Raw genomic sequence first — 71,840 nt, forward strand, 5'->3', positions numbered from 1 at the left:
ATATATAACTAATTTTCTTCATTAATCAAAAGCACTTCTAGCCCTCCAAGAAGCAGGCCCTCACAAACTCAGTCCCTGCACACATTTGTTTGATATAGGTTAATGACTTGAGATCTGTGATCTCTGTACATTCTTGGGATGCATCAGATTGATACACAAGAGCGTAGCTAGCCTAGGGTGAGAAGGGTCAATTGACCCTTCTCAATTTTTAGAAAATCCTTAATTAGTCTCAATTTTCAAAATTCAATACAAATTTATCTTAATTAGTTTTAATTATCCTTGAACTTTAATGGAATGAAATAATATTTAACACTATTAATACACTGCATATATCTAATTAATAATCTTTTCAAGGTTTTCTTACCCTATTGATCGATATATGCCCATATGCGCATGTTTACGATTCTTTGTTAATATGCTAAATTGAAGTAACACATAATTTTTTCTATATTTATCGTTCATCTTGAATCCCAAAATTTATTCAACATGATTTAAGGATGTTTCAATTTCAGCATTAGTACAAGAAATATTACACCTAAATTTTCTTAAGGGTCTATATATATATATATATATATATTTTTTTGGGCAAAATATTATGTTATTTTTAGAGGACGACTGAAAATGAGTATAATAAAGTTTGACCCTCCTAAGTGAGATTTTTGGCTACGCCACTGTTGATACATACATTGATGGTGAAGAGTTTCAATGTTGCAGTGGTGGAATATCGTCTGCATGTTGATCCAAATGGCGGTCATCACTTTTTGTGCGTAAAGAGGATAGTCTTCTTGTCTACGAGCTCTACTAAAATTTTTCGGGCTACGTACCTGTGTACTATGAGTTTGGTTTTGGGATGTCTAGTATTCGTATAGTTATTAACGATTATTGTACTTTCTTTGTTCAGAGTGGGCCGTTAGCAGAGCAAGATTTTAATGAGGTCACTTTAGTTGCAATTCTAGCTTTATGGTCTTAATTTTTAGATGAAAGAAAGTAAAAACCACTTTTTCACTTCTTCCAATCGAATATATATGTTTTTTTTTTTTCAAGAAGAAACAAACAACCTTCAGTATTCAAGTCTCATTTCACAAGAAGTTAAGGAAAACAAGTTAGAAGAGTCGTGATCTCTTTCTCTCTGACTTAGGGTTAGGAATTTTCTGTGCAATTTTCAATGATAAGTTCTGTTGATGCCATAACTGCTCGTCTTGCTTCCTCCTTTGCTATCGTTGAGGGGAAAAAGCAGGTCGATCTGCAACCTACACAAGGGAAAGGTCTGCACCAGGCAGACGTTTTCTTGGTCGGAAAGCTTCTCACCTCTTGGGAGTACAAAGTCAGATCCTTCCTTGGGATGTTTCGCAATGCTTGGAGAGTGAATGGATCGTTGCAGGTGGAGGAGGCTGAAAGGGCAGTGAATCCTTTTCACGTTGTCTGATGCTGCTGATCGTGATCGAATTTGAAAGGGAACCCCGTGAGGCTACAATCATGCGCCAGTAGCCCTAGCCTACTATGACGACCTCACTGATATCGAGACCGTATCGTCCACCTTGTTCTCATATTGATCACGCTGCAAGGCATCCCACCAGCTTTTCGGTCGGAAAGGGTGATGAAAATGATTAGTTATACTATTGGGGACTTCCAAGAGATTGACAAACCTGGCAAATGGGCTGGAAAGCTTTGAATTAGGGTTGAGATCCCGTTCAATCATCCTCTGTCATTCAAACGTTGGTATTGGGTAGAAGACAAAGTTGAATTTCTCTGCAACTTCAGGTACGATAAGTTGTTTGGTCGATGTGCTACTTGTGGATTTGTCACTAATGTAGGACTTCCTGCTTGGGTCTGGCATTGGATGAAGATGATACTAGGGAAGAGCGCACTGTTCTGGGCGCTCAGATGGTGGAGGTACCACCTATGACAGTGCTGCAATTGGTCAGTGCATCAGCGACTGTACCTGGTATGATAACGAGTAGCAGAATCAGTGTAGGTACTAGGCCAGGTTAGGGTTTCGGCTACAGGTCTGAACCTAACAGGTAAGCGGTGGGGTAGGGAGGAAGAGGGTGTCTCTATTTCTCCTAAGAAAATGAAACTAAGCCTTGCAGTAGGGAAGAAATTTGAATTTGGAACCGGAGAACTTGGGGTTGGTGCCAGTGGTGCAAAATGAGGATAATAGTGGTTAGTTGAAAAGGAAGCGAGGCAGGCTTGCTGGTAGCAAGAACAAGTTGCCATATGGTGAAAAAAAGAAGGCAGGAAAGGCTGATAATGGTAGTGAGAAGACAAGGGCAGCCAAGAAACAATTATGGCCAAAGCTCGACAAGGTTGATATTGCTTCAAGCTCCAACTCAAAAGGGAAGGAGCTAGTTATTTTCTAGTTTTCTATCAAAATTTCATTAAGCATGTGTGAGTCTGGTTTAACTTCTATATGTCTTCTATGACGTTTCTAGTCTTTATTTGTACCACAATTGCGTGTCTGGCAAATGAGGGCTAGTTGAATGATTTCTTTTTTGTAGAAGGTGAGGTTTGATTACTCTTGTATAGACTTACTCAATAGTGAGCGTCCCAAAGATTGTAATAATTTGCTTTAGCTTAGATATGGTAGTCTGTTTCTTTGACTTTATTATGTAAGCTTTGTAAATTATAGCCTTTTGACTGTTAATCTAATGAATTTCAACTTCTATTTATAAAAAGAAATAACAAAAAAGAAAACCTTTATTAATCAATCAATTGGGGGATATATATATATATACACACATATACATACGGAGCTGATCGAGAGAGGATGTCAGCACTTTCGCTAAAGTGCGGACGACGGCACTGCAGCCCAACTCAGGCCACGACGGTGCGGCGCCAGTTACCGGAGGGAGGCCAGGGGTCGGACGGACCAGTCTGCAGTCAGGTGGAGTCGCCGGCGACGAGGTTGCAGCGTTGCAGGTCAAGTTGCTGCCCAGAAACCTGCAACCTCGACCTCCTCCGACCTCGATCGCTGTCCAAAAGCCATCTGGGATGCTTCCGGCCTCCTTCCGACCCGATTGGCGCCGCCGTCGAGGCCTGAGCGGGGCTTTAGCGATAGTGCGGACGTCCTCTGTTGATCGGACCTCTATATATATATACACACACACACACGTATTTCGTTTTACTTGTCCCACTTAATTCGTTTAGGTAGTGCATCAAAGTTTATAGGGTTAAGAATGAGCTTTTATTCCACACATTCATGCTTGAGTTGTGGCTTGTGGATAAGCTGCATTGAGTATATACTATCCTTGTATAATATGATGAATTCATGTTTGAGTTGAGAATAGGAATGAGTGCACTAACTATTTACGGTGTTCGTAGGATTTTTGAATAAACTATGTCAATTATAAATGAAGAAATAAAGTTTTATGTTAGAAACAAAGATCAATTCGTTATCGTCTGCCCTAGGTATGAATTGCTAGACCATGCTGCAATCATTGATGATATAAAGTTGATTATGTTGTCCATTCATGATTCACAGATTTTTTTTTACTCCTAGAACTAGTAATGTGGCAGCTCTTAGGCTATCTACTTATCTAGTGTAGCTTTTGATGAAGATCATGACTCAGTTTGGATTGATCATGCTCTGGAATGCATTCTGGACGTTCTACATTCCAATTGTAATCAACATGTTTAAGATTTTTCTTCAAAAAAATTTAACGTCAGAGCAATTTGTAAATAATTAAAACGAAACCGATATGAAAGTTTAATTGAATTCTTAGTGCGGTTTCAATTTTCAAAAATGAAAAGTCGAAGCCATAGCTTCGGTTAATACTGAAAAACCTTGACCAATGAATCCGAGTCTACCCCTATTTTCCGATATTGTAAAATAAATAAAAAATTACAATATTATGTATCATCGTCATCTCATAGAACTCTATCTAATACAGGACCCCGGGGGGAGGGGAGAAGGGTTGGTTTACCTCACCACCCAACACACAGTCAAGATACGGCAAGTGCAAAATTAACTCTTTCATTCATGAATCATGATGTATGTCTGGTGACCCAAATTGGGGGTTTAAGAGAAAAGTCGAGGGAAGTTGATTTGAGGAGCATTAGAAGACAGACCCACCTTGTTGATCCATCTTTGATTAGACTTAAGAGAGAGAGAGAGAGAGACAGAAGAGATGGGGGTAGCTGGGAGTTGCTTCTAACAAAGGAAGATGGTGTGGCAGGGGCAGATACCACGTGCAAGTCCTTATTAAAGCCGTTAAAAACTAGCAAAAACACAAACCTCCCCTCCCAAACCCACACCTACCTCTCTACAATTCATTTAAAAACTAAAATTGGGTCCAGAATTGTTTCTGTATCACTCTCTCTCTCTCTCTCTCTCTCTCTCTATGATCATCATTCCTCACATTTTCACATTCACACAAACACAAACACATTCTGGGTTCTCTCTGAAATTCTGAATAGCTCTGCCTCTTGATTCAAGGTAATGCTTACTACCCAGATACCAATTTGAAGCAGTTCGATCAAGGTTGAAGCTCCTGCTTCATTTTTCTTCACCAAGGTCTGCCACCCATTTCCTCTAACCCTTTAAAGGAATTTGCTTCATTTTTTTTTTTCCCTGAATTGCGTTTTTGCAAGTTTTTTTTTTTTTTTTGGACATAAGTAGTTGGGAAGTAGTTTAGTTATAGTTGGGATTGGAGTTGGTATTGAGAACTCCGAAAGATTGTGTCTTTGTGTGTTTGGTGTGGATTTGGGAACCAGTCTGCACTGTTATGGAGTTTATGGTTGAACAACGTTGTACTTGTTCCTTTCCTTTTTGGTAGTGCCCTATTCGATTGAAGTTGATGTTTATGCTACACTGCACCCAAAGACTATACCTTTAGGATGTGTTTGAATTGTCTAAGGTTCAGTTAGTGTAGCATTACAGCTCAAATTAGAGTTCATAATGGTATAGAATTAGATGCAAGTATCGAAACGCCACCCAAGTTTAACCAGGTTGATGTTTAAATTTGCTATTGTTTTGCAATTGGGATCATGAAGTTGATTGCTTTATGTTTGATGGATGAAAAAAAAAAAAAAAGAAGTTGGGGAGTTAGGAAAGGTCCAATTCAGAATTGCAGAAACTTTAATAAATCAATATTTTTTTGGACAGCTTATTTGGTTTCTATAGTATAGGAGATTCATCAAATTTGTTCCTTGAAGTTAAATTGGCCCGGTTGATGAATTGATTTATTGCTCTGCAGGATGTCGGAAGCTCAAAGGAGATTGTTGACAACTGTTAGTCTTCCTCGTAATAATGGTTACGTAAATGGGGGACTATCAATCAGGTCCCCTGCTGCAGCACCTGCAGTTGAGGAGTTCTGCTATGCCCTTGGTGGGAAGAAGCCAATCCATAGCATTTTAATAGCAAACAATGGAATGGCAGCAGTCAAGTTTATACGTAGTGTGAGGACGTGGGCTTATGAAACATTTGGTACAGAAAAGGCTGTTTTGTTGGTGGCCATGGCCACACCAGAAGACATGAGAATCAATGCAGAACACATTAGAATTGCTGATCAGTTTGTGGAAGTTCCTGGTGGAACTAACAATAATAACTATGCCAATGTGCAACTCATTGTAGAGGTGTGTATGCTAAGCTCTTAACTCTTATATACTTTCATGTGTTTCCATAGTTTTTCTTTTATTACTATAAAGTGTGACCAGAAAGCAAAAATCCCAATAAATCCAGGACCCTGGTTTGATTTTACATTTATTTTTTTGCCAATGGATTTTAATAGTAAAGAAGATAATATAAAAATGTGGGTTAATAATTTAGGTAATAAAACTATTAATTGATGAGGCTATTGATGGGCTATTTTTCCCAGAATTTCTAGCAGATAGAGATGGGAGTCGTGTTTCTATACTTGTGAGCTATATCTCTTGTTGTATCTGTCACTGTGAAAACTGTGGAGTTCACTTGAGCAAAGTTTTTGACCTCTAAAGCAGATACTTCCTCCCTAACATGGTTGCAATTCCTGAACAGATTTTCTGGCTCTTTGTTTCATTGGCTACCAAATGTGAAGCAAATTGAGCTAATTCAGTAAACCATGCTTCATTATTTTGCCCTTGTCATCTAACAATATATTTCTCCCAATGTATTGGTGTATTATCAACCGAATATCTCAAACTGAGAGCATTTCTAGTTACCAAAGTAGCCTCATTGCATACCACTTCATTGGATAATAAATTGAACATGACATAAGATGCTGTATTACTTCACTTGTAGTTCTGAAACATTTCGTGAGTTTATGTAGAACTTATTAGTGATTCACATGAACTCGTTGTTCTTTACTACCCAGATGGCAGAGATAACACATGTTGATGCAGTTTGGCCTGGTTGGGGCCATGCATCTGAGATCCCTGAGCTTCCAGATGCATTGACTGCAAAGGGCATCATATTTCTCGGGCCACCAGCTGTATCTATGGCAGCATTAGGAGATAAAATTGGTTCATCATTAATTGCTCAAGCTGCTGAAGTACCCACCCTTCCATGGAGTGGATCACATGTATAATTTTTCACTGAAATTTGTGCCCTGTTTTTCCTTTGGTTTCTGTTGCAGTATTGTTGCAGATGTAATATTGTTAATATCTGATTTCCAGGTGAAAATTGCTTCAGACAGCTGCCTGGTTACAATCCCAGATGAAATGTATCGAGAAGCATGTGTTTACACAACAGAGGAAGCGATTGCAAGTTGTCAGGTTGTTGGTTACCCAGCCATGATTAAGGCATCATGGGGTGGTGGTGGTAAAGGCATAAGAAAGGTTTGCTTCATGCATGACATTGTTGCCTTTTTAGTTTCTTCTGAACTTATATTATTTACTTGACAAAGTTGTAATCTAGCTTTTAATCTTATATAGGCGAAGTTTTCTCAAAAGCCAAAAAACGAAGGAAAAAAAAAACCAATACTATATGCAATAACCCGTTCGCTAAGCCTGGAATGAGTTTCATTAGCTTATCTAACTTGTTAATGAGTTTGATTGAATCTTTATCACGCCTTTTTGAGAAATTCGCTGAATTGAATTTTTTGACCTTTCTAGGTCCATAATGATGATGAAGTTAGGGCATTGTTCAAGCAAGTCCAGGGTGAAGTTCCTGGATCTCCCATATTCATAATGAAAGTCGCATCCCAGGTTAGATCATCTATTGCATTTTAATATAGACGAGCTTAATTGTTGGACTCAGCTCATATATTGCCAATTTAACTAATGATTTATTTTATCTATCAGAGCCGACATTTAGAAGTCCAGTTACTATGTGATCAGCATGGAAATGTTGCAGCTTTGCACAGCCGTGATTGCAGTGTTCAAAGGAGGCACCAGAAGGTAATCTTGCTGTGACATAGTAAACTTGATATGATGTGTTTCACTAGTCACTTATTTAGTCTATTAAGGACTTCAGATACTCTTCTTTTTTCAACTAAAGATTTCTTTTTCTTGTTTATTAGTGCACTGTATTGGCTATTGGAATTGTTTTCTGATGAAGAATAATTTTTCTTGTTTTATGTTCTATAGATTATTGAGGAGGGTCCAATAACTGTAGCTCCACCAGAGACAATTAAAAAGTTGGAGCAGGCGGCTCGAAGGTTGGCTAAAAGTGTTAACTATGTTGGAGCAGCTACTGTTGAGTATCTGTACAGTATGGACACTGGCGAGTACTATTTCTTAGAGTTGAACCCTCGGTTGCAGGTATGTTATTTCGATTCAAGCCTTAACTTTGGCGGCAGTCTCATTTTAGCTTATGGTTCTTGTTAAACACTGTTTTAAATTTGTTTTGGTCATCAAATAATACATTGACAAATGTATTGTGTGCGCTTCAAGTAAGATAGAAAGAAACTATGCTTTTTATATGCTACCCAAGCCATCAGTCTTAATGCAACCTCTTAGAAAAAATTGAAATCATATGATCAGTAGAATCGCAAGAATTTCATATAGCTTCTACTACTGCCTATGCATGGGCAAACTGAGCTTCTATTCTTGCATCTTTTTCTCAAGACATTTAGTTTCGAGAGTGCTAAATGTGTATATTTAATTCAATGTAGGTGGAGCACCCAGTCACTGAGTGGATAGCAGAAATAAATCTGCCAGCAGCCCAAGTTGCAGTTGGGATGGGCATTCCTCTCTGGCAAATTCCTGGTATCATCTTAATTTCTGGATTTCTTTTTTTCAAATATATAATTATATATTTGAGTTAAACTTTTAATTTGGTCAAGTTTTCTTTTTCATTTATTCATTTGATTAGAGATAAGGCGGTTCTATGGAATGGAACATGGTAGTGGATATGATGCTTGGAGAAAGACGTCAGCTGTTGCCACCCCATTTGACTTTGACAAGGCAGAATCTACAAGGCCAAAAGGTCATTGTGTTGCTGTGCGTGTAACAAGTGAGGATCCAGATGATGGCTTTAAACCTACTAGTGGGAAAGTTCAGGTTTGTTATCATGACTCATCAGTTTCACCTTTTCTTTCTTTACCATAATGCTTTGAGGGACCTACTCTGAGTTACTCTACTATATGCAGGAGCTGAGTTTTAAAAGCAAGCCAAATGTTTGGGCGTACTTTTCTGTTAAGGTAAAATCTTGCAAGTTGATAACAATGCATTTCCTCAGAAAAGATATAGAAAGAAGGAAAATATAAAAATATAATTCTCAGACTAATTCTGATAGATGTTTTTGACTTGCAGTCTGGAGGGGGGATTCATGAGTACTCAGATTCCCAGTTTGGTAAGTATGCTGTTTATGTTTTTAATTTCTATTTTATTGGGTAATAGCTAAATGACAATCTAAATAATGTAGGACCATACAGTCTGAAAGCTCAATGCATAGTCTTCAATCTACTTGGCCAATGTTTTGCTTTCTAAGATCATTCTGCTGGTGGATATTTTCTTGGTTAAGATTTGTTATGCCTTAATGTGATTCTCTTTGGTTCTTTGCTCAAGTTATATATGGATATAAATTGTAACACATAACACTTCTTTCAGAAAGATTGTGAACAGAAATGTTTTCACTGTGGTTTATAAAAATCAGTTGTCAGTCTCTGATGCTAACATATTTCAAATTATACTTTTGTTCTCCAGGACATGTTTTTGCATTTGGAGAGTCTCGAGCTCTAGCTATTGCAAATATGGTTCTTGGGCTGAAGGAAATTCAAATTCGAGGAGAAATTCGTACAAATGTGGATTATTCAATAGATCTTTTACATGTAAACTTCGCAATATCTCTGAAAAAAATCAATACCACTTTTAATGAAATAGATAATGTGAAAGACATAATGTTTTCATGAAATGCCAAGTAACGTTTTTACACATATTATGTAGGCTTCAGATTACAGAGAAAATAAAATCCACACAGGTTGGTTGGATAGTAGAATTGCTATGCGAGTTAGAACAGAAAGGCCTCCTTGGTATTTGTCTGTAATTGGAGGGACTCTTTTTGTAAGTGCCACTATTTTCATTAGTTGTATAATTTTTATTATTCCATTTGCAAAGTGCGTCCCTTATGATTCCTACTATGCCATGTTCAGAAAGCATCTGCTAGTAGTGCGGCGATGGTTTCAGATTATATCGGCTATCTTGAGAAAGGGCAAATCCCACCTAAGGTATGGTTGTGTAAAAATTCCTATCTACATAGATGATTTATGTGTCTTTTTCTAATTAATTTTTGTCAATTATGATCCTGATTGCAGCATATATCATTTGTCCATTCACAAGTGTCTTTGAACATTGAGGGGAGCAAATACACGGTATTTTTTCCTATAATGTTGCTTCATTCCAAGGATTTCTAATTTATTTTTTAGGACCTTTAGGAGATTTGTTGTTGGTAGAATCAATAGTTATATATAATCAACAATCAACTATTCTAGATTGACATGGTGAGAGGGGGTCCTGGGAGCTATAGATTGCGGATGAATGAGTCAGAGGTTGAAGCAGAGATACATACTTTACGCGATGGAGGATTACTGATGCAGGCAAGTATAAGTATCCTCTTTATAATTTCATATTGTAGCTTCAAAGGTGATTCTACTCTTGCTCACATTGTGTATTACTTATTTTATCGTGGGACTATTTATCTGTACAAGTAATTGTCATTATGATTAAAGAAGTACGTCAAATGTTGGAATTTAGAAAGAAGTGACTTTTGGCACCTCTAGAAATGTCCTCAATCATGTTAGTCCTGTCAATGTCTTCATGCTAATATATTCTTATGATTTGCTGCATCCACAGTATCTTTTGCACCAATACTTAGTACATACTGTATAATTGCACCTGTCAGTTGGTGCTGTTACTTATTACTTAAATGTTGTTTCAGTTGGATGGAAATAGTCACATTATATATGCAGAGGAAGAAGCAGCTGGAACTCGTCTTCTTATTGATGGAAGGACTTGCTTGCTTCAGGTTCCTCCATTTCTCTTCTTTCCTCGTATCACTTGCTTGCTCACACATTACTTATGCTGAATAGTTGACCTTTGTTGAATCTAGAACGATCACGATCCATCCAAGTTAATAGCAGAGACACCATGCAAGCTGTTGAGGTTCTTGGTTGCTGATGATAGTCATATCGATGCTGATACACCATATGCAGAGGTTGAGGTTATGAAGATGTGTATGCCTCTACTTTCACCTGCTTCTGGAGTTATCCACTTTCAATTGTCTGAAGGCCAAGCAATGCAGGTAAATCACATTCCAATTTTTCAATAAATAGAAAAAGGAAAGAACAAAAAGACATTCATCTCTTAGTGGAAGTAAAAAAGTTATGTTCGTTACGTAGGCTGGTGAACTTATTGCAAGGCTTGATTTAGATGATCCTTCAGCTGTGAGAAAGACAGAACCTTTCCATGGAAGCTTCCCCGTCCTGGGGCCTCCAACTGCAATTTCTGGTAAAATTCATCAAAGATGTGCTGCAAGCTTAAACGCAGCCCGAATGATTCTTGCTGGTTATGAGCATAACATTGATGAAGTGAGTTCTCTTTCAATGTAAAACATAATATTTAGAGATCTGTTTTAATCTGTGCTTTTTCCAGTCTATAATATCATTTGGTAGATCTTACATTATTCTTAAACCTGCCTTGTTGATGAGTTTGTCATCTATCTCAGGTAGTGCAAAACTTGCTCAATTGCCTAGATAGTCCTGAACTCCCTTTCCTTCAATGGCAAGAATGCTTGGCTGTTTTGGCAACCCGCCTACCCAAGAATCTCAAAAATGAAGTAAGGAGAGATGGGGTGGTTTTCCCTATGAGTTATTCTCCCAAAAGAGTCTTTACTTATATCTCTTCTTTCAATTTATTTTACAGCTGGAATCAAAATTTAAGGATTTTGAGTTGATTTCTAGCTCTCAGAGTGTTGATTTTCCTGCCAAATTGTTGCGTGGTGTTCTTGAGGTGAGTTCTGTATTCAAACTCCTTAGTTTAGATTTTAAAAAAAAATAATTTTCAACTTCATAAGAATGTTGGTCTTATGTCTCTGCAGGCCCATCTATCCTCCTGTCCTGATAAAGATAAAGGAGCCCAAGAAAGGCTTGTTGAACCTTTGATGAGCCTTGTGACGTCTTATGAAGGTGGAAGAGAAAGTCATGCCCGAGTTATTGTTCAATCCCTCTTTGAAGAGTATCTGTCAGTTGAAGAATTATTCAGTGACAACATTCAGGTTAGACATTCAGGTTATTCAGTTTTATTTTATTTTATTTATTATTTTTATTATAAGGTGGTGTATCACTTCCAATCCTTTGTTTGGCACTTTGGCCATGTAACCAATTATAGTGAACCTAATTATTTTTTATCAGTTATTTTTTTTCTTCTTTCTTTTGATTTTGCTACTCTGTTTTATATATACTTGATCAAATCATAGTAAACAAATTTATGGAGTACTGATCTTTGGACTTTGAGCTTGGTATTTAGCTTTGTAGTTTTACTGCATCCTGGTAAATTAGAAGGATGTTGTAAAGCTGCCCATATAGATTTGAATGTTGTAAATTTGTAAAATTTAATTCTGATGCTTGATTCCTAATATTCTAATATTTCTTTGCTCCAGGCTGATGTGATTGAGCGCCTTCGACTTCAATATAAGAAAGATCTGTTGAAGGTTGTGGAAATTGTGCTCTCTCATCAGGTACTTAAAGTAAAACATGCTCGGTTTGCTTGCCTTTCCCACGTGTCATTCAATTATTTTGTAACAGTACTGTGTCATGTGCTTCCAGGGTGTAAAGAATAAAAATAAGTTGATTCTACGACTCATGGAACAACTGGTGTACCCCAACCCTGCTGCATACAGGGAGAAGCTAATTCGGTTTTCTCAACTTAACCATACAAACTATTCTCAGGTTGGCTATTGTACCGATTTAACCAAATTGATTAAACTAGTAGATTTAATATGCTGATCTTTCTCTTGTTTTTTAAGTTTTCAAATACAATCCTCATATCGTTAGTAAGCAATGGTTATTACTTTTCTTCAGACTAATATCCTTAATTTTTTGAAGAGTCCTAATTCCACTTTAAAATCTACAGTTGGCACTAAAAGCAAGTCAGCTTATGGAGCAAACCAAGTTGAGTGAACTTCGTTCTAGCATTGCTAGAAGTCTTTCTGAGTTGGAGATGTTTACTGAGGATGGTGAAACCATGGATACTCCAAAGAGGAAAAGTGCCATAAATGAACGAATGGAGGATCTTGTGAGTGCACCTTTGGCAGTTGAAGATGCCCTTGTAGGTCTCTTTGATCATGGTGATCACACCCTTCAGAGGCGGGTTGTTGAGAGTTATGTACGCCGGTTATACCAGGTACTGTGGTTCAACGCTTCTGAGTTTCTGCTTACTTTATTTTCGATAGCCAATTTTGTTGTTTAACTTTTTATTCGTCATCAGCCCTACCTTGTAAAGGGGAGTGTCAGGATGCAGTGGCACAGATCTGGTCTAATAGCTTCATGGGAGTTCTCAGAAGAACCTGTTGAGAGGAAACATGAGATTGAAGGTCAATCAGTTGATAAAACATTCCTTCAGAAACACGAGGAGAGGAAATGGGGAGTCATGGTTATAATAAAATCTCTTCAGTTTCTTCCAGCAATTATTAGTGGTGCACTGAAGGAAATGTCTCATAACCTTCATGAAGCAACTCCAAATGGATCTACTGAATCAAGTGGCTTTGGTAATATGATGCATATTGCTTTGGTTGGCATCAACAATCAAATGAGTCTACTTCAGGATAGGTACTATACCTGTCCATTTTATTAGCCTTGATGTTTGCAACTAAAAGTTAATCATGCAATGAATCTTGGGAGTGTGTTTACATGTAATAGTATATACTTTATCTGCGATCCTTAGGTTCTATCTTGATTGATTCATAACATAGTAAGTCCAATTTTGACTTGGATTGGATAGGTGGACGGACATTATTAATTTCTTTTTCTATCTGCAAAGACATGCCAAATAGAACCTATAGTTAAAAACCTTCTTGACCAGCATTGTCTTTTGATGCTTGCCAGTGGTGACGAGGATCAGGCTCAAGAAAGAATTAAGAAGTTAGCCAAAATACTTAAAGAGCAAGGAGTAGCCTCCAGTCTACACAGTGCAGGTGTCACAGTAATTAGTTGTATCATACAAAGGGATGAAGGGCGGGCCCCTATGAGGCACTCCTTCCACTGGTCATCAGAGAAGCTCTATTATGAAGAAGAACCCCTATTGCGTCACCTAGAACCTCCTCTATCTATTTACCTTGAATTGGTTAGTAATTTCCTGGCTTTATCCCCAGCTTTTATATTAATAGTGACAAAATGTTTCCACTTAACCCTTGATATGAAGTAACTCAATATCTCTTCTGATCCAGGACAAGCTTAAAGGCTATGAGAATATACAGTATACCCCATCTCGTGACCGTCAATGGCACTTATACACCGTTGTAGACAAGACAGTGAAGCCACCACCAATCCAAAGGATGTTCCTCAGAACACTTGTCAGGCAGCCCACAACAAATGAAGGGTTCTCTGGATTTCAACAGCTAGACATTGCAACAGCTAGTAACCAATTTTCTTTATCATTTACTTCAAGGAGCATCTTGAGGTCCTTATCAACAGCAATGGAAGAGTTGGAACTGAATGCGCACAATGCCACTGTCAAATCTGATCACACCCATATGTATCTTTATATCTTACGTGAGCAACAAATTAATGATCTGCTGCCTTACCACAAGTAATTATTTCTTTTTCCTATCCAATTTATTTTCATCCGAGATAAGACAGCAAACTTTCTAGAATTTCTTATTGGGGTTATTTTGCAGGAGAGTTGATTTAGATGCTCAACAAGAAGAAACTGTTGTGGAGGCCATCTTGGACGAACTTGCACGTGAAATCCACACATCAGTTGGTGTAAGGATGCATAGGTTGGGTGTTTGTGAGTGGGAAGTGAAGCTGTGGATGGCATCCTCTGGAGAGGAAAACGTTGCTTGGAGGGTTGTCGTGACAAATGTGACTGGTCATACCTGCACTGTACATGTATGTTTATATATATCGCATACATTTTGTTGAAGAATATGCTTAAATTTTAAAGTTAAAAATTCTTTGGTTGGTTTGCAGAGAGATGGCCCTTATTAGTATCAATGATTCAGATCATAGGTTAAACATAGGTTTTGCTAAAAGATGAATCTTATCAATGTGTTGTCTGATAAGAATTTTCTAATAACAGACTGCTCTTTTGCTATATATTCACAGCACATTTATATTATTTTTTTCTTTAAAAAAAAATATATATATATATACATGAAATAGTCTACTGATATATGATTCTTTCATTGTAAAATAAAGATCATATTTTAAGTAAAAACGTTTGCAATGTCAGTATTAAAGTGAATTTATTTAATGATTTATTGTCTATATTGTGAATATGGATTATGAATCATGATTGTACGTTTGGTTAACATGATATTCAGATATATCGGGAACTAGAAGATACCAGCAAACAGGGAGCGGTATACCATTCAGTCTCTGTACAGGGTCCCCTGCATGGTGTACCGGTGAATGCGCACTATCAGCCTTTGGGAATTATAGACCGAAAACGTCTGTTGGCCAGGAGAACCAACACCACTTACTGCTATGATTTTCCACTGGTGAGATATCGGATAGATTTTTTTTTCTTTTTCAATAAATAATTTTATGTTCTCCACAATTTACAGATATGGTAAAAAGTAAAAACTAACTTGAGTTTTTCATAGGCATTTGAGACGGCCTTGGAACAGTCATGGGCATCCCAGTCACCAGGTGTTGACAAACCGAAGGGTAAAATTCTCAAGGTCACAGAGCTCAAATTCGCTGACCAAAAAGGCAGCTGGGGTACTCCTCTCAATACCGTAGAGCGTCCACCTGGACTCAATGATGTTGGTATGATAGCCTGGTTTATGGAGATGTCTACCCCTGAGTTCCCTTCTGGAAGGAGGATATTGGTTGTTGCGAATGATGTCACCTACAAAGCTGGATCTTTTGGCCCAAGGGAGGATGCATTCTTCTTTGCAGTAACTGAGCTTGCTTGTGCTGAGAAATTGCCTCTAATATACTTGGCTGCAAACTCAGGTGCCCGTATTGGGGTTGCTGAAGAAGTCAAATCCTGTTTTAAAGTGGGCTGGTCTGATGAATCAAGCCCCGAACGTGGTTTTCAATATGTGTATTTAACCTCTGAGGATTATGCTCGGATTGGATCATCTGTGATAGCGCATGAATTAAACCTAGCAAATGGCGAAACCAGATGGGTGATAGATACCATTGTTGGAAAGGAGGACGGCTTGGGGGTCGAGAGCTTGACTGGAAGTGGGGCAATTGCTGGTGCATATTCGAGGGCATATATGGAAACCTTTACCTTAACATATGTGACTGGCAGAACTGTAGGGATAGGTGCTTATCTTGCAAGGCTTGGGATGCGGTGCATCCAGAGGCTTGATCAGCCCATCATTTTAACTGGTTTCTCTGCATTAAACAAACTACTTGGCCGGGAGGTTTACAGCTCCCAGATGCAACTTGGAGGACCTAAAATTATGGGAACTAATGGGGTTGTACATCTAACGGTAGCTGATGATCTTGAAGGAATATCTGCTATTCTAAAGTGGCTGAGCTATGTTCCTCCTCATATTGGTGGCCCACTCCCCATTTCAATTCCCTTGGATCCTCCAGAAAGGCGTGTGGAGTACTGCCCCGAGAATTCATGTGATCCTCGCGCTGCGATTTCTGGTGCTCTGAATGGTAATGGGAACTGGATGGGGGGTATATTTGACAAAGACAGCTTTGTTGAGACACTAGAAGGCTGGGCAAGGACGGTTGTTACTGGAAGGGCGAAGCTTGGAGGAATCCCTGTGGGAATTGTTGCTGTTGAGACACAGACGGTGATGCAAATTATTCCTGCTGATCCAGGCCAGCTTGATTCCCATGAGAGGGTTGTTCCTCAGGCTGGACAAGTATGGTTTCCTGATTCTGCAACTAAGACTGCCCAAGCATTATTAGATTTCAACAGAGAAGGACTCCCACTTTTCATTCTTGCCAACTGGAGAGGCTTTTCTGGTGGGCAGAGAGACCTTTTCGAAGGGATCCTTCAGGCTGGATCAACCATTGTGGAGAACCTAAGGACTTACAAACAGCCCGTTTTTGTATTCATCCCAATGATGGGTGAGCTCCGCGGTGGAGCATGGGTGGTCGTTGATAGCCGGATAAATCCGGACCATATTGAAATGTATGCTGATCGAACGGCTAGAGGAAATGTGCTTGAGCCAGAGGGGATGATCGAGATCAAGTTTAGGAACAAGGAATTGCTGGAGTGCATGGGCAGGCTTGACCAACAGCTGATCCAACTAAAGACTAAGCTTCAGGAAGCCAGGAGCTGTGGGGCGAATGAGAAGGTTGAATCCCTGCAGTTTCAGATACGATCCCGAGAAAAACAGCTTTTGCCCGTCTACACTCAGATAGCTACCAAATTTGCAGAACTTCATGATACGTCTCTGAGGATGGCTGCAAAAGGGGTAATCAGAGGAGTTTTGGAGTGGGCCAGCTCTCGATCTTTCTTCTACAAGAGATTGCGTCGGAGAATTGCCGATGACTCGCTCATCAAGATAGTGAGAGATGCTGCTGGTGAACAGCTGTCACATAGATCTGCAATGGATTTGATCAAGAGCTGGTTTTTGAGTTCTGATATTTCAAGAGGCAGGGAAAATGCTTGGGAGGATGATGAAACCTTCTTTAGATGGAAGGATGATCAAACTAATTATGAGGGTAAGCTAAAAGAATTGCGGGTCCAGAAGGTATTGCTTCAATTGGCAACCATTGGCAACTCAGTATCTGATTTGCAAGCCCTACCTCAAGGTCTTGCTGCCCTTCTAAGCAAGGTAAATCATCATGTTTATTCTTTTTTACAAATATCATCACATGTATCTGTAGCCACCTGGAGCTAATGATCAAAATCTAATGCAGGTTGAGCCATCAAGCAGATCATTTTTGGTTGAGGAACTCCGGAAGGTGCTTGGTTGATGGCATGCGTGACCAGAGTCCCGCGAATTGTGCTGTATGTGCCTGAATCATAGATAGCTGCATTTCAATTAGTTGCTGTAAGAAAACAATGGCTGCTTGCATATCAGACGCATCAACGATTTAGTTGGCTGTTAGAGAAGCTTTGTATATTAGAGGGTTTTAGGGAGTAGTCTCTCTCCAAATTGTAAATTTTGGTTGTCACAACCACAAGTAAAATATAAGGGGAATAGATAGCTTAAAGAGGAAAACAACCAGCATTTGCAGGTTCTGTTTCATTATTTTCCTACATGAATGATTAATGCTTGAAAATAAAGTTATGATATGATGTATTTGTTCAGTTATCTTTTGTCAATAACTTATATGTAATTTGTTAGTTTGTATTATCCTGTAAGAATTGTTCGTTATTCCCGTTTATAATTATTAATTCATGTTGCCTCGTTCGTTTCTGTGTCATAAGCATACTGAACTGTTTGAAAAGATCACTCGAACAACCATGTTATCATTTCTTTGTAGTGTTCCCGGTATCCTGGCGGTCAAGCCAATATTATTACTGTTAAGAAACCAATGGTATTCCCAATAATAATAAAACCATTTCCGATAAAAAAAAGTCGTCGGGAAATGTTTAATGCACGAATAGGTCATCGGCAATAGTATTTAATAACATTGCTGCCGACGAACAACCGTCGGCAAATGTGTTCTCTAGTATATAATAGCACTTGCCCCGGTGAATCCGTCGGCGCCAAACGTCTTTCCAGCTAACGAAATGTCGTCACTCGTCGGCAATGGTATTCACATTCTCAAATTAGTCATTAGCAAAGATGTTCTCAGTATATTATTACATTTTTGCCGATGAAGAAAGTGTCACTGATGTGTATAATTACCGTCTACTTTAGGTTTCAGGGACACAAAGCTTAATGAAACTACTAGAATTGCTATCTATCATGCTTCTTTATTTCCATAAGCAAGAATCACTAGGCCAAAAATTAAGAGGAAAAAGAAAATAATACTGTAACTTGAGACTATTTTAACAGTGTGTAGAAATCCAGTTCAGTTGCTCATTTCTTCATCTTGTGCTCAGGGGCGGAGCCAGAATTTTTTTTTCAAGTAAAGCAAGACAATGGCAGGAGGGGAAGGGAGGAAAATTAGAGGGAAGCTATAGATTTTGGAGGCAATTATGAAGATTTTGCCATGTTTTTGTCCAATTTCTGCCATTTTTACATACCTTGCTTACACCAAATCAGCGTAAGCTCAAAAAACCAGTCTAGCCAAGTGCCTAATCTGGGCTTTGTGAGAATCCCCCCCTGCTTGTGCTTCATCTTCATCTTCGCCTTCTCCTTTTCTTTTCGTTCCAACTCTTCGCGTTTCTTCTTCTCTTTCTCTTGCTTCTTTTTCATCTCTTGTTCCAGCCTCCTCCTCTCCTTCTCTTTCTCCTGTTGTATTCTTTTCCTCCTCTCCTTCTCCTTGGCTTTCCTTACCTTTTCCCTCTCCTTGAGTTCCTCCTTTGTCAGTTCTTTTCCTATTTTGAAAAACATTTTGCTTTAGAGCATTACAATTCACTTTTCTGAAGAATGAATGAATATATATCATGCCTTTGCTTTGTACCATCTGGGTTGAATTTAAGTGGCAGCTGTCTCTTTTGTTGTTCTTGCGATACAATGCTTTTCTCGTCATCTATACATTGCCGTCCAAAGAACATTTGAGGGGGGCATTTCCATATTGCATTAAGCCACCAAATGTTCATTTTTCTTTCATTCCTAATACCTAAAGCTGAGTATCTCATACCCTATTTAGCTATTTCCAACACGACTTAGAATCTTAGATAGACATATAAACAAGAAGTAATTCCGGCACCGCATGCAAACCATGTCACTAAGTGTGAAAACTACTGTATTTAGAGATAAACCCGGGAATATTCATGACATTGTAATTCCATCAAAAATTTCTTATGAACTTTATTGTTCATAAAGAATCGTCTATCCCTTCATATGTAAGTATCTAGCATAGTACAAAACTTTACAGATCAATACATTCTCTAGCTCTTCTATTTACCAATGCAGAACTTGCCAAAAATATTGGTCAAAACCTCCCGGAAATGTCTTCTCCACTTATTTGGCCAAGGGCCACTTAGTTTGTAATATCCTGTAAGAATTGTTCATTATTCCCGTTTATAATTATTAATTCATGTTACCTCGTTCGTTTTTCTCTGTCTTAAGCATACTGAACTGTTTGAAAAGATCACTCGAACTCTAAGAACCATGTTATCATTTCTTTGATAGTGTTCCCGGTATCCTAGCGGTCAAGCCACTCTTTAAGAAACCAATGGTATTCCCAATAATAATAAAACCATTTCAGATGAAAAAGTCGTCGGGAAATGTTTAATGCCCGAATAGATCATCGGCAATAGTTTCCCGATATGTAATGACGTTCTTGCCAACGAACAACCGTCGGCAAATGTGTTCTCTAGTATATAATAGCACTTCTCCCGGTGTATCCGTCGTCGCCAAACGTCTTTCCAGCAAACGAAATGTCATAACTCGTCGGCAATGGTATTCACAGTACATAATAAAATTTCTCAAATTAGTCGTTAGCAAAGATGTTCTCAGTATATTATTACATTTTTGCCGATGAAGAAAGTGTCACTGAAGTGATGTGTATAATTTCTGTCTACTTTAGGTTTACAAGTTATATCCATGAGAGTATCAGGAGAAGGAGATGATTCAACTCAACTTTTAAGGGACACAGAGCTTAATGAAGCTACTAGAATTGCTATCTATCATGCTTCTTTATTTCCATAGGCAAGAATCACTTGGCCAAAAATTAAGTTGAAAAAGAAAATAATACTGTAACTTGAGACTATTTTAAGTGTAGAAATCCAGTTCAGTTGCTCATTTCTTCATCTTGTGCTTCATCTTCATCTTCGCCTTCTCCTTTTCTTTTCGTTTCAACTCTTCGCGTTTCTTCTTCTCTTTCTCTTGCTTCTTTTTCATCTCTTGTTCCAGCCTCTTCTTCTCCTTCTCTTTCTCCTGTTCTATTCTTTTCCTCTTCTCCTTCTCCTTGGCTTTCCTTACCTTTTCCCTCTCCTTGAGTTCCTCCTTTGTCAGTTCTTTTCCTATTTTGAAACACATTTTGCTTTAGAGCATTACAATTCACTTTTCTGATGAATGAATGAATGAATGAATATATATATCATGCCTTTGTTTTGTACTATCTGGGTTGAATTTAAGTGGCAGCCGTCTCTTTTGTTGTTCTTGCCATACAATGCTTTTCTTGTCATCTATACATTGCCGTCCAAAGAACATTTGGTGAGAGCTTCCATATTGCATTAAGCCACCACAAGGCCATTTTTCTGAGATCTCATACCCTATTTAGCTATTTCCAACACGACTTAGAATCTCAGATAGACATATAATTCCGGCACCGCGTGCAAACCATGTCACTAAAAGTGTGAAAACTACTGTATTTAGAGATAAACCCCGGAATATAACAAAAGAGAATTCATGACATTGTAATCTCTTATGAACTTTATTGTTCATGATAAAGAATCGTCTATCCCTTCATATCTAAGTATCTAACATGGTACAAAACTTTCTACAGATCAATAAATTTTCTAGCTCTTCTATTTACCAATGCAGAACTTGCCAAAAATATTGGTCAAAACCTCCTCCGAAATGTCTTCTCCACTTATTTGGCCAAGGGCCATTGCAGCTTCCCTCAAATCAATCGTCCAGAAGTCAAAAGGAATTTCCTCCTCTATAGAGGATTTCAACCTTGCAAGAGCCTCTTTGGTTCGGACAAGCTGCTCACATTGTCTCTGATGAGTCATCAAAATTTAATACAACAATCAGAATCTTAGTAACCAGCAAATGCTTTCAAGTTTGGTGTGTAAGAAACGGTACAGAACACAGACACCATAATATATAAATTTAACGAACTCCTAACCTGGTTCACAGTCCACCTTCGACTCCCTGCAGGAAATTTGTTGAGACCAACAATATCTAATATCGCCTTCTCCAAATCTTGGATTCCTTGACCAGTGATGGCAGATGTCAAGACATGCTTATTGAAAGAACCAACATTTTTTTGAACCCACTCCAAGCAATCAGATGCAACACAATCTATTTTGTTAACTACAAGGATCATTGGGGTTGAAGATCCAGTTGATTTCTGTAAACCACAATAGAAGAGAATTGTACATTCTGAGTAACAGTTATGCATAATCAAAGACAAGGATCAACAAATGCAGATACAGGCATATTCATATGACAAGAGGAATGAGAGAGAACCTTGTTAGATTGGATTCTGTCAAGAAGTTCAGAGTCTTCTGGACTCCAGCCATCAAGAGCACTTATTGCCATAATAATGACATCAGCACCCATAGCAACTGCTTCAGACCTCTCCACACCTGTGATATAAAGGAGATTAAGGAATTTAGATATGCAATAGCAATACCCACAGTGCCATAATAAAAGAAGCATACACAAAACCAGATATCATTGGTTGTCAGCAACAGATATCAAATTAGCAGCATTACACTTGTCAGCTGGTCGGTAATTACATCACAAAAACTCAGAATAAATGCAATTGTGAATCGAACTGAACTATCAAACTTAGGTGCTATCCTAGTTTGCACTATAAAATTGAAACTCAAAAATGACCTCAAGAAAGTACAGATTTCTTGGGGACCTTCTAAGCAGCAAAGACAAAACACCCAACATGGAATACAGTTAAGCATCTTACTCTTCATAGGATGCCAAATGGCCAACCAGTTTAAATTGATCTATAATGAAAACAACCGGAATCTTTTGTTACTAAAATAGAAGTCCAGTAGAGCCAAACTTGGCTTCTTGTTCTTTTTTGAACAAAAAAAAGATGAAAAATTAACTATGTTGGTTTCATGTTCCATCATGTATGACATCAACATGAGGATATCAAACCATCATGATTGAGCAAAGAGAGAGAGTTTACCAATTTTCTCCACTATGTCAGTGGTTTCCCTGATGCCTGCTGTATCAAGAAGGGTTACAGGAATACCATTAACTGTAATACTGGCTTCAACCACATCCCGAGTGGTCCCAGCAACTTCTGTAACTATAGCTCTCTCAGTCTGCACGCTAAAATAAAGAAGCAGCATTCAATAACATCTCATGCTTCAAGAAACTGCTAAACAGATAAAAAGAACAACCAAAGAGGAAACACCACATTAGTAAAACACCCATGGTCTTTCATTATAAATTTCCTTCCTCTTGCAATATAATTGTTTCTTCTAACATTATCACACACCCACAATAAAAGCCAACAAAGTTAATATAGAAAGTCTGAAGACTCAAAAATAATAATCCACTCAGGTCTAGCCTGTTAACTAAACGGAGTGCTTATTCATTGACAAATCTAGCCTCACATCATTTATACCAACTGTTTCACTGCTTATGTGATTCAATATTTATAGAGGTATCTGTAAAACCCAAATCTTCCATTTAACTTGCATGTTTTTGGACATAATTAGGTGGAGATAACTTCAGTAGTTTACCACATTCTTCAAAGAGGCTTCACATTCTACAAAACCATTTATGCAGAGTCTTTCCAAGAATTAAGATTTATGAGATTTCAAAATATTCAATGTGTGATAGTGATACTCACATATATCTACAAATATAAGCAAGCATGTGAAATTATGGCAATCATACACAATAACAGAAAAAAAATATATTATACATAAACCGCCACCACATACTTTGCTCCATGCATTGAGGAGGCTTGATTTCCCAACATTTGGACGGCCCAGAATTGCTATCTGCAATATATTCAAAAGAGCTCCACAAATCAGAAGCATTTCAGAATTGCAGATAATGGAAACATACAAGGTATCTACATTCAAAATGTTAAAGATATAAAAGGATACAGCAACTACGTACCCAGACTATCATAAAACACAATGAGCAGTCCCCCCCAAGAAATAAAGTAGAGTTTAATAAAAAAGAGAACTAAATCTTGGGAACTAATAACTAAGGCACCACATAGACTTCTTTTCAAGAAAACCCCATCATTTGCTTACCATAACTAAACAAACTTATCACGATCATATTGACGTCCTAAACTTTAGCTGAAGTATTCAAAATTGTGCACATAAGGGCATGCATAAAATAATGACTTCCTTTAAACCAGATATACAAACAACATAACTGTTCATATGACGTATGAAGTGAAGTGACAGAAATAAGCTTCTTGATATAGCCGTAGTACAAAAGTATGAAAAAAAAAGGTCAGAAATTGTACCTGTAATCCAGATTGCAGAAGTTGGTCATAATTGGCCGTCTCTAGAGCACTCTCAACATCTTGTGACATGGAATGTATTTTATTCACAACTTCATTGGTATCAAGCGGCGGCATCTCATCATCAAAATCTAACCGGGCTTCAATTTCAGTAAGCAACTCAATGCACTGAAATCTCACGGATTTTACCATGGAAGAAAAGCCACCCTGCCAATATAGAAATCTTTTCATTGCTTAATTTATAATTTCCTCGGACAAAAGGCTTGGATAAATACTCTAATCATAGTCGACAACAGAGACATGCCTGAATTGCAGCTAGTGCTGCATCTGCTGCAGCCACAGACTTGGCCGAAATGAGTTTATCAACATTTTCAGCTTGGGTCAGGTCCAAGCGGCCATTGAGAAAGGCACGCAGAGTGAACTCCCCTATAACAAAAAATCACAAATGTCGTGTTACATATGACAACCCTTTTGCATTTTACTTAAAATCTTATCACAAAAGTGGCACATTTCGAAGCTAAAACTTCCATTTCATTTCAGCTAAGCTAAATGTGCGAGCAATAAATGAAGTCACCTGGTTCCGCAAGCCTTGCTCCAGCTTCTAAACAAGCTCTGAGAACCCGGTTCAGACACACTTGAGTCCCATGGCATTGAAGCTCCACCACATCTTCACGTGTATATGATCTTGGGGCCAACATTGGCACAGCTAAAACCTACCCCATTAATCCAGATATAACCCACATCACATATCAATCCTATAACCAATACTCATTCACATTCACTCAAAGTAATAGACTTTAAACCCTAAACCCTAAATTCTCAACCTTAAAAGTAAGAGACTTTAAACCCTAAAGGTAGAGACTTTCAAGTACCTCGTCGACGACATTGCCGTTGGGGTCCAAAACGACGCCGTATTCGATTACATGACTAGTGGGTCGCCATGGCTCAGCACCAGAGCTGTTGCTCTTTCTCTTTTTCTTTCTCGGACGGAACACGCGGCCGACGACGGCCACCGCGGACGGACCGGACAGCCGCACGATCCCAACCGCGCCGGGTGGGCCCCCAACTGACGTCACAATGGCCGCGATTGTGCTCGCGCTCTCCGGCTGCGGCTGGGACCCACTCACTACGGCGGCTCGCTCGTCTTTGCCGAGAAGCAGCGTCTGGGTTTTGTAGTCGGAGTCTGCGAGTGGGGAAGAGGCGGTGAAGGAGCAGTGGCAGGAGTGTAAATAGGGAGGGGAGCGAGGGCGGAGTTTGAGGAGGGGTTTGAAAGAGGCGGCAGAGATTAGATAAGGGGGTTTCAGTTTAAGTTTAGGCCTTGTGTAAAGAAAATGGCGAAAGCGGAGAGGTGAGAGCAGAGAGGCCATTGATGTGTTTTGATTTTCTGTGACCGCCGAGAGAGTTATGCATCTTTGTTTATGAGTAAACTCTAGTCTGGGCCTAATAAGTGTACAGAGGCTTTAAACCCATGAGCTATGGATAGCATTTGGGTTGGGTTGGGTTCGGATATTGTCGTATCTTTCCAAACACGAACCCGAACCCATTTGGAACCTGCAACGAGAAGATATTATTACTTTTTTGTACAATGGAGGCAGCAAGCCGAAACAAAGACGGATTAAGGTAGCCAAGATAACTTTTAAAGACTTGCATAGATCTAGTAACAATGTAAATAAATGTTTGATAGCTGATTTGCTGCATTCGATTTTATCATAATGCCAATTTGGTTTAATAGTAAAATCAAGGATAGCAATTTAGCTAATTTTGAAATCTAAGGTAGCAAGTTGGCTAATTTTGGTTTAATAGCCAAGATAACTTTTAAAGACTTGGGTAGATCTAGTAACAATGTAAATAAATGTTTGATAGCTGATTTGCTGCATTCGATTTTATCATAATGCCAATTTGGTTTAATAGTAAAACCAAGGATAGCAATTTAGCTAATTTTGAAATCTAAGGTAGCAAGTTGGCTAAATAAAATGTAGGGTAGGAAATTGACACTAAAATGAAACACAGGGTAACAAATTGGAAATTATGCCTTAAATAATGTATTTTTTTTTCTGAAGCAGGGTGATGGAAGAACCCCTGACACCCCAAAGAAAAAAGTTTATATGTCGCCTGAGAGCATTAGCTAAATTATAGGGACTTTGAGAAGTGGAAATCTCACAAGTATGTTGAACACTGTTTTTGGCAATGATATCTGCAACCACATTACCATCTCTTTATATATGCTTAAGGAGCAGAATATCAAATAAACTCATCACCCTCTTAGTAGTTCCCAGAAGATGTAAATCTACAATCTCAATATTCAAAAGTGTCACCAAATTTGCAAAATCTGAATCAATTTCTAATTTGCTAATATACAAAGTTACAACAAGTTGTAGTCTATCAAGCTTCAGCTGGAAGCACCTCACTTGTCCCAATGTTCACCATGAAACCACTGATCCACTCACCGTTAGTATCCCTTATTACTCTCCCAGTATCAATTAGTCCATTACAGGACGAGAACTATCAACATTCAGCTTGAAACATCTCATTGCATAAACTTTTCTTTTTGAGGTTTACTACTTAACCTGCATTGGCATTATTAATCCTTAGCACTCTTTATATTTTTTATTTTATTTGTAGTGAAAGACATTAGAAATTTCATTAATAGTGAAGATTACAGAAATTTAATGACCATCCAAGAAACAACTTTTTATTAGAAAAACAAAAACCTCATTTAGGTTAGGAAACACAAAACGAAGTTGGCTACTTGTGTGACGGCTCTCAAGCGCTAGTAGTGATGGCACCATGCCTTGCTGGTGTGTGTCGAGGGCAGTCGGACAGGCTTCTGATTTGCTTGTGCTTTTGTTTTTCTGTCATAGTTACTATCATGGCTAGCTTCTTTTGGCGTCGTGGGTTTTCTTCCTTTGGTGGTGGCCGTGGCGATATTGGGAGCTGGGTTGTGTGAATCTATTTGTAGTAGGAGGATGGTTCTTCGATTATGGCTACATGACACAGATCAAGGCTTAGTTTGGGATTGATTTTGGAGCTGATTTTCAGCTTACGGGATGGTGTTGGTGAAGTTCTCTAGAAGTTGCTTTTAGGCCAAATAGCTTCTCCCAGAAGCTGATAATGAGAAGCAACAAATCATAGCTTTTGGAGCTGCTTCTATGAAAAACACGGAGCAACAGTGCATCTTTAATGAATTATACCGAGTTACCAATTCTGTCTTCATCCTTTTCTAAAAATTACATTGAGCCAGATAGGGTTAGCTTAGACAACAAACGCATCCATTCAGCCTCATCCCGTATTGTCGTCAAAAGATAATTTTTGTTTGGTAAAGTTCAATTGATAGATAGTTTTTTGTTTCTGAAAATCCTATGGAAGATTTGGATTCCACGAACTAGATTTTGTTAAGAATCCTCAAAACCTTTCCAAGGGGGAGCTCAATCCATTCACTTTACCTAATCGCTATGCATTATTCCAAATCTCCATTATGCTACTGAACCCTACAAAAGATTGACGTGTGCGCATCTTTGCGATAATTCGAGAGTTGGGTCATGTTGAGGAATGAAATGGGCACCTTTGACTTCCTGAATTCTTCTCCTATTACCTCCATTATATTTTTCCAGGAATCTAAACCCCAATGGTTCGGAACTTTGATCAAACTAGTTTGATTGTAACAGTTCCCGTTTGCATATTGATGATGGTTGTTGGAAACTGGTATTGGATGAAAGCAAGCACGTTTCTTGTGTTGGGTCGTAGCATGTGTCTTTAGATTTTGTCAATCATTAAGAGCAAATTTGTTTTTCTTTTGTTAATTTTGAAGCTAAACAGCCTTCTGGGTATGTTCAGCACAATCTTCTGGGTAATCTTTTTCAGGTATGTGCCAAGTATGTCCCTCCTATCAGCCCAGTTAGCATCGGCGCGTACGGGATTGTTTGGTAAATTTATCTTCTCTTTCTTTCTCTGTGTAATGTGTTTTTGTGTTCAAGAAATTGTGGACTTTTCTGGGTCAGAAATGGTATGTCAAATGAAAAGCTCATTTTGCTGAGTGGGGTTTGGATTATCTGGGTAATGTCAATCATTAAGAGCAAATTTGTTTTTCTTTTGTTAATTTTGAAGCTAAACAGCCTTCTGGGTATGTTCAGCACAATCTTCTGGGTAATCTTTTTCAGGTATGTGCCAAGTATGTCCCTCCTATCAGCCCAGTTAGCATCGGCGCGTACGGGATTGTTTGGTAAATTTATCTTCTCTTTCTTTCTCTGTGTAATGTGTTTTTGTGTTCAAGAAATTGTGGACTTTTCTGGGTCAGAAATGGTATGTCAAATGAAAAGCTCATTTTGCTGAGTGGGGTTTGGATTATCTGGGTAATGTCAAATTAGGGAATCTGATATTCAAAACCAAGTACCCTTTACTTCATTATTTAATTATGTCAATATCAGTTTTGGTTTTGGGAGTTAGGGAAGTCACTTCTATAACAATGACAGGCATAAATGCGAGTTCTTGCTGATACAATAATGTTCAAATTTTTTGTGGAGATAGTTGATACAAGTATTGCTTCTCATTGGTTTGATGAAAATTGAGAGATCTCTTGGTGAATATGTGTTTCTGTATATGGTGATTTTTACAAAAAATTGAGTAGAGGTGGTTGATATTTTCTTGCGGCAGCTATGGCACAGAATCTGAGACAAAAGAAGAGGTTGCAATCAAGAAAATTGGGAATGCATTTGACAATAGGATCGATGCCAAGAGGACGCTCCGAGATATAAAGCTCCTTTCCCATATGGATCATGACATATGCAAAGTCTAAACCTTTTTTTGCCTTCATCCACATATCTGATGTTACTTCCTTTGCCAAAGTCGGAAATATCCAGCTACTTGCCTCTTGAAAATAGTGATCCCTCCTGCTTGAATATGATTGAGATTCTTTATATTTACAATCAAAGAGATTATAGGTGTATTGAGTGAGAGCAACCAATCTAGCTGGTAGGGCACTCTGTGGGGTTAATATGATATTGAAATGTTGAGCAGCAGCATATGTCTGGGCATGGTAATCTGCAAAGTCAATTATTCTTTTGTCTGGAACTATAGTAGGAGCTAGCGGGTGATTTGACGTGTTTGATTGGGCTATAGGGCTAGACTATTGCTAGTAGGCTTTATTGCAAGTGATTTTGTTGGAATGACCGCCCGATGATTCATGGCCACCCAATGTTTCTGCATTGGAGCTATCCAATGTTTGTGTATTAATGGAGCTATGGCCGACACCCGAAGGTTTCCACGACTATTGTAATTCTTTTTTAAACGGTTTTTGTTTTTTATTCTTCATTTGGTTAGATAAGTGTCCCTATTCTATTGAGTTAGGGTTCAAGAGTCCTTGTTTATTATGCGGTGTCATTATTTTGGTGCTATTTCAAGGAATTACATGCTCTAATTTAAGTGTTCTTTAGATATCAACGTTATAGTGAATTATCCTTACATGTGGTTTGGTGGTTTCCGGACACGATGCAAGATGGTTGTGAAGTGTTTTGTCTTAATTAATGTTGGTGGTAAGATTGCATAGTGTTACTTCAGATTAGTTACCTTCCATTGTAGCTCGCGTATATGAGCGTAAAATTTAGTTAAGATTAGAGATTTTTCAACTATTATGGATGTTCTTGTAACTATATATGAATATTATAGAAATGTGTTTCGTGGTGTTGAAGCCATAACCCGTCATTCTAATATTTTATAATCTTCTTGTTTAAAAATATAATTCTTTCTTTTAAAGAAAAAAAAGAAGTAAAGTTAATGACCCACCCAAAAGATAATGAAAGAACACTACTACTAAGTTTAAATAAGTGCATCTATTCAAATTTTTTTTTTATAGAGCAAATGATGCTACTTATATTTATAAATGATCAAAATTACACAGAACTACCTCATAGTAAGTATATTGAGATCACCATCATCATCACTACTACAGAAGAAATTTAAGTAAATTAGTTATTGGCATGGGACCATGGGTAATGTTCGTTTTTTCTTTATTTGATTAGGATATATTGGGGAATGTTGGGTACCACCTCAAAATTATTTAGGGATAATGACTATTTATTGAATGTGGCATAGAATTTGATTGGGTGGAAAGTTGGATCGATGATAATGTGAACACGTCACATTAGTCGTCAAATGGCTTTTACGTGATGTTTAACAAAGTTGATCTTCTCCAAATTTGGATTAATGGTGGGTGAAGAAATTATAATCAACTGAAGGGATTTATAAGATTAGAATAAATATAATGATGTATAATTGGAAGAAAGAATCGTAGGTTCAACATAGCAAAAGCTGTGATGTAACCAATTGGAGAAGAATTTTATTTATTATTATTATTATTATTATTATTATTATTTTTTAAGTAGAAGGAGAATTTTATAACAGTAGAATAAATCTGCAACTTCGTATATTTAGTTTAAAGACTTGATTCATAATAATTTATATCGATCAAGATGACAAACGTAAACTTACAATTACTTTGTTTATCATGACTACAATTCTTATCGACACTAAACTGATTGTTTTCAACTTTTCTTGCAGCGGTCTTTTAATTCTGTTGGGAACATTTCAAATGTAGTATTTATATTTTGTAGAGCTTTCAAGATATTTTTTATACAATACATTAATTACACATTCATATTTAGATATTAATAATATTTCTAAAATTAAATTGTGATGGTTGAAATCATCTTATAAGTGTTGGGTCATTTACTCTCTCGGTGCATAGAATAATTTCCAATGATTAGAGATTAAGTTTGGTTTTATTCTTACTAATTGTTTTAGTCTTATGAGTTTGCTTCTGTTCTTCAAATAGAGGTTGCTAATTGGCCTTCGTTTTGGTTTTTAATGTGTAAAGAGGCTTCAATTACAAAATCTTCTAAATGGATCAGGTGATTAAATATCAAGAATTTAAATTCATCTATTATTCAAAATATAATGCATATGAAGCTTTTGAGGACATCTTATGATCTCGATTAAAAAAAAAAAATCATTCAAAATATAACATATTTTGATCTAGTGGTATAGTCTCTCATTTGTAAGACTAATTGTAGCATCTGAGTTATTTATATATAACATATTTAAGTTCCGACTTCAACATTTTGTCCATGATCATATTCATAATTAACAAGGCAAATATGATTTTCGACCAAGTTGATTTACTTCTCAAAGTGTTATTCTCATTCTCATTTTTTTTTTTTTTTGACATCCGAAGGAAATCAAACCCCAACCACTTATTCTACCGAATCCAATTCTCAAACTCTCCCTCACCACTCGTGCTAACTCAAAGAGCACTCCAGTCTTCTTTTAATTTGTAATGTAATGTATTGTATAGAAAAGAAAATCAAACTGACCGAACTTGTGGTGACTAGACAAAAACAAATTAGAAACGTGTGGGAAGACTAACATAGTCAAGAAAGGAATTAAACCATTACATTTCCATTCATTATTACATTATCTCTAAATTCTTGAAACCACTCGCGACCCACAGTTTTGTTTCTATTTTAATCTCAAACCAAAAAATTAATCAAGTTTCAAATTTGATTCAATCTTTTCTACTTCGCGTACAATTTAGTCCTACAAATAAAATTTATGTGTCTTTTTCTTAAAAAAAAAAAAAAGTTTAATTCAGTCTTGGTAGTTGGCACGTACAACTTAGTCCACATCCGTCGGAATTCGGGAGCTTGACTCTTGAAATTCAAACAAACCATGCTTTACTGGTTATATTAATGCTTGTTACGTCAAAATCAATTTGAATAATCATAATATATCCTTGATTGGGGAAATTATTCTATGTATCTCTTGGTAGTTTTTTTTATTTTTTTTTATTTGTCAATCACACGGTGTCCTCAAAAACTTATTAGACTTAGAGATTAATCCGTGCTCGAGGGATCTTGTCAGAACGCTTCCTCCCCCTAGTCACCAACAATATATTGGGATTTAACTCTAATAAGCGTCGGCGGGATTCGAACCCGGATGTGGGGGTTCCACACCTGAAGGCTCTTATCAACTCGACCACATGTGGCGGTTATGTATCTCTTGGTAGTTGGCACGCTCTACGAGCATCTTCACCAACCCGTAATAATTAAGTAAGAGGGCACTGCGTACTAGTAATTAAAGTATTCACAAAAGTTAAGAGCTCGTGATTTTTGAAGATGGATATTCGATAGTGTTTGTTAGATCCAAATATGCTTTTCCTTGGTCAGTTGGCTGGCTTGGTTTGAATATTTTGGATCAAAGTGTGGCCTACGAAACGACGGAAAATTATTGACCTTACCGGACACGGGGGTCTCCGAGCTAACTCGACCAGTTTTGTGTGTGTACCGGTTCTGGGGCTGATAGCTGCATATGTGATAGTGAAAGACGATCGAAGTGAATGAGTGAGCCCAAGAGTCAAATTTGCACCACTCATGTCTGAACTCTTGACTAGCTAACATGGACTTCCAATATTGTTTACAAGCAGATCGAACAACATCGACCTACTTTCTACCAACCAATATTTGTTTGTCTTTTCAAGTTTTCATACACATTCTCTTGATCGAAAAACCTAACTATAGTCTTGCATGAAAACCCTGAAATATATATAGTACTGCCGTACTGGAAATAGGTACTGACTTCATAGAGATAAAAGAAATTTGGTTGTCGTGGAACGGCCATTGCATGCGGACCACAAAGATTTCTATGGAAACAAGTACCACCTTTTATGAAGGTAAAAGAAATAATCGGTTGTCTTGGAACAGCCATTGCTTACTACATAGATTTTTAAGAGCAAGTTCACATGTTAGGTCACTGTCATATGCATGTCACCAGGTCACTTGGTCTGATCCAATATTTATTGTCTTTTTACATTTGTTTCCACTCATTGGATCTGGATCAGTTTCTAAACTGACCTGGGTTAGTTTTCTTACCTACAAACTGACCTAGAGTCACCCAAGTAAGTTTAGGAACTAACCCAGTTATGACCTAGACCCAACAGTTGGAAACAAACATAAAAAACAGTGAATAATGTTTGAACAATCACCCAGCGACTTAGTGACTTGATCCAGTGAGCTAACATGTAAACTTGCTCCAGGAGAAATTTGGTAAGTGTAGGAAAAGTCTCAAGGTGAGTGGGCATCTATGCATTTCCTGTAGGGAAGAAAGACCAAGACCATGGTAACAAAAAGACACCTCTATAAAGATCCAACAGATGGAATAGCGGTGTGACCGATACTTTTCATAGTTTGCATGGTATTCTGCTTACAAAAAAAAAAAAAAAAAAAAAAAAAAAAAATATATATATATATATATATATATATGGTATTCTGAGGAACAAAGAAAGACGTGCATGGACGTGATTGACATTATATATATACTATTTTTTAGTTCACTCTACAAACATTTGAATTATTAAAAGACTATATTGTCCAAGTGCAAAATGACTAATAAGTACATTAATTTTCTAAAATCTAAATTTGTAAAGAAACTAAATACATAACAAATTAATTAAATATAAATACTACTTAATTTCTCATTGGCTAACATTAATCTTCTTCTTCTCCACCCAAATTTAAATTTAGAGTGTTTCTATTGGGACCTCCAAATCTGCTCAGTTGACCTCACTCTATTATGAATTATTAAATGACATATATAACCTCTTATAAAATGACTATTAAGGACAATAATTATACCCAAAAAAATATTATATTTAATTTCTCTAGACTTTCCAATTCAATAATATTATATTGCATTCTTTATTATTTTCCTTATCTATTTTCATTTTTCAATTTCACTACATACTCATTAAAGCATTTATATATATTTAATAAGAATTAAAACTATAATCAAGATAATGTGACATAAAAATTCCTATCATCATATATGTTGAACGCATATTGGTAAGGGATAACAAAAGAAATCATTTTATGACCTAAATCTCAGTCTATTCATTATATTTACAAAAAAAAAAAAGAGCTAGCAGTAAAAAAAATCTAAAAATCTAAAAAACTATTAAATAATTAATCATGAGGTACAGAAAATGGAGAAAATAATTAAACATTAAGAAAAATTATTCTTCATTTTTTTTTTGCACATCTACAAGAGAAAAACAAATTTCTTTTTTATTAGAAATTAATTTTTAAAGCCCAATACCTTGTGTTTGAGTTTCTTTTTTATTAGATAAGAGATTTATGTAATCTGGTTAAGGAATGAATATGTAATTAATAGTTTTTTTGCAAATTATATGAGTGAGGTTATTTCAGGAACTTGAGTGAGGTTTAGTGAGTAAATTTAGTATTTGAAAATTTGATATGAGGTGTAAAAAGAAAGGAGGTCAAGTGAGTAAATTTGGAGGTTCTAATAGAAAAACTCTTAAATTTATTACTTTTTTTTTTGTCTTTTTGTTCTCTCCTCATGGTTAATTCGTTATTCAATTCACAAAACTATTAGTGTTAACTTCATCAAAATCTTTGCAATATTCTTTATGACCACTAAAAGTAAAAATTAAAACACGAAAAAAAAATCAATATTTTCTTCATTAGTCATAGTTGTTAACTTACTAATTTTTCGATACAGATTAAAATAGAAGAACATTGAAACTGAAAAAAAAAAAAAGTAAGTAAATCAGATTATGATTTTATTAAGAAATTTTAATATATTTTAGTTTTGTTATTGGTATAAATTAAATAAGAGATTTTTGTTAAATTTTTTTTTAATTGGATATGTCATATAGTCATATAAGGATATTTATGAAAAGAGAAATAAGTTAGATAAGTAAATTTAATAATTGAAATTAAAATGTAGGGTGTAATGAGCAAGTAGGGTGAACAAAGTAAATGATAGGGTGGCAATAGCCGTAGCCATATATATATTGCTTGAGAATCGGCTTGGCTTCAATCGCTTGGCTAATTGTGAATTGGCTTTAATCGCTTTGCTAATTCTGAGGATACAATTGTACAGCTGCGTACTTTGACCCTACAACCCAAAGTTTGAGTAAACTTACTCAATGTACAGTTAGTGACCTTAGGACTTCTCAGCATATATTTTTTCCTTGGCCAAGATCGGAGGACTCAAAACCAAGTATTGTTGTCCAATCCTCAAGACGTATTTCTCCAATTAAGCAAGTGTTGGTAGAAATTCTGAGTTCAATTGAGTTGTATTAAATATTCTGAAGAATTTTCTAATAATTAAGTCGACTCTATTTCATAATGAAAAAAAAAAAAACCTAATGACATATAACAAGAATAAGAAATTAGTAGTATAATTCTAATTAATGAAGCACATCATCAGGATTCAGGAACCTGCTAGGAATATCAACTCAAATTCTGGGAATTAATTATAGGAATTTCCAGTAAATATGTCCCAGTCTTGGAAGCCAACCCAAGCTAGGTCAATTTAATTATCATTACAGAATATTAACATTCATTAATTAGTATGGATTAGCACTAAAAGCATCTTGTACCAGACACCCCTGATCCATGTAGGCTTTTACTTGGCTGGCTTTCTTTGACAATGCAAATGGAAACATGGTCAGCTCTGGCCTCCGGCCTACACCCACTTACTTACGGAGTTCGACACTAGTTTTAAATAATTACAAAACATTCTCCACGTTGAAAATTTGAGCTTCCATCCGGGCCTATAAATAACGACTCCCATTCCTTCATCAGACCAACACAACAAACTCATATCTCTTTCTCTCTCATTCCTTATTCCGTAACAAACACACTTACAATTCTCTTTTTCCTCTCCCAAATGGCACCTACAACAGCCACCGTTGCCGAAGAAGCGAAAGTAGCAAGCATCAAGACACTTACCGACGCCGGTGCTGAACTCAACTCCGTACCATCGGAGTACACGTATGTCAAGGACCCCAATGATCAAGCTGATGCCAGTGACCCAGAGCACTCTATCCCCACCATCGATTTTGCCCATCTCACCTCCAGCTCCCCCGATCTCCGGTCCAAGGCCATTGAAAAGCTTGGCAAAGCTTGCGAGGAATGGGGCTTCTTTCAGGTATACACATACGTGTATATATATACATACATGCATATATATGTTTTGTGGAAGAGAAATTTTCTTACTAGTACTGAAGCAAGTTATATATGTAGAAATATACTAAAAGTGTTCTGTTAATTAGGTTATCAACCATGGTGTACCTGAGAGCCTGATGAAATCGATGATAGAGGCGTGCCACAAGTTTTTTCAGCTTCCTGAGGAGGAGAAGAAGGAGTTCCAATCAAGGAAACTATTAGAACCAATCAAGTGCGGGACAAGCTTTAACGTTGCGATCGACAAAGTTCGTCTGTGGAGGGATTACCTCAAGGTCATAGCACATCCCGAGTTCCACTCACTCCACAAACCCGCTGAGTACAGCGACGTTTCATTGGAGTTCAGCAAACAAACTCGACAAGTCGCAACCGAATTGTTGAGCGGAATATCAGAGAGCTTGGGGTTGGAGGCTGAGTACATAGCCAAGGCCATGAACTGGGACCGTGGCCTACAAATCCTCGCCGCTAACTATTATCCGGCGTGTCCCCAGCCCGATCTAGCCATTGGAATTCCCCCTCACACCGATCACGGACTTGTCACTCTCCTTATTCAGAATGACATGGGTGGCCTTGAAGTCCAGCACAATGGTAAGTGGGTGCTCGTTGATTGTGCTCCGGGTGCTTTTGTTGTTAACATCGGTGACCAAATGCAGATCTTGACTAATGATAAGTACAAGAGCGTCTGGCATCGAGCAGTTGTGAACAACAGAGCTACAAGGATTTCCATAGCCGTACCACATGGACCTGCACTTGAGACTGCTGCTCTGCCAATCCCAGAGTTGTTGGGTGGCGAAGCACCAAAATACATCGGAATGTCCTATGAAGCATTCATGGAACTTCAGGCTAGCCCTGCGGCTTACATGATGCCTTGCTTAGATCACCTGAGAGTCAAAGCCGATAACTGAAGCAAGTCAATGGCTTGCCCTTTCCATCCAACTCACAGCTCCATCTGTTTCTCTATCTCACAACAGTAATAATGCTCCTGTATGAGCTTTGGTACTTCAACGGTGTAGCATATCAGTGTTGTCCATTATTTTTATTTCCCTTTGTGGATCTCTAGTGATCTTGTTGTCGGATTCTATCTTTTATATATTCAGTGTTAAACGCAGGATTTCTATCAAATTATATATGTAATACAACAGATGTAACACGAGTTTGAATTAATTATACTTGTATCTTCATGGTGTACAACTGCATTGTGCCGTTTCATACTGTTTATGATTATTTATTAACAAATATAAATGAATAGCACAAATAAATTAATCACACAACACAAGATATGTTGAAATAAAATCCACTAATTGGGGAAACAATTGTGATCTAGTTCTTTAACCCAAAACTAAAACTCTCTCTGCTAGGGTTTCAGAGAACGCCTCCCATGGGTAGGCGATTCTGCACATTCCTCCATCTCTGATGGAGTAAACTTCCGGCACCTCCCTTGGTGTCGCAGACTTCGAGTAAGGCCCATGCCGCCTCTTCCTTTATTCCTTTTTTCTCCAAGAAGCCAATGTCCTTGACCCGTTTTGAGGCGATGGATTTCTCTTTTACCTAGATTGCTTTGCACTGGGGATTGGAATTGCTTTCGGTTCGGCGCACAAGATTGGTGGCTGCTAGTGGCTGGAAGGTTTGGGATCCAGGGACCCCAATGTCTTCAAGGTCAGGATTCAGATTAGGAGCGGCTCCGGCAGGTCTGTAAAAGGATCAAGCCGTTTTCCTTCATCATGGATGGCAGCAGGCATGGCAGAACTATCTTCTGTCTTATCATCAGACGGGTTGGTGGCGCCATCTTACTGAGATGGCGACGAGGAGAAATGACGCCGGCTTCGTTCTTGCTCGGCCGTTTGTGTGCTCTAAGGTCTGTTACTTGGTCTTGCGTCGCTGACATGATGGGTGGAGCAGGTGCAGCTACGGCATAAAGGACAGATTTGCCATCGATGGGTGGTCAGTGACTGTAAGAGTAGTGACGGCGGGATGGATAAGAGCTCTTTTGGATTGGCTGCTAGGGTTCACTCTCTTTGGGCTTGGGCCTTGATCTGTTTTCTAGATTTGGGTTTGGCTGGGCCTTTGTTGGTGGATTAGGGTAGTATTACTCGTCAAGTTTGTCTTGACAGACTTGATTTTGGATTTGGGCCGAATTTGGATCAGTTTTTGGGACCCGGGTCGCATTCAAATCCGGATCTTGGATCCGAGATAGCTAGCAGCTCATATTGATCTGGTATTGGTTCTGGTTTTTAGGAGTTTGTTTGCTAATTTTCGAGTTTCTGACATCCTCGGTTACTTTCGAACTATTGGTGAGTGAATCACCTCTCCTAGGTGCTCGTCTCATCGGTTACAGTTATGGTTACTATTATATTTCCACTGCTCTCGTGATATATGTAGTACAACGATGTCGTCCAACATCAAGTCACATGGTTACTTTTCTTTTTAGATGCGTCTGTGCATCTTGTTATCTTTTATTGTTTTCCTACTTTATAGATGCGTTTGTGCGTCGTTATGCTTTATTGTTTTTTCTTTCGATGCTTTTGCATCGCTCCATGTACTTCTCAGTTTCTTCTAATATAGTTTGTCGTCTTTCCCTTAAAAAAAAAAAAAAACAATTGTGCGCACCAGGAATGTCACTAGATAATGCACTATACAAATGATAGTAGAAGAAAAAATCTAACACAAACACAACTTATTAAACTTTTACTAGCATCTCGTCTTCAGTGGTGGAGCTAGTAGAGGGACTGCAGTGGCCCTGGCACTGCCATTGATTTCTACTCTATGGTATAATTGTGTGTATGAATAGTGGATTTAACAAGGAAAGCAACTCTTCAGCTTCTTGGCCCTTGGTAACTGTTTGAAGACCAAAAACTTTCTTAATTAATTGGTACTAAACAATAGTATTAGAGTTTTTAGCATGAGTGGGTCTGAACATTTTTTAACTAGACAAAATGGTATCCAAATTCATAAGATGATCAAATAAGTACCTAAATTTGAAAAAATATACCAATTGGGTACTTCCGTCAATGTTTTGTCCAAACTTCTATTAGAAACAGTCAGTCACGTGTCTTACATTTGCCCTCATATAAAGGGGGAAAAAAAAAACTTTTCGCACTCTAAGAATATTAATAGTTTTTCGTTTTTTTATTTTTGCTTTTCATGAATTCACATTTTTTTGTGTTAGTCAAGTTACTTTCCTCCATGACCAAATTCAAATTGAAAATACTTTTCACACTCTAAGAATATTAATAATTTTCCTTTTTTTTTTTTTTCCTTTTCATGAATTCACAATTTTCTTTGTGTTAATCAAGTTACTTTCCTCCATGACCAAATTGATAGGAGCGTAAAATGCGACGAATTTATAGTTTAACTCTTTCCACTTTTGCTTAGTTATTTAGTTAAAAAGATCAAACTAACTTTGTTATCTTTGTTATTTTCTTGGCAGTTTTGTGGAACAACCGTGGAGAAATAGGAGCTCAATTGGGGCAAGTTAAGGTTCTGATGTATAGTAGTGATGCAAAAGATGAAATATGACTATTTACATGGTCAGAAACAAGAAGGAAAGCTTGTGGAAAAATTCGTACAAAACAGTTGCCGAGAAGCAAAATCTGGAAACTGGAATCTGCCTTATTTTCTTCTGTATTTGGGAGCCATTTTGAAGATATCTCGAGTGGACACTGGCAGGAATTCTTTGCTACATTAGAATATCAGATGTTGTACTACAACTTGAGCAAAAGCAGTGGTCAGAAGAATCAACGATGAAGTCAGAAACATTGCATAAATTAGGCATCTCGAGCAGTTCTCTCCAACAGTCTTATCTGCGAAGTATTTTTTAGGCAACTTTTGGAGATGTTATTGGAGGGTCTTCTAGAATTTTATAGCTTGGACCTAAAGATATGATGCTATAGGGAATTATAGGATCAATAAAAGTTCAGAAAGATTGCTGCAAGGTCATTTTAAAAGCCAGTCAAAATGACAAGAAAATAAGGAAAATCTGGAAATTTTTGACAGACTTTATTTCGAAGACTTTTCAAGGCCGTTTATGGGCAACGAGTTGAGAAGCTTTCTAGAATGTTTTTACACTGTTTTGAAGATCAACATCGAGATTTTTACCTTCCTAAAAATTACGTTCAAAGTTGAGGTGGAACCTATTCAAAAGATGGGCTAAAGAGGCAGGAAAAGGAAGTTTCGTGCAGTTACCTTTTGTATCTCTTGGCAGATTGTTTTGAGGCTTCTTGGGGATTATTTGATGAGTTTTACACATTCTATATGAGCTGTGAAGGATCTAGAAGTCCAAGGATTCGACCCAAGAAGAGGAATTCCAATTGAAGAAGGGAAAACTTAACCTAACTTCAAGAGGAAGCCTTGAACTTGTAACTCCTATATAAAGGGCCTCCTTCTATGTTTTTCTACACCACATACACTCCATCTTCAGCCCAAAATCAGAAACCTCACCTCCATACTCTCCCCTCATCATAGCTCAAGAAATCCCTACTCCAAGAAGAAGCCGTAGCCTCCATCTTTCATCATATCATCCTCCACCATCCTATCGTGCTCCTGCTTTGAAGACGCCTCAAGCTTTCTTGAAGAATATTCAAAGTGAGACCGTGATATCTACTGCCCTTTACGGTTTATTCCTTCTGTACTTTTCAATTTCAATATGTATATGTTTTTGGATTTTCAGACTATGAGCGAGTAATTTTCTTTGTTGAGAACTAGTATCAAACCCTAGTTATGTGATGGATTTTTAGCTTTTGAATCTCCTTTTCGATTACAAGGTTTTCTGAATGCTTTCTTTGGTTTTGTTTTATAAAATCTTTTATATGTTTATGTCTTAGATTGATCACCTAAAATTTGAGCATGTAATTGGAGCTAGTTTTAAGTGCAGTGCGTTCACGATCTTAAAACACTAAAGTAGTAAAGCCTACATGTTAGGTGAAATCAAACAAATAGAATGCATGCTAGGATGGCGTTCCTCACTAGTTTTGTACTCTAAAATCAATCTTTCTAAAGAGCTTAATGTGTTTATGTGTACTTAATGAGTTAATTTGATAGGGTAGCGTTCTACACCTTGATTGCATATAAGCAAGCTTAGGATGCAGTGCGTTCACGTTTCTAAGTAATTTTGGGAAAAATAAGGCTTTAGCGGCGATCGTAAAGTTCTTGATTGGTTTCATTCACATACCTTAGTAATTGAAGATTAGGTTAAATTGTCTTTCTCTGACCATAACTAGTGGTAGATTACAAAGTTCTCAACTTCCATACATCTGATTTAGAGACCTTAAAAATTGTAACGTTTCCTTCCTTTTATTATTGTCTGCGTTTTCAAACCCAAAAACCTCCCTTTTCATTTAGTTTGTGCGTCAAATTTATTTTCTTCTTTTTCTTTTAGTATTTTTTTTTTATATATAGTTTTGTTCAATTAATGAAATTTGTGAAAGTACCCTCAATCCCCAGACTGAACGATCCCTGCTTATCCTATACTAATAATTGTGTTTTGCAGGGTATTGAAATTCAATTGATAGGGAGAAGAAGATGAGTGCCCCGATGTGCTCAGTATTTAGCTTCGGATCGGTTTTGATTCTGAGCTAGTGAGAGTGTTTGACATGAAGGCAGTAAAAGATGGTGGTTGACGACGAAAGTGTCATAGAAGAAGATGATGACGATGATGGTAGATTGGAAGAAGACGAAGATAATGATGGGGGAACATACAAATCAGATCTAGACTAGAAGAAGATAATGACGGTAAACATAAAACAAAATACAAGTATGTGCGCATTAATGATTTATCATCTCTGCTTTTGCTGTCAGAATTCTTTGCTCTTGTAGAAATTAATTTCTTTAGAGAATTAAGGCCTAGTTTGGGATTACTGTGGCTTTTTAAAAAAACTGTTGCTGTTGTACTGTGAGAATAATCAGCTGTGAATTAAAACAGTTTCGTGTTTGGTAAATAATATTTTTAAAAGTTTTGCCTGTACATAAAACAACTATAGAGCGTGTTTTGATCCACATCAGCTTCTAAAAGCAACCTCTGGGCTGCTTTTAAAATTTGCTGCCAGTGACCTATAACTTTCATTTAAAGCTGCTTTTTATTTATTTACCAAACACAATAAAATCTAAAATTTTGAACAAAAGTCGATTTTTTTTTAAAAGCGAAGCAATCCCAAACAGGGCCTAAATACATAGTCATAGACTCACTCATTAGACAATTAAATACATAGACATAGCGAAAAACCTCTTTCAGTACTACCCCAAAGGCGTTAGAGGTACATAGGGTGCACAAAAGTGCATAGGTTCCTAAAAAAGGAAATTATTGAAAAAAGATTTAGCTAAATTCATAATATAGGCTTAAGGAAAAACACCCAGCCCAAATTACCAATTTCAAATAGAAAAATGCTCAACTTAAGGCCCAGCAGAATTGGCCCGACCTAACACTAGGCATCATCCCTTTCACCTGATAGATCCATGTATAGTTCTAGTGCATCGCTGCAAGACCATGCCGCCATAGCCACCACGACCTCTGCTGCCACAGCCTCCGCAACCCGTACCGCCACGACTCATGCCACTTCGGCCTACATTGCTTCTACCTAAGCAGCCCTGGCCCGTGCCGCTATAAAGCTAGCAGCGATGCAGCGCCTTACAGTCCAAAGCTCCCCGATCTAAACACCTCGCACCAATCCTGGAAGCCTCCAACGAAGCGCCGACCACAATACAAGATGACCACCGTGTTTTAGAAACGACGCCGAGTTACCTCCGTCGAAACACCCTGCTAACACCTCGCGCAAAACCACAGTTCTCCCATGAACTCTCCTAGGAAATAGCATCAATCACCCGTCCAATAGAAAATAGTAACACGCCGGCGAGGTCAAAGGCTAGCCAAGACGTTCGGGCGCCGCCGGACAGGAGTGATTTCACAGAGATGGGAAAAGTCGGTAAGAGAAAAAATTTTATTTGTTTTTATCTTAGTTAAAATTTACATATATATAGTTAGTGTTGTGGTGTAAAAAGTTGTTGGTAAATAAATTTAATAAAATTAGTAGAAAGTAACTAATCATCCTTACACTAACATGTTAATTTTAAAAAAGTCAAAAATTAAATTGGATCCACAAAAATGAAAAGAGAATATATTGAAATCATAACTTTAACACATGAAATCTAGTAATTGAAGTCATATTAAACTCTCTCAATTTTTATTTTTTTTTAAGTAGGGCCAAACAGCTGCCCTTAAGCCATAACCATTAATGAAACCATAGAATACAGGGGGGGGGGACACAGTGCCTAAACCCCAACTTATAATAAATCATAAGAGAACGTCTCGAAATAATATCAGGAGTCTCTACTAAACTTGTGTATTCTAATACGCACTAATTAGTAAAGAGTGCACAACTGACTACTCTATTTGCTTTACAATTTTGGCTACATACTGGAAAGATAATGCTCATACGAAGCCATAATACACTAAAACCAACTTTCCCACTATGTTGCCACCGAAAAAAATATCCGGTGATACTTGGTTTCATCCTGCTAATAGGAGGCTGTGACCATTTGACAATGTAAGGAACTCGCTGCCGTCCTAAGTCAGACCCAGCACCCAAAGTGCACAAACCGAGACGACGCCCACCACGTCTTTCTATCTTAAAGTAGGAATTTATTAAGAGCTCAACACCATGAAAGACTAAAACGTAAACATTAGCTAAAGCAAACAAATAATATAAAAAAAGCAAGGCCCAAATGGGTCCAAGCCCAAAGGCCAAGAACTGGTTTTGAAGCCCACTAGCAATGGCCCAGGCACGCCCTGCACCAACACCACAGTCGCACCACCCCTGTAGGATCACCTCCAGTGGTTGACCACCGTCGCTCCACTCCTGTCCTGCTGCCTGACTAGGTTGTCCTCCAAGCGTCGCTCCCCAACCACAATTCAGCCATTGCAGACAAGCAACTCCACCGCAACCAGCGAAGAGGCTTTGGAGGAACCCGATCTCGCAACGTTACTAGAAACCCGACCTCCCCTTTTCCAGACCACCTTCCGATCTGATCACGACGAACCCTTCCACCACCGAATCCGACAACGTTCGATCAGATCCGCCGACGCAACTTATCCAGAACTCCCCAACCCAAGCCAGCCTCTCCTTCAACCAAACTCGTCTTGAAATCTTGAGCCAAGATGGCCACTAAGAACCCCATGGCTTCGCCGATGAATAGCGAATCAAGGTAGCCCATCCGACGACCACGACGCACAGACACGCCGCCGAACGGAGCAAGATGAAATCTAGTGAAAAACTCAAGCGTGTGAGGCGTGTTTGCAAATCCTTATTTCTTTTAATTATATTAAACTCTCTTAATATATGATGGAAAAAACATGGTAAGAAAGAGTTAAGAGTGGATCCAATAAGCTTTGCAAAAAACCTTAAGCGACTACTGTCGTCGCCCGAAACCCCAACGAACGATCGCTGCTTGATCGTTTCTTGTAAGTCTAATGTTGATCGATGATGTTACAGCCAGTTTCAGTGCATCACTGGCCCTTACAGGCAATGCAGTGGTGGACCTGTCGCACATGAATGGAACCAGAGTCCAGCTCGGCTCGTAGGCCTATTTGCTCTCTCGCCCTCTGACAACCAAACCCTATGTACTGCAGATATGCAACAACATTTCAAGAGGATCTGGGTCTTGGATAGGGACTTTAAGGTGCAAGAACAACCACAACACTAGTATGCTTTTGCTTTCGACCTTCGGAAGGATCGTAACAAAGTAATCAAAATAGGCCCATGTTCCTTTAGAAATTTGATGGCCTGACTACTCCTCATACCATCCCTATGCATGCACTCTTTGTCTAGGTGAGGATCACAAATATCTCACTGGCCATAGAGGTGAAAGAAACAAATATGGCTTCTATAGCAGGTAAGTTCCTGGAGATTGATCAGAATCTATTTGATAACTGAGGTCTGATTAAGGTTCATGTCGAGCATGATATCCAGAAATCATTCTGTCTCAAACAAACCCTGAAGCTTGCTCCGGGTGTAATTGAAGAAATCTCCTTCTTCTTCGAGAACATGATTGGGTGTTGCAAAGGATGCAACCTCATTTTCCATGACAAAAAACCATGCCCTGCTGCTGGAACTGAACAAAATCAAACTCCTGTTGAGGAAAAGTTGGCTACCGGTGTTGAACTGGTAAGAACTTCATTGGTTTCAAAGAACCCTATTTCACTAATGGGGCCTTTAAGTTTCAGGGCTACAGACACCAGTGTTGCCCTCTAGGGAAAGAAACTTGTTTGGCAACTGTGGTCCTCATAAAAGCCGCCGACCCTTGCTCATCAAACTTGTAGCAGAACATCATAGTAATATGCCTAGTAGTAGTATCATGTTGAGCAACCGTACTGAAGGCTCAAGCAAAGAAAATGAGGAGCTGGCGCTTATGCCTGTTGAAGAAGTGCATAGCACAAAGAGGGGACGCCTAGACTCACCTCTCTCATCCCTGAAAAAGCTAAAACTATCCTTTGATGCACAACAAGATAGCAAGATGCATGACATGATCACCAAGAAGGCAAATGTGCCAGAGTTTCACACAAAATTTGCTGCCAAGTCATTGGGTCTAGTTGAAACCCCAGGGGGAATGTTGGTTCCAAAAGAGGTCATGATGCCTCTAGCTACTGTCCCGAAAGATGCTATCATGGTGGAGCATAGAAGAAGAGGGGCAAGCCTCTTGTATCAAAGAACAAGAACCCATCTAAAGCTAAAAATGTACCAGCTGAAGATGTTATGAGTGTCCTGTACTTGGGGAAAACCTCCTAGCCCTAGCGTAAAGGGCAAGGAAAAAGTGTAATCTTCTTCTGCATTAGCCTATAACTATGTCCTAGTATATCATAGTTAATAGGCTTGCTTGAATAATTGAGCACCAGATGTTTAATGAATGGTCTAGTCTTATGTATCATGTGAACCTACACAACCTCTTGTTTATCTTTGAATGGTAGCGGAGGGGTATGTAATGATCAATCTGGCTTGAGTTTATTAATGACAATCATTGATCGATTGATTAAAAAAAAAAAAGGATCTAGTAATAATTTATTTTCACTAATTTTTTTCTCTCACAATCTAAAAGGATCAAAATATAAAAGGGTAAAACTGGTGTTGCAAGATTATGATTTGACAAAATGTATTGTGTGAAATTAAAAATAAAAATTTGTATTTGCTTACATGACATGACACCTATGATTGATGCCACAAATCTTAAGCCTCATTGAGACTCCCTAATAGTGTCTTACAATAAAATTATTGTATGTCTTTTGTGTTGGTAATTAAGAAATGACCGAGGTTTTTATATCCACCTACATATGATAAAACTTTGTATAGAATGTATTTTTTACATTTTGTACTATATGTGCCAAAACATACATAATTCAGTTTGATCATTTTATGCTAAAAAAGTGAATGTTAAATTTCTTGTTTTATATATTGTTGAAATTTCGATTTTTTTTTTCTCAAATAAAAATTTCTGACTCTATTCCTTCTTGTCTTTGCATCTTAATCTAAAGAGTGGATTTAATCACCTTTGTTAATATAGACATAGCACAACCTTGAACTCGGTTGTCAATCATCTCAGGTCACAAGCCATACACTTGACATATATATGGAAGCATTTGCACCGGCTTGAACCCAAAACTATAGGAGAAGCTTTTGAAGAATTTGATAGTTCACACCTCACAAAAATTCTCAGTGGCAAGTGTGGCAAACACACACCAAATGCAGAGGCGAACCATGTGAATTCATGGGACAAATAACCTGCACATAAATCACCTTTAAGACATATTTCATTCGTGGACCCAATTTTATTTTATTTTATTTATTTATTATTTTATTTTTTTATACTAACAAAATATTTTTAGATCGAAAAACATGCTGATGATACAAGGACAGAACATGCTCAATTTTGGGGGTTCTGGCTGGGATGGTGAGAGGTGGTTGTCGTGCTAACCGGTCCGGCGATCGAACCCTGATAACGACATAACCTGTCTGACTCGGTGGTGGTGGGAGATGAGTTCCTGGATCTGGGTTGGTTTTTCTCCATGGTGGCGTGGTCTGTGCAGTTTGGGTCGTAGGTGGTGGACGCTAGTGGCGGCACAGGTCGCGGCGATGTAGATTGAGGCGGGCGCAGGTCATGGCGGCGTGCGGTGGACGGAGTAGGGTTGGGCAGGTTTGTACGACGGGAACATGGAAGTGGGTGGACTGGACCGGATCTGGCTGAATGGGCCTTGGGTAGACTTTGCTTTGGTGGGCTTTGAGTTTTTGGGCTGGGGTTTCTACCCTAGTCCAATAGCTTCTCATTTGGGCTAGGGTTTAGGCTCTTGGCCCAAACCTATGTTTTTAGGTTTTATCTAATTACAATAAGTTTCTTGTATTAGGAACCTAACGAGTGTACTTTGGCTTGTCTATTCGCTATGTTTTCCATACCTTATAGGCTCGCTTTTGAAGTGAGCGATTAGTTCGAATATAGTTGGTCTATCCTATGTGCTATTGTGGCTCCTCCACGAAACCTTGCTTTGGCCATTGTTATGTGTCAGCGGGTAAGTATGTAATAGTCTTCTTAGCATGCGCTATTATCAATGGAATTACTATTATTAAAAAATAAAAATAAATGATACAAGGACATAATGTGTTTTCTGAAAAATGGGGATTGCAAGGCATACATCAATCCTTACTGGGTAGAAACCAAAAATAACAAACAGAACAACAGATATGAGATTAAAAACACTGTTGGGCTCTTACTCTTGAGAACCCAAAATAAGAATTAACTTATGATGAAAAATATGTTCTTTACAAACTCGAATAGCACTAGCTTGGCTACAATGATTAGACAAAAACTAATATGAAGTTTGTCTTCCGTCTTGAACTCCTTCTTCACTTGAACGATCACCAAATATCGCTCTTCTTTCTTCACAGACTCTCTACTGATCTCAAGAGAATATATGCATATGAAAGATGATCAAAAACACTTATACATGGACCAAATGTCTTTGATTCATATGACCAAAACTAATATTAACCAAGCAAGACTCACAACTAATTCTTGCCTATCTCTCTCTCTGCCAGATCGTCTTTTTTCACACACACACACACACACACACACACACACACACACACACACACACACACACACACACACACACACACACACACACACACACACACACACACACACTACTAGAAATCTGTTCATTTACATCGCATGTTTTAAATCGGTCAGACTTGCCCACGATGTAAAAAAGTAATCTAACATCATTTTATGAAAATACCGATTTCTATTTACATAATTAACATCAGTTGTTACTGTTGACCGATGTCTATATTTTGATTCCAAAATTTTAAAAAACGCGGAAAGACTAAGTTAAAAAAATTCGTACACGCGGGGAATAAAATTTTCATTCCCCCCATACTTGGTCAGTTTTTCCACTTTTACCTTCGCTCACTTTATCTTCCAATTTCACACTCTCCTTCTTTCCGCGAAGCCCTAGCCCCATCCTCCTTCCTCTCCCGCTATCTTCCTCTCCTCCGCCAAAACTTTTGGGCTTGAGAAGATGCTTCACGCCAGCCCTAGCGCCGGCTTCAACACGAATGGAGAGGCAGTCTCGCAGACCAAGGGGTTGGTCATTTCGGTTTCCCACGAAGGATTGAAATCTGGTGGTTGGTTTGTGAATGGGGAGCTGTTGGTTTCTCTCTTCCTCCCTTCTGCCCAAAAGGTAATCTTCGGTGACTTCCTCTTCCTTCTTAATCTGGTGTTCGAATTACTGATCTTTTTTGTTTCTTTATCTTTGATGCTCGGGTTGGAGTAGTGTTGGACTGAAAGTGAGTAAGAGAGAAAGATGATTCAGTTTGGGTTTGTCTTGGACGACATCCGATTTGTCCTTTATATATGGGTTTTGGTTTTGATTTTGTTTTCTGTTTCAGTTGGTTTTGAACTGCTTGGGGTTTTGATTTTTTAGGGGTTTTCTTTATGTTGGAGTGTGAGATCTCAGTAATTGTTTGGACTGCTTTGAGGTGAGTTGCTTGCTAATTTCAGTTTTATTTTTGGTTAGTCTTTCAGCTAAAGTCTTTGGCCATTTGAAAATATATGGTCTTACTTTGTTCTTTTATTGTTGTTATTGTTCTACAGAGAATTTAGACCCTTCTCTCAGAAAAAAGAAGAGAGATTTCTCAGAGAGAGAGAGAGAGAGAGATTGGAGATCGTGTCAGATCGGGAACAGAAACCTGTAAGAGAAATCTCTAACATTCTTGGTGTTCTGTTCTGTGTTTGTTTTTGGGATTTCTGCAATGTTGGTTTAGTTTCCAGTGCAAAGCTTGGAGCTTTGAGGGTGTTTCTAATTTTTCTTTAATGGGTATATCTTTGTTCTGCTAATGGTGGCTATTAAACTACTGTTAAAGAAGTTAAAATGGAGAACATAACTACTATTAAACTATTAATAGACTTACAATCTAAAGACGGAACTATTGTCAATGAGTGTGAGACTTGTTCTTGAGTCTCACTGAGCTTATGGTTGCCTTTTCCCCTTTTACCCTCCATTTCTCTCTCTCATTTCACCCCATTTCGTTAAAGCTTTCGCCTTTCGATCTACCCATTATGAATTCGCAGCTTAATTTGACCCAGAATGATGGGTTGGATTTCTGAAATGGTGGGCCAATTTTAGTTGACTTAGTCTAGGGTTTTGTAATCCAAAGTTCGTAGCTTTGTTTGCGTTATGTGGATTTTGAAGCTTTGAAATTTGAGAATGCGATCCCTGTTTTGGAAAATTAGGCTGCGATTTGTAATCCCATGAAATTTTAGTGTTAATGTGAACAACTCCATGCTTATCCTTCGGGTGTGAGACTAATCCTATGCATGTCATTGTTTGAATATGAGTATCTCATCATGTTATTTTTCAGCTTCTTATGCTTAATTTCGCTTTGGCATCGTCATTGTAGGAAGGTTGCTTACGACATTGATATGTGAATACTTAGACTGGGCGCAGCTGAGCCACACGCTAAAAGTTTATATGCCCGAGTGTAATTTGGTAATCAAGTGAACTTTTGGTGCTGAAAGTTTTGAGTTTTTTAAAATTATTGAGCTAGAGTGTTGTTTCTGTACTAATAAATGTTGCTTTTGAATGACAGCAAAAGGATTCTTGGAAATTTGAGTTGAAGGACTTCAGTAACAAGAACGGATATGACCTTAACAGAAATGGGGATGGTGGTCCCTTGCAACGATCGTGCTTGAAGGATTTTTGAAGTTTGAGGTTTGTTATTACTGCTTTGAACAAAAACTGTTTGGTTTAACTCAATTACATTTAGACTGTAGCCTTACATGGGAACATTTAATTTGCTTCGAGGTACCTTTGCCTGATTATTATGTTTAATGATGAATCAAATGCTGGTAAGTGATCCATGACAGACTCTGGTTATATTGGCATACCTTAACATGAGTTTTTCTGCCCAGAAGGAAATGTACATGTATGAAGTTAACTGGGGCCGTTTTTCTGCTTTCCATACTTATGTTGAATGCACAAATGTACTTTTGATCAGGTTTTAATATACAATTTGGGTTTTGGATAAAAGCTTTAGAAATCATTGTGGCATTGGTTCTGTGCTATATAAGTCAGTATAAGTCAGTTTCTAGTTGTCCAAATGCAGGTTTTTGATATATGATATTGATAAGGAATCACTTCTCATCAGTCGTTTGACTATTGGAGAAGTCTGATTAAGAAACTTTTGGCTAGGACACAGTACATGTGTAAAAGGTAGGAAATAGCATCCTATAGATCTATAAAGAGGAATGCCCTTTGTGGTGCACAAAGTGAGGGCATTGTTTGATACTTACATAAGAAAAAGCAAAGATGGTGTGTTGTTTCTTCTGTTTTTGTTTGCTTACAGAAGGTTGAAGTACCTCATATTCAACAAAGAAGAGGGGGAGTTTTCTAACATAAGGCACTCTTGCAATGAGGTGATATTTGGTGTTTTTGGCTTTTATTCATAGTTCAGTCGTCAGAGGACAACCCAATCTACTTGCAGCGGAGAGTTGACAACTTTATCAATGGTCTGGAAGACATTTTGGTAAGCATTCGAGGTTCCTTTCATATACTACTAGTGAGTAGTGCCTTAATAGCTAGATAGCAGCAATAATATGATAATGATAGGCTTAATACTAGTTAAGCTTTTTTGATCAAAATTTTTGAATCAACATTTCATAAGCATTGTAATTCTTATGCTCTACTAATGTGAGCTAGCTCCTTTATTCCAAGCAAATTGAATATTTTCTTATAAGGGTTTATATTGATCTGTGGTCTGTTGCTGGTTTCCAGTTTATATGGAGGAATGGTGGGCCACGGAACAATGTCCGTCTTATTCACGCTGAGGGCTAACTTTCAGACAACAAGTAACAATGTGAGTGCGAAGGCTTATTAATTATCAGTCTATTTGATTGGTCTTCAACTTACATGTTTTCACGTGGTGATGCAGATAATCTTTGGGAATAGATGGAGACATCTTTTAGGAGAAAGAGACTTTTGGGAACATGTGGGAGGAATGAGGAGTGTCGAGTTCAAGGTTATTGAGACTGGTCCTTCTTGAGTATTGTGTTGTTGCTCCAAACACTGAAATATTTCCAATAGGGTTTACTAAAGTGGCTACAGATAAGAATTCTAAAGCTGGATCAAATGTCTAGGCTAGCCTTTGTAAGTTTTGAGGTTTTATTTTGTGAATTATGTTGAATCATGAATTTGAAAAGAAATTAATGGAAAGCCTCAATTTTTGGATGATGGGAATGCATTTCTTTTCCCAACAGCAGCTAGATGCAAACTTTACACCTTATGCTTGTCAAAATGAAGTGAAGTATATAAAAGAATAACAAAACAGTAATGCCAAGGAAAACGATGTCAGTTGAGAGATTAGAAATCAATACCAAAATGAAAATCGATGTCTTATGTTATCAATATATCGAATTGTGTACACAGAACTGATGTACCCAAAATCAGTGCACATCAATTTCTAAATACCAAAACGTAATCTATTGTCAACGCACAAATCACCTACCATAAAGTAAACTGATGTATCATTAAACAAAGAACATTGGTTTTATAAAACAAAAGCGATGTATATAATGAAACAACACGTCGGTTTTAGAAACAACAAGCGATGTCTAGAAGGGTTCCAGACATCATTTCTGAAATTGTAATCGATTTAAATGTTCACTTAGATATTGTTCGAGATATACTTTATTAAGCATAAAATGTGAAAATATGAAGAATTAAATATAGTTAATATATAAAATTATGATGATTGTAACGATTATACATCGATTTGTGTTTAAGAAGCGATGTTGGTCGTTATCTGGAACATCGGTCTGTGACGCGCTTAAAGTGATGTCTGGATCTTTTACATCAGCCACAAAGAAATCGGTCAGAATTTAGTTTTACATCGGTTCTGGACTGATGTAAATGAACAGAATTCTAGTAGTGACATATATATATATATATATATATATATATATATATATATATATATATATATATATGAAGGAGCCATGCTATACTCAATCAAATAGAATACAACCCTAGTTCAACTTCTATAAGGAAATAATCTTTTGTGATAAACATAATCAAATAAAGACGTCAAATCTTAAAATACTTAAGAAATCAATAACACAATTTGGCAAACAGAAAAGTACAGAAATATCTTTAAATAAAAAATATTAAACCCTAAAAATACTTTCCTAGACCAACCACTAAATAACACACGGGACTGACCATGTATGCATGGATGCATTTACCTGAGATTCTCTGAGATCTGCATGTAGGATACTTCAAGGTTTTGTATGGAAATGCCAACACACACCATAAATAGTTCTTGTACCTACACATACTCATGCTTCTAAATTTTGGTATAGAGGGATTGTTCAATCCTAAAACAATTTTTGAACATATATACATGCATGCAATACATACCTTTGAAGTGTGATGAGGTGAGACCAACATATTTATATATTAGGTCCAACACTCCATCCTTCTGGGTTTGAAGAGTAGAGAATATTACCATTAAACATGACTCTGGGTTGTGGAGATTATGAAATGAAACGTACACTAACAGAATGCGAATGGGACCGTTAATCATCTTTTAAATCATCTCTATAAAAAACTTTTCAAATAGGAGATTAATTAATCAATTGAATGTCTCAAACAAATTTTGAAGATGTTAATTGTTATGAAAACCGTAATTTTTTTTTTGATTCAAAGGCAATTTCGTTAATAAGTAATAGAAAAAATAGTATGTATCAAAGAACATATATTCTAGCATTCCAAGTATAAGAGCCCTAACACGCAAAAATTTAAAATCACTAGCAAGGAAAGAAACTCCCAAAAAGCATAAGCATGAACACAGAAAAAAATACAGAGAACATCAAGTTCACTGATTGACTACCAAAGCGCAAAGAAAATAGCTCACAGTTGAGACTTTAATTTGAGTAAAGGGTCTGTTTTACTAGCTTGAAAAGTGAAATTTCATACAATGTCACAATGGACCACCCTAGGGCTACGACAAAAAGAGTTTATTATTATCTAAGTAACTGCACCTATTCGTACAAGCGATAAGCCAAAGCAAACATATTATAAAAACCATGGAACTCAGGGTACGTTTTACGTAGCAGTTGAAATAGTGATATCAGATTATCAGGGCAACAAGTGCAAACTAGAGCAATTGAAAGAGTGACTCAAAAGAAGCAAATAATGAAGGTGTACACACCAAAAAAGGCCACATGAATGGATTTCACATAAAACACAAACGTGTCGCCGGTATATCAAGCCCTAGGAATGTTATACCACATACGTCCCCGGATCCGTATCTCTTACTTAATCTCCGCTGACATGCAAAGTAAGCAGTTGGTCTTTTTATCAAGCAAGATACTGAATTACTTATATATTTTCAAAGACTATACGATCCGAATACTATGTATATGAGTTTTTGTCCATTTTACCCCATTTTTAGAGATTTTTTTTTCACTTACCTCATTAAGTTTTTCTAATTTCCTCTTATCTAAAATACTCTAAGGAGGTCTTCTCCAATACCACATTAAAATTTTATTTTTTATTTTTTTAATACCATTTTACCCTCACCCCTTTTTACTTAGAGAGACAAAGGGAAAATGGAAGAGAGAGAAACCATAGGAGACTTTGCCTGAGCCGGTCACTGGCCGCTGTCCGTCGGACTTTTCAGAAAACCTCGCTTGAGGTCCCAAAAGAGGTTGTCTAAGATCTCATAAGTCTCCGGAAAGATTTATTGCCCCAATAGATGTAGATATATATTGGCCCCCAATAGACGTATATTGCTCCCAATAGTCTATTGCCCCCCAATAGAGAGACAATATACGTCTATTGCCCCCCAAATAGTCATTTCAATTACCGAAAAGGAAACTAATCTTCCTAAAATTACACAAATAAAACTTTGATTAAAGAAAAAAAACAAGGAGATTATATCAATTCAGAACATCTATTGCCCCCCAATAGACGTCTATTGCCCTTAAAATTAAACCAATATATCCCATTATTGCTTGAAAGCTGAACCCATTATTCCCTCCCCCTGTAGCTCCTTCATGATGATATGCTTAAAATTTATTTCCATTTGAGTCCCATTACAATCTGAGGAATTGATTGTTGTCAATAGCGGTGGGCCGTGCAATCTTGAAACAAACCAACTCCAAAATTGCAGCAAAGCCAATGCATAATAATTCAATGGTAACCAGATCACTGGAGGCCAGGAATCAAACTACTTCAATGAAGAACTCAAACCCAGATATCCACCACAGCACCACCAAATCCCGTCGCCGTCGTCGCCATGTCAATCACTGAGCCTCTGAACGAAACCCCAAGCGTCGACTCTAGCTTTCACACCAAATCCAAATTTGAACTCATCGTGATCTCCGAGCTCGAATTTCGATTCCCTCTCTCGGTCTTTGCTAAGTGATATCGGCGGAAGAGTTGAGCCCATCCAATTACAGAGCACTACAATGATTTTTAGTCTAAAGCAGTTGTGTTTCGTCCAACTGTCCAAGCTCTGGCCTACTTCCGACAATGCTCTGACTCCGACAAAGAGAGAGAGGTCCCGGTGATCTGTATGTACGGGGGGAGAGAGGGAGAGAGAGAGAGAGAGAGAGAGAGAGAGAGAGAGAGAGAGAGAGAGAGAGAGAGAGAGAGAGAGAGAGAGAGAGAGAGGGCCACATGTAATTAATTAATTAAGTTAAGGGCAAAACTGTCATTTTTCTTTAAACATGGTAGATGGGAATAAAAATATGTTGCTGAGATAAGTGGGATAATTTTTGCTCATTTTGGTGCTTTGGGTCAAGAACTCTAGTCATAATTAATTAAGTCAGGTTTTTGATCCTTTATCTATTCAAAGTCTATGTCGATAAGGACTTCAATCACATATTAAGGTTCAAATGCAATGACAACTACTTATGCTCCAACCTAGCAACAACCTGTCGATCAGGTAAACTAGTGGTTTTACATCAATTCTCTGGTCTCTATATATGCTTTTCTTTGGCTGGCTTGTTTTGAATTTTTTTGATCAAAGTTTTCTTAATACAAAACGATGCGCAATTTGACGTTATTGTACACTATGTCATCCACCGTGGGTCTGCACTGGTGGGAGCGCTATTCTTGACTCCACGGCCAGTAGAGGACAATACTTCCTTTGTACAAAGGTGCCGACTTTTTAATATAACAATCAAGTAGTAATGCAGATCTATTCGCTTTGCTATAATGTATACTTTTGGAATAATGTATTCTTCTGAGAGATGGAGATCCTGAAGAGCTTTAAAAAAATATATTCACTATATGTATTCTGGAACTTGTTTAGCTGCTATTTTGATCAGTCGGTCAAATTTGCATCACTCAATGATAAGCGTCTGAAATCTTGACTAACAATTGGCAAAGACTAAGAACTACATACGTACCTGTATCAACCATCTGTTTGTCTTAGTACCATACCTTGTCTCTAAACACAGATAAATTTCTCATTAATATTTTGTTTTATTTATTGTTTTTCCTCCCGTCCCAAGTAAAACTCTTAGGTAAGCGTACCTCGGAAAAGACTTGAGGTGATGACTGCATGCCCTGTGTAGAGTCGAAGAACCCTTCAAAGAAGACCAAGACCATAATAGTAACCAGAATGAAGAAACCTGGATATTCAAATTGAAATTAATTGGCGTACAACTTAGTCAAATAGAATAAGATTGAGAATGAATTTTCTGATATATTATTACACCCATTCTGTGGTGTATATAAACAGATTACAATCGTACTACAACTATTGTGTACTACTGTACTACACAACATATACAAGGTAAGTAGTTACAACAATATATTCCCTTGTAGTCCATTCCTAATAGGAAAACGATGACTCACACTAACACTCCCCCTCAAGTTGGCGCATATACATCAACCATGCCCAACTTGCTTAGTGAGTCATAAAACGCCTTCCTGGAAACTCCTTTGGTAAGTAAATCTGCAAGTTGCTCTTCAGTTGGAACAAAAGGAAAGCTAATGATCTTGGCATCTAGCTTCTCCTTTATAAAGTGACGATCAACCTCCACATGCTTAGTACGATCATGCTGTACTGGATTCTGTGATATGTCAATCGCTGCCTTGTTGTCACAATACAACTGCATGGAATTTTTGAGTATGAAACCCAGGTCACGTAACAGATTCCTCAGCCACAACAATTCACACACTCCGTGAGCCATACCTCTATACTCGGCCTCAGCACTAGAACGTGCCACAACTTTCTGTTTCTTACTCTTCCATGTAACCAAATTACCTCCCACAAAGGTAAAGTAACCTGATGTCGACCTCCTGTCTGTGATATTTCCAGCCCAATCTGCATCTGTGAAGCCACAAACCTCAAGAATGTTGTTGTGTTTAGAAAATAGTACTCCCCTACCTGGAGCTGACTTCAAGTACTTTAGAATTCTCATAACAGCATTCATGTGACTCTCACTCGGATTATGCATGAACTGACTCACCACGCTCACTGCATATGCAACGTCTGGTCTGGTATGAGCCAAATAAATCAAGCGCCCAACTATCCTCTGATAGCGAGCTCGATCAGTAGGTACCTGATCTGGATACTCAGCTAAACCATGGTTCTGCTCAATAGGAGTGTCAATAGGTCTGCAATCTAACAAACCTGTTTCTGTCAGCAAGTCAAGAACATACTTCCTCTGGCACAGGTAGATTCCTTCTCTCCCCCTGGCTACCTCAATTCCTAAGAAGTACTTAAGCTCACCCAAGTCCTTCATCTCAAACTCAGAAGCTAGCTGTCTCTGCAGTCTATCCATCTCAACAGTGTCATTACCAGTGATTACCATATCATCCACATAGATAATTAGAGCTGTTACCTTCCCCTGTTGATGCTTGAGAAACAGGGTATGGTCTGAGTTGCTCTGCCTGTAACCAACCTTCCGCATGAACTGTGAAAATCTTCCAAACCACGCACGAGGTGACTGTTTGAGACCATACAGAGACTTTCTCAATTTGCATACAAAGTCACCAGGAGAAGCAACTACATACCCTGGTGGGAGGCTCATGTATACTTCCTCGACTAACTCTCCATGAAGAAATGCATTCTTGACATCAAACTGTCGGAGTGGCCAGTTTAAACTAGCAGCGAATGAAAGCAGAACCCGAATAGTATTCATCTTGGCAACAGGAGCAAAAGTTTCATCATAGTCTATACCATACGTCTGAGTAAATCCCTTTGCTACAAGACGTGCTTTGTATCGATTCACTGATCCATCTGCATTATGCTTCACGGTAAACACCCAACGACAGCCTACAGCCTTCTTGCCTTGTGGTGGAGGCACAAGTTGCCAAGTACTGTTCTTCTGCAACGCCTCCATCTCTTCATCCATAGCCTTCCTCCACTTTGGATCCCCCAATGCATCCTGCACTTTGTTAGGTACTGATACAGTAGATATTTGATTCACAAATGATTCATATGACTTAGACAACCTCCTAGTGGACATATAGTTGGCTACTGGATATGTTGATTTGGCAGTAAGAGTAGGTTCATATCTTTTGGCTGATTGACCTCGAGTGGTCCTATGTGGTAACACATATTGCTCAACATTAGACTCAACAGTAGACTCACTACTACTAGTATCAGTGGATGGACATACCTCAAATGGATGATCTTCAGTACCAGGAAGCTGCGGGTCAGGGGTAGAAGCGATGGTAGGAGGGGCAGTTGTGTCTCCAACCTCATTCTGAGTGATGGGAACTGGTGCTTCTGCTGTTGGAGGTGGCGAGCTAATAGTTTCAATCGGATCAGTCAAACTACCTCCTGGCTGTGTGGCTTCTCCTTCTCCCTCTGATTCCTTCCCCTCTCCATGATATAGCTCTTCAAAATATGAATTCTCCCCCTGAAGAGCTGTATCTGAAGAGGAGAAATAACTCATGTCTTCAAAGAAAGTAACATCCATAGTGACATAATACTTTCTGGTGTGTGGATGATAGCACTTGTACCCCTTCTGATGACCGCCGTAGCCAACAAACACACACTTAAGGGCCCGGGCATCCAACTTAGACCTCTGATTTTTTGGTACATGGACAAAGGCAACACAACCAAACACACGAGCTGGAAGATTGTGAAAGGATGGTAAGGAGACATGGGAGGCGAGAACCTCAAATGGAATTTTGCCCTGAAGGACATTGGATGGAAGACGATTGATAAGATGAGAGGAAGTATGGATAGCATCGCCCCAAAGATACTTAGGCATATGAGCACTAAAAAGAAGGGCACGAGCCATATCAAGTAAATGACGGTTTTTCCGTTCGGACACTCCATTTTGTTCTGGTGTTTGTGGACACGTGGTTTGGTGAACAATCCCATGAATTTTAAAAAACTCTTGGAACACATGATTAACATACTCCCCCCATTGTCAGAACGAAGGACTTTAATGGTGCTATGATATTGTGTCTGAACAAGATTACGAAAGGTTTGAAAAGCGGGGAAGACTTCATCTTTGGTTTTAAGAAGAGCAACCCATGACAATCTTGTACAATCATCAATAAACAACACAAAATATCGCATACCCGATACAGTAGGCTCTCTAGAAGGTCCCCAAACATCAGAATGAATCAACTCAAAAGGAATAACACTTTTATTAGAAATACTAGGAGAATAAGTAGCACGATGACTCTTGGCCAAAACACATGTTTCACAATGTAAAACGGACTCATCCACACCAATAAACAGAGTAGGCATGGTTTTCTTCATAAGACTCAAAGATGGATGCCCTAAACGGCGATGCCACAACCAAATCTCACTTAGCTTATCAGAAGTCGAAGTCAAAGCGGCTCGGGATTGTGCTCCTGGTTTCTCTCCTGCGTATGTCTGATCCAGATGGAACAACCGGCCCCTCAGATACCCCCGACCGACTATCTCCCTGGTGAGAAGATCCTGAAAAATCACATACATAGGATAAAAGGTTACAGAGCATTTAGACTCAGTGTTCAATTGTGGGACAGATATCAAGTGATGAGATAAGTCAGGCACATATAACACATTATGAAGTTCTAAAGTGGGAGTAATACGCACTGATCCTGACCCTAACACAGGAAAAGCCTCACCATTGGCATTGGTTACATAGGACACTGATGGGGAAGACAATTCAGTAAAATATGATTTGTCATAAGTCATATGATCGGAGGCACCAGAATCAATAATCCATGTATCAGAACCAACAAAGTTAGAAATCTGTAAAGCCAAACCAATTTTACCTCGACCTGCTATAGAGGCTGTAGGGGTAGCTCCACCTGCTGTATGATGATCTTGGCCAACCACCCCATAGAAATCCGGTTCTTGGACCAAGTGAACTGCAGCTGCTTTCCCCTTAAGGCGATAACCTTGCTTTTTAGGTTTAAGGTGTGGGTTCAACTTCCAACAAGTCTCCCGAACATGCCCAAGATCGTTGCAATAAGAGCATTGAGGACGAGGACGGTTGGAGAAGCCTTGCGGGAAACCTTGCTGATGAAGTGGGGCTGAACTCTGTTGCTGAAGGAAAGGTGCAGGTGACTTGGCCTGAATGGCTAGGCTAGATACTTCAACCTGTGCATGTTTGACACTTTCCTGCTGAGACTCATCCTTGCGGATATATGTAAAAGCTGTGTTCAAACCAGGAGGGTCTGTCATTCTGAGCAATTCTCCCTTGGCACTGCTATGCTTCTCATCAAGCCCTCTCAGGAATACATGGACCCTTTCTAGTTCCTTCTCCTTCTGGTACCACACAAGATCTTCCTGATTCTTGATCTTGCAAGGACGCTTCTGATCAATTTCAGCCCATACATTCTTCAGCTTGGTGAAATACACAGCTACTAGTTGCCCATTTTGTTGCATACTAGCAGCTTTACACATCAATTCATGGACCTGTGTAAAATCAGATTCGTTGGTATACAAATCCCCCAAAGTCTTCCATATTGTTTCAGCAGTCTCACACTCTTCCACCAACTGTAACACATCTTCAGTCATGGCTTTGAACAAGAGAGCCATCACAGATCCATCATCATCCTCCCTTTTAGCATAGGCAGTCACATCTTCCTCACCAGGAGCTTTGGTTGCTCCATTTACATGCCCCATCTTATGTATGCCACGAAGATGGACAGACATAATCTTCTTCCATGTTCGAAAATTAGCGCCATTGAGTTTTGGACCACCAAAGGTACCACCATCTGAACTTCGAACAGAAACCTCAATCTTTTGGACCTCATTGATCTTAGAACTCTGTCCTTCACTATCATCACCACCCATTGCAACAATATAGAAGTAAAATCGCACAAAATATGCAGCGGAAAAACAGACAGAAGATTTAAAGGAATAATAATCAAATGTGCAGAGATTTTTTTTTTTTTTTTGAAACTTGTTGCACGGGTCGGGTCAACTTGTTGTACGGGTTGACCCGGGTTCGACCTGACTGCAGACGATTGCAGACGCCGATCTGGACAGAGGAAGCGGACGCCGGTCGGAAAGAGAGAGCAGATGCCGGTCTGGTACGTGATCGATGGGTGACGCCGGAAACACGCCGGTCTGGTACTTGATCGATGGGTGACGCCGGAAACACGAAACGATGCCGGAGATTGAAAGGAACGATCGGATTGAGTGCAGAAGACTGGACGCTGCAGGTCATTCTCGGATGCCCGCCGGACAGAAACAGGTACGACGTCGATCTGGGCAAACGACGGCAACTCTGGACAGAAACAGAGGCGCGAAGTCTATCTGGGTAGAGGAGGTGGACCCGGTCTGATTTGATCTGGAACTGACGGAAGTCGGTCTCTAAGAGACGAAGACTCCTTTGGATATAAGGTAGAGAACGACGAAGCCAACCCTAGCAAAGGGGTTTGATTCTGTAATATTAATTCCTCAAATTGAGGAAAAAAATTGGACAACTAGGGAGACAAAGTCCTTTTGGATCTTTGCTCTGATACCAAGTCAAATAGAATAAGATTGAGAATGAATTTTCTGATATATTATTACACCCATTCTGTGGTGTATATAAACAGATTACAATCGTACTACAACTATTGTGTACTACTGTACTACACAACATATACAAGGTAAGTAGTTACAACAATATATTCCTTTGTAGTCCATTGCTAATAGGAAAACGATGACTCACACTAACAAACTTCACATTCTTGCATGCCCTTGACGACCTCAATTTTGAGTCACAACTTATACAGACGGAAAACTTTATTGACAGAAATTACCCCAATAAAATCACAAATTAAAGCACGAAGTACTAGTACGTATGTGTCCTACACATATGTCATCTTGTAAATATGATTCCAAAAACTGCTAGTGCATGTGAATAATCTTCATATATACTTATTGTTGGCTTCCTCTCCCAGTTTTATACCACTATATGGGGCTACATGTGTGATTGACATATTGATCTTCCAAGAAACAGAGACCGAAAAAAAAAAGAAACAGAGACCAAAACCAAAGAAAATTGAAAATGATGGAAGGGTTACAGGTTAAAAGGTGGTATCAAATTTCACATGTATGGTCTTCTGCTGACACCTGCATCAATATCATTAACAAAAACTTGATGTTGATGTTTTTGACCAAAAAAAATTTGTCACTTGATATTGGAAACTTGGTCAGCTTTGGCTACCCACCGTGTAGAGTTGGGCACTACGTACTAAAATATAACTAAACCTAAACAATTCTCCACGTGGAGAATTTGAGCTTCCCTTCTTCTTTGGCTATAAATAGCAACCCAGTCATTCATCCGACCACACTACCAAACTTGATCCCTTCTTTCTCAGATTTCAAGTCTCTTTTGATTCCAAAACTTTCACTCTCCCAAATGGCACCCACAACAGCCAACGTTGCCAACGAAGCTAAAGTAGCAAACATCAAGACACTTACGGGCTCCGAACTCAACTCAGTACCGTCGGAGTACACCTACGTCAAGAACCCCAACGATCAAGCTGATGCAAGCGACCCAGAACACTCAATCCCCACCATCGATTTCGCCCAACTCACCTCCAGTTCCCCCGAACTCCGGTCCAAAGCCATTGAAGAGCTAGGCAGAGCTTGCCAGGAATGGGGCTTCTTTCAGGTATACCTATATTTTGTTGAAGAGAAATGGCGTACCATTAGAGCTAGTAATTAATATGTGTGAATATGTAGCAAAATAAATGAACATGTAGCTAATAAGGATTTTTGGTTGTGGTTAATTATTAGGTGATCAACCACGGTGTGCCTGAGAGCCTGTTGAAGTCGATGATCGAGGTATGCCACAAGTTCTTTGATCTTCCTGAGGAGGAGAAGAAGGAGTTCCAATCAAGGAAGCTGTTGGAGCCAATCAAGTGCGGGACAAGCTTTAACGTTGCGATCGACAAAGTTCGTCTGTGGAGGGATTACCTCAAGGTCATAGCACATCCCGAGTTCCACTCACTCCACAAACCCGCTGAGTACAGCGACGTTTCATTGGAGTTCAGCAAACAAACTCGACAAGTCGCAACCGAATTGTTGAGCGGAATATCAGAGAGCTTGGGGTTGGAGGCTGAGTACATAGCCAAGGCCATGAACTGGGACCGTGGCCTACAAATCCTCGCCGCTAACTATTATCCGGCGTGTCCCCAGCCCGATCTAGCCATTGGAATTCCCCCTCACACCGATCACGGACTTGTCACTCTCCTTATTCAGAATGACATGGGTGGCCTTGAAGTGCAGCACAACGGCAAATGGGTCCTCGTTGATTGTGCTCCGGGTGCTTTTGTTGTTAACATCGGTGACCAAATGCAGATCTTGACTAATGATAAGTACAAGAGCGTATGGCATCGGGCAGTTGTGAACAACAGAGCTACAAGGATCTCCATAGCAGTACCACATGGACCTGCACTTGAGACTGCTGCTCTGCCAATCCCGGAGTTGTTGGGTGGCGAAGCACCAAAATACATCGGAATGTCATATGAAGAGTTCATGGAACTTCAGGCAAGCCCCGCGGCGTACATGATGCCTTGTTTAGATCACCTGCGAGTCAAGGCCGAGTGAACCAAGACAATGGGGATTTGAGGTTTCAGATGAGCTTTAATCTGGATCTTGTGGCTGGATATTTCTTTCTAGTTATTCATATTTATATTCATCGTACGTATTTCAATAGTGAATGTGCTGCATCTGTATGAGTGCGAGATTTCAGTTATTACACAGTTGTAAGAGTGGCATTTTGCCCAACGCATGTAGCACGAGTTCCGAATTAATTATACTTGTATCTTCATGTTTATAATTGCATCAATATCTTGCTCGATTCATTTTAGAAATCTATCAGCTGTTTCAATGATAAATAGACAAGTAAATTACGAAACTGTCCTTAGGGTTTGGATTGTAGCATTATGAAGAAAGAATATTTCTACAAATTGTTTTTCTTAGAAACAATTCATTTATTTAATAATCCAAAAAATTATTATACATATTACAATATAAAACTTGAACACTATATCATTTATCTATGGCTTTGCTGCTTTCACATATAAGTTGCTTTGAATTTCACCTCTTCTCATGGTGAAGAAGTTTCTCCAGCAGGATTTCCTCATGTGCTTGAGGCTCTCTTTGATTTCCTTTTCAATTTGTAGCACATTGTCTGCTTAAACACTTTTGTCCGTGACTCCTTGGTTATTTGCAACTTGCTGTATATAGTTTAGGATATATATATGCTCCACAGTCAAACTACAAAATGATATAGAAATCTAAGTGAAGGTATTCATTTAGTTAAAGCTACTGACATTCAGTAAGGTAAGTAAAAAGAAACCTTACAGGTACATTGTTGCAAGCATATTACATATAATAGCAAATTAACATTGTGTCCTCTTCTTTTATTGCAATAGCCTTCCTATTTGCCATTACGATTAATCTGTGTATATGACAAATGCAAATATGAGTACTGACTATTAGCAGTATACTAGCACTACTAGCAAAACAACAATCACCCACAAATTTTAATCCGTGTGTAATAAGATTTTCTCACACGAATTTCAGTGCGTGATAGCTTTTACCCACCGCACACACACAGATTGAGTTACCGTGTGGTTTGGAGGGGGGTAATACTCATCTCACATGGATTATGTTGTCCGTGTGAATATTATAAGTGGGCCCCACAGTCTTTCTATAAATATAAAATACCATAACGAAATGCAATCCGTGTGAACAACTCTATTTCACATAAAATTCTGTGCCAATTATGTAAACTCTATTTCCCACTGATTACTGTGCGAGATACAACTCACACTGATTTCTGTGTCAAAAATTATAACTATTGACACGGATTTCCGTGTGAAATCCCTATACCCTAACTCTCATTGATTTCTGTGTGTAAAAGTAACAGCATGTTAAAAAAAAAAAAATGTGCAATAAATATACTACAAATATTTACAATAAAATGAACGAATCCACAACTCAATCGAAAATATTTAAACTTTACATTCATAACAAGATATTCTTTACATTTCACAAATGCACAAATATATGAAACTCCACAATTCACACAAAATTACATAAAGAAGAAAATCAAAAGTACATATTTCACAGTTTAACCCCAAAATCCGATCAAGATTGGGCCTTTTTATCCATCCCAATTGTACATTTGAAGATATTATTGCCCAAAGCTCCTACTCTGTTCTAGAAGAATCATCTCTGAAACTTTGTGCACCAAGTAGCACATCTGCTTAAAGAGGTTGGCCATTTCCTCACAGTGCCACGAGTTAAGGCAGTGAAAGGAGAAGTGCACTGCATGCAAACTTTAGTCGAACGGTCAGGAAGCCATTCAGGGGGTTCAACCTCCAAAATTTCCTTGTATGCACTGTAATCAAAGGCAGCCGGCTCAAAACTCGCCATAGAATATTGCAATTCACTAAACAAAGTTGATAAATTTGGCGTGGTATTCCTAATCAGAAAAGCCTAACACAATCAAAACCCTAAGAACGCAGAAACAAAAGTAACTTCAAAAGTCATAATATGCAGCTGAACAAGAAAGGAATTCGTCAAATAAAAACTTGAATACAGAGATATACGAGGAATGAACAGACGAATTGGAATTCAGCAACAAGGCAAGAAAATCAAAAGAAATCCAAAATCAAAGTTTTTGTGGACAACATGCCATTTATTCTAATTATATGACAGATGCAACACCCTCTTCATATGAACTACATGCAAGGACTTACATAATAAAAAGTTAACGTATGCACTACATATGGAACATCACAATATTCGCCTAACAAAATGAATACAAGGATTTATAAAATGCAGTTTGAGTATGAATATGAAGGTATGCATTGTGCACCACTACATATGAATGAAATTTTGAAAAATGAAATGGAAACAAAATCAAAAATTAATTTTCTTCAAAATCATTTCAATCAGTTATGAGAACCAAGATAATGATCTTTACCTGAAAATGCACAATTGTCGACTTGACAAGCCTTGTGAGTCATAGAAACTTTTCCCCTTCTCCACTTGCAAGCACTCCTATAACATTCATAAGAGTTACTACACAAGCAAAAAAAAATCAATCCGGCTGAAAATCAAGGCCACTCATACAACAGTACTTATCTCTGGTGAAATTAAGCCTCTCCCATGGTATTCCCTGTATATCCTTTCCATTTCTAGCTTCCAAAGCCGATTTATCACTCTTCACCTTGCTCTGTAACTCCCACACATCACTCAGCTCAGCTATTTAGTCAATTTCTCAAAATCGTACAAGAAATTGAAGAGAATCAGAGAGGCGTTACCGAATCAAGGTCATCGTCGTCGTCGACCTCGAGGCTTGGGCGGGGCTGTTTATCAGCAAAAGTGTCGTTGTCTTCCTCAAACTCAACCAGGGGCGAATCCATGATTGGAAGCTCGGTGGGGCTTGAACTTCTTAACAAGGGAAAAAAAAATTATGAGAGCAATGCCAACATGCCAATACAATTATCAAAATAATAGCAAGATTTAATTAAGGTGTTACCTTTTATTTTTTTTCAAGCTTTCTCAAAGGAATTGTGGCCCCCTGCTTCTGAGGGCTTCTCGACACTGACCTACAGGAATGTTGAATTAATTAACAATTACCCAGGAAAGCTTTCAACTTTCAAGCTTTATTTCAAGTTTCTAACTACCTTCCACATATGAAGCAGCAGTTCTCGACAACTGGTGATGAGAATCGATATAGGAGGAGCAATTGATGAATTGAAGAACAAGAATATCTGAATACAATCACCAAGCCTGCAAATTAAGAAGAAGAATAATAAGGCAGCAAGCTTGCAAATTAAGGCAGATTAACTTACCCAGGAAAGCATTCAACTTTTAAGCTTTCAACTTTCAGATTAACAGCCAATCTCATTGTAAACTGTAAACATAATCGGTCAATCGGCAATAGCACAATATATATCTCATCAAGACATCAACAATTCAACATTCAACAACTAGAATTCTAGAAAAAGAAATAACTTACGATTTCAATTTTCATTGAGGTGGTCGTCTGGTCGAGATTGACCGAAGCAATGAAGCATCATGGCAGATCAATGGGATCGATTTTCCCGATCTAGTCATCTAGATTCTGCTGGCCTCCTGGCCATGAAAGTAGCTCCAATCTGGGCCACACCAACATATTCAGATTATCAGGATACATTCATACATACAATTTCATTACTCTGAGGAATTCATTTTCAATTTCAAATGGGTGATCATGATTCAATCAGATTAAGAAGAAGAAGATAATAAGAGAAGAAGAAGAGGAAGAGGAGGAGGAGAAGACGGAGAGGGAGACTGGAAGAGAGAGATGCCTGGAGCTTGGAGACGAGAGACCGGATAGGCGGAGACGGAGAGAGTCAGAGACAGCGCGAGTTGAGTGCAACTGGGTTGCTGTGTTCGGGTTTAGGACTCCAACCCCGACCTCGGTGGGGCTTGAGAGGAACGAGCCCTACCAAGCCTGTGGCTGGAACTCAACGACGTCGCCATAGTAGTCGTTGACGACGTACTCGAGGTCATTGTCCTGGAAATACGCCATTGAAACCTAGACACACAAACCTTCCGATTTCTCAAAATTCACAGAGAGAGGGGGAGGCGGAGAAGAGGGTGGGTGGAGGAGATGAGAGAGAGGGAGACAGAGGAGAATTTGGAGGAGGCTTTTCAATTTACCCAATCTGGTTTTAAGCACCATTGATGCACGAAAATCTGTGTGTTTGTAATATTTCGCACAAAAATCTGTGTGCAATACATTTACATTTGTTACAGATATCTGTGTGAATTTACCCAATTTGGTTTTAACCCAATAGCTATCATCTATTTTCATTCAAATATTTACAACAGCACCCACAGTAATCTGTTGGAAATATCCAAATATTGAGCGGGAATAAATTGATTGACCCGCCCTTATTTTTTGAAACTATATAATTAGTCATTAGCTTTTATTTTTATTGATAATAATTTTCTTTTAAGTTATTTTGCCACAGAAATCCGTGTGAAATACATATACATTTGCAACAAAAATCTGTACCAAAAACTTATTGTAACGAAAATCCGTCTCTCCATAATTCACATAAAAAAAAAATTAATGATTTGTAAATAAACTAATTTATAATACGTACAAAAATCAGTGTGAATTGATATTTTCACAGATAATCGTGTAAAAAATTTTGATTTTTACACAGACATCGTTACTGTTGTTTATTCACACAGATTTCCGTATTAACATTTCACACAGTAACTTTCTCATTTCATACAAAAATCTATGCCAAAAACTTATTGTAACATTTAGTTGACCGATGTTGTATCCACCAACAATTATGCTAATAGTTTTACAAGACATGTATTGGTCAATCGACGACGAGAGATGACAAATAGAGCTTGAAAACTCATGGTTTATCAGCTGTTTTGATGAGTAGATCGAGACCCAAACAACTTCGAAAATAGTTGAAATTTTGACCATAATTATATCTTCTTATCATGATAACATCTAACGGTCAATTTTAATAAAGTCTATTTCTTCCGCATTTTTCCTTGTAGAAGGTATATTTTTCAATACAACTAATAAACCAGTTAAACATTAGTAGGCACATAAGAAATTCGTTCGATCTAAACAATCGAAACTGGAAATCGATAAATTTGGCATTACCCATCTATTTATAGCATATTAATAGGTATTGTGTAAAAAATTAACCCCGATCCACCGTTATTTTGACATGAAATAAACCGGTCAACCCTTTAAACGCTTCTACTTCCCTAAGGGGAGCCGACCCTTGAGGAGATAAAATTTCAGAAAATTTTAAATTAGTTGATATAGCTTCTACCCATGAGAGCATGAGAGTTTACAGATAAAAAAAATAAGTTACGAGTGATCGGTTATGAGGATATTTATTTTATATAGTATTTAAGGTTTAGAGTTGATCTACTAGATCGAAACCCAAACGACAACGAAAATAGCTGAAATTTTGAACACAACCATTTATTCTTATCATGATAACATCCTACGGTCGATTTTGATAAAGTCTATTTCCTACACATTGTTGCTTATGGAAGGTATACTTTTCATTATAATTAATAAACTAGTTATACCACATTAGTAGACATATAAGAATTTTGTGCAATCCAAAAATTGAAAATTGATAAATTTGACATTACCCATCTATTTATAGCGTATTAATAGGTATGGTGTTAAAAAATTAACTCAGTCCGCCGTTATTTCAATATCAAATAAAGTGGTTAACCTAATATACACCTATACTTTCCTAAGGGGAGTTAAACCACGAGGAGATAAACTTTTCAAAATTTTTACATTATTTGGTATACCTCATATTCATGAGAGTATGAGAGCTAACAGATCGAAAAAATAATTTGCGAATGAATGAGCATATTAGTTTTATGTGGTATTTAGGGTTCAGGGTTGATCTAGTAGATCGAGACCTAAACGATAACAAAAATAGCTGAAATTTTGACTATAATGTTAAAGTAAAATGACAATAGAAATTAGTCTACTCATTTCATTTCATAACCCCTTTATATAGGGAGAGAATTACAATGGAAAGAACAATTACAATGATGACATTAACTACTGATTGGTCCGTAATCCATGCTGATTGATGGTAATTGCTAATTGCTTGATTTCCTCTTTGTCAATCACTTTGACGAGGCACATAATGTGTTTTTCCTTTAACACTCCCCCTTGTGCCAAGTCAAAGATGAAATGGTGCATGAGTTGTTGCCTCACTAAAAACCTTGCCAAGTAACAATAAAAACCCTGTGGGACAAAAATAAAACTTGGTCGAAGGAAAAGAGCACAACGCACCTTCTACATTTGAGAATGACATGTGTGTGTTAGACTTCCCCTGACGTCTACACCTCCCCCTGACCATTACATTAATCAAGTGAGCTTGGAAAGTCTTCGCATTCCTATGCTTTTCACATGTTTCTCAAATGTGGCCTTAGGTAGTGATTTGGTGAACAAATTTGCCATATTCTCCTCAGACCTTACTTGATTCACTTGAATCTTGAGGAGGGTCTGTTGTTGCTGATTGTAGAACAACTTTGGCGATATGTGTTTTGTGTTATCACTCTTAATACAACCTAGCTTCATCTGTTCGATGCAAGCTGCATTGTGTTCATAAATGCAAGTAGGCTCTTCAGTGGTAGAACTCAAACCACTAATCCCTCGAATATGTGCAATGATAGTTCTTAACCATACACACTCATGAACCGCCTCATGTATAACAATGATCTCTGAGTGGTTCGAGGAGGTAGCCACAAGGGTTTGCTTGGTTGATCTCCAAGATATCGCCGTGTTCCCATTGGTAAATACATAACCAGTTTGGGAACGACATTTATGTAGGTCAGAGAGATACCCAGCATAAGCAAAACCAACCAAAACATCATTTGGCGTTTCGGTGTAGTGAGTGGCACTTTCGCCATCAATATTTTCTTTAGGGATTGTAGTTCCATCTGCGGTCCCTCTTGTCTCTCTGTAGGGAAAGAACAGTCTCAAGTCAATGGTTCCTTTTAGGTATCGAAGATGTTCTTGATACCATTCCAGTGACGCTGCATTGGTGCTGAGCTAAATCTAGCTAACAAGTTCACTGAGAATGCAATGTCTAGTCGAGTAAATTGGGCTAAGTACAATAATGCGCCTATTGCACTTAGATAGGGAATTTCAGCTCCCAACACCTTTTCGTCATCTTCCTTTGGACGAAATGGATCTTTCCTTGCATCCAAACTTTGACCGATCATGGGAGTGCTAGCAGGATGTGCTTTGTCCATGTTATATCGCCTGACTTTTGGACATATGCAAACTGGTGGATTAGTATTCCACCAACTCGGTGTTCTAGTTCAAGGCCTAGATAGAGTCGAGTTTTCCCAAGACCCTTCATCTCAAATTTGGATTTCAAGCAGCTCGCGGTTTCTCTTATTTCATCAAGAGTACCTATTATGTTCATATCATCGACATATACTGCTACAATTGCAAATCCGGAACTTGTTTTCTTTATGAATACGCAGGGGCATAATTCATCGTTCTTATATCCCTTCCCAATCAAGTAGTCACTTAGACGGGTATACCACATCCGCCTGGATTGTTTTGATCCGTAAATTGAGCGTTTCAACCTAGTTGCAAACGGACTCCGTGGTTTAGAGTCTCTTGACTTAGGTACTGTAAGGCCATCAGGCACTTTCATATATATCTCTGAATCTAGATCCCCATAGAGATATGCAGTAACCACATCTATGAGTTGCATTTCCAGTCCTTTGGAAACTACTAAGCTAACTAAGTAGCGGAACATTATAACGTCCATTTTAGGAGAGAATGTCTCCTCGTAGTCAATTCCAGGGCGTTGTGAGAAACCTTGCGCCACAAGGCGAGCCTTGTACCTTAGAACTTCATTCTTCTCATTACGCTTTCTGACAAATGTCCATTTATGTCCTACAGGCTTTACACTTGGTGGGGTTAGCACTACCGGACCAAATACCTGTCTCTTTGTCAGAGAATCTAATTCTACCTGGATTGATTCATTCCATTTAGGCCAATCTGCTCTTTGTTGACATTTTTCAACAGAGTGTGGTTCGATATCATCGTGCTCTATGATTCCTTGAGCAATAGTATATATCATCAATGTGTATGGAAGATCTTTCTATCAACTCATACGCACTCTAGTAATCCTTTGAGATTTCTTTGTTCTCTGGAATCATTTCAAACATCGGAGCGTCCTCCAGTATTGATTCATGGACATAACTATAATTAGAGATAATCTCATGAGAGGGATTCTATACATTGATGATTGGTTTGTGCCTTACTCGCCCTCTTCTTCCTTGGGTAAGTGTCAATCGAACCAAGTGGCCTCCCCCTCTTCCTTGGGGAGCCACAGCCTCAACCACAGCTCCACTAAGTGCGGTTGCAGTGCCTCTATCTACGGCACCGTGCCCCTTGTTGGGGACTTCTAACCTTGCAGGCACATTTGCAGCTAGTATATGTGATCTCGTCACTTTTACAATATCAGTAAACGCATCAGGCATCGAATCTGCTACGTTCTGAAGATTGATTATTCTTTTCA

General features: G+C 38.3%; 4 protein-coding genes and 1 long non-coding RNA gene across 8 annotated transcripts; 3 read left to right on the top strand and 2 right to left on the bottom strand.

Moving 5' to 3' along the window:
- Positions 1-3,906: 3,906 nt before the first annotated feature.
- Positions 3,907-17,875, top strand: LOC112176553 (acetyl-CoA carboxylase 1). The gene is made up of 32 exons (XM_024314537.2): positions 3,907-4,513; positions 5,196-5,574; positions 6,291-6,497; positions 6,592-6,753; positions 7,030-7,122; positions 7,219-7,314; positions 7,504-7,677; positions 8,031-8,124; positions 8,231-8,418; positions 8,508-8,558; positions 8,671-8,710; positions 9,064-9,188; positions 9,304-9,420; positions 9,510-9,584; positions 9,672-9,728; positions 9,849-9,953; positions 10,295-10,381; positions 10,466-10,657; positions 10,755-10,943; positions 11,081-11,191; positions 11,278-11,364; positions 11,453-11,629; positions 12,014-12,091; positions 12,180-12,302; positions 12,487-12,756; positions 12,841-13,181; positions 13,458-13,695; positions 13,799-14,160; positions 14,249-14,462; positions 14,897-15,073; positions 15,179-17,329; positions 17,415-17,875. The coding sequence occupies exons 2-32, from the start codon at positions 5,197-5,199 to the stop codon at positions 17,469-17,471; spliced, it is 6,816 nt and encodes a 2,271-aa protein (XP_024170305.1). The 5' UTR covers positions 3,907-4,513; position 5,196; the 3' UTR covers positions 17,472-17,875.
- A 1,611-nt stretch (positions 17,876-19,486) lies between these two features.
- LOC112176554 (tRNA modification GTPase MnmE) lies at positions 19,487-25,147 on the bottom strand. Of its 2 annotated transcripts, XM_040509954.1 has the most exons (10): positions 24,614-25,147; positions 24,316-24,454; positions 24,046-24,167; positions 23,745-23,948; positions 23,203-23,262; positions 22,437-22,575; positions 21,755-21,873; positions 21,411-21,635; positions 21,130-21,282; positions 19,487-19,554 (listed from the first exon to the last, which is right to left on the bottom strand). In XM_040509954.1, the coding sequence occupies exons 1-10, from the start codon at positions 25,106-25,108 to the stop codon at positions 19,513-19,515; spliced, it is 1,698 nt and encodes a 565-aa protein (XP_040365888.1). In that variant the 5' UTR covers positions 25,109-25,147; the 3' UTR covers positions 19,487-19,512. The 2 variants fall into 2 exon arrangements, with proteins under 2 accessions (XP_040365888.1, XP_024170306.1); XM_024314538.2 differs by lacking the exon at positions 19,487-19,554 and having other exon boundaries at positions 20,508-21,282; positions 24,614-25,146.
- Positions 25,148-35,381: 10,234 nt separating this feature from the next.
- On the top strand, positions 35,382-36,953 carry LOC112178877 (2-oxoglutarate-dependent dioxygenase 19). Its single transcript, XM_024317129.2, has 2 exons — positions 35,382-35,741; positions 35,866-36,953. The coding sequence occupies exons 1-2, from the start codon at positions 35,481-35,483 to the stop codon at positions 36,679-36,681; spliced, it is 1,077 nt and encodes a 358-aa protein (XP_024172897.1). The 5' UTR covers positions 35,382-35,480; the 3' UTR covers positions 36,682-36,953.
- A 25,097-nt stretch (positions 36,954-62,050) lies between these two features.
- Positions 62,051-63,589, top strand: LOC112179169 (2-oxoglutarate-dependent dioxygenase 19). The gene is made up of 2 exons (XM_024317506.2): positions 62,051-62,389; positions 62,515-63,589. The coding sequence occupies exons 1-2, from the start codon at positions 62,135-62,137 to the stop codon at positions 63,325-63,327; spliced, it is 1,068 nt and encodes a 355-aa protein (XP_024173274.1). The 5' UTR covers positions 62,051-62,134; the 3' UTR covers positions 63,328-63,589.
- A 1,403-nt stretch (positions 63,590-64,992) lies between these two features.
- LOC112179395 lies at positions 64,993-66,894 on the bottom strand. Of its 3 annotated transcripts, none has more exons than XR_002927739.2 (6): positions 66,758-66,894; positions 66,423-66,528; positions 66,275-66,344; positions 66,057-66,186; positions 65,717-65,968; positions 64,993-65,128 (listed from the first exon to the last, which is right to left on the bottom strand). It is a non-coding gene; the product is annotated as an uncharacterized LOC112179395 (long non-coding RNA). The 3 variants fall into 3 exon arrangements; XR_005803868.1 differs by having other exon boundaries at positions 65,079-65,212; XR_005803869.1 differs by having other exon boundaries at positions 65,126-65,243.
- Positions 66,895-71,840: the final 4,946 nt, after the last annotated feature.

This window comes from Rosa chinensis, chromosome 7 (assembly GCF_002994745.2).
Source record: "Rosa chinensis cultivar Old Blush chromosome 7, RchiOBHm-V2, whole genome shotgun sequence".
Taxonomy (NCBI): Eukaryota; Viridiplantae; Streptophyta; class Magnoliopsida; order Rosales; family Rosaceae; genus Rosa; species Rosa chinensis.

Coding starts and splice junctions, on each gene's coding strand:
- LOC112178877 (XM_024317129.2), top strand. CDS start 35,481: ATGGCACCTACAACAGCCACCGTTGCCGAAGAAGCGAAAGTAGCAAGC. Junction 35,742..35,865: donor AGGAATGGGGCTTCTTTCAG/GTATACACATAC, acceptor TCTGTTAATTAG/GTTATCAACCATGGTGTACC.
- LOC112179169 (XM_024317506.2), top strand. CDS start 62,135: ATGGCACCCACAACAGCCAACGTTGCCAACGAAGCTAAAGTAGCAAAC. Junction 62,390..62,514: donor AGGAATGGGGCTTCTTTCAG/GTATACCTATAT, acceptor GTTAATTATTAG/GTGATCAACCACGGTGTGCC.
- LOC112176554 (XM_040509954.1), bottom strand. CDS start 25,108: ATGGCCTCTCTGCTCTCACCTCTCCGCTTTCGCCATTTTCTTTACACA. Junction 23,949..24,045: donor CAGCACTAGCTGCAATTCAG/GCATGTCTCTGT, acceptor CTATATTGGCAG/GGTGGCTTTTCTTCCATGGT. Junction 21,283..21,410: donor GAAGGTGGACTGTGAACCAG/GTTAGGAGTTCG, acceptor ATGACTCATCAG/AGACAATGTGAGCAGCTTGT.
- LOC112176553 (XM_024314537.2), top strand. CDS start 5,197: ATGTCGGAAGCTCAAAGGAGATTGTTGACAACTGTTAGTCTTCCTCGT. Junction 7,315..7,503: donor TTCAAAGGAGGCACCAGAAG/GTAATCTTGCTG, acceptor TATGTTCTATAG/ATTATTGAGGAGGGTCCAAT. Junction 8,559..8,670: donor GGGCGTACTTTTCTGTTAAG/GTAAAATCTTGC, acceptor TTTGACTTGCAG/TCTGGAGGGGGGATTCATGA.